The sequence below is a fragment of the Gossypium hirsutum genome, chromosome A08 (genome assembly GCF_007990345.1).
Source record: "Gossypium hirsutum isolate 1008001.06 chromosome A08, Gossypium_hirsutum_v2.1, whole genome shotgun sequence".
Lineage (NCBI taxonomy): Eukaryota > Viridiplantae > Streptophyta > Magnoliopsida > Malvales > Malvaceae > Gossypium > Gossypium hirsutum.
In genome coordinates this window covers 1736679-1807812 of record NC_053431.1, presented here as the reverse complement: position 1 = coordinate 1807812, position 71134 = coordinate 1736679, and the positions used below count along the sequence as shown (strand labels likewise).

At 30.9% G+C, this 71134-nt stretch overlaps 7 protein-coding genes, 1 long non-coding RNA gene and 1 other non-coding gene across 13 annotated transcripts; 5 read left to right on the top strand and 4 right to left on the bottom strand.

The window, feature by feature from the left end:
* Positions 1 to 2050: 2050 nt before the first annotated feature.
* On the bottom strand, positions 2051 to 2641 carry LOC121204586 (F-box protein CPR1). The gene is made up of 2 exons (XM_041074665.1): positions 2161 to 2641; positions 2051 to 2079 (listed from the first exon to the last, which is right to left on the bottom strand). The coding sequence occupies exons 1-2, from the start codon at positions 2639 to 2641 to the stop codon at positions 2051 to 2053; spliced, it is 510 nt and encodes a 169-aa protein (XP_040930599.1).
* A 1112-nt stretch (positions 2642 to 3753) lies between these two features.
* Positions 3754 to 6255, top strand: LOC107926117 (pentatricopeptide repeat-containing protein At5g56310). Of its 2 annotated transcripts, XM_041075562.1 has the most exons (2): positions 3757 to 5420; positions 5971 to 6255. In XM_041075562.1, the coding sequence occupies exons 1-2, from the start codon at positions 3951 to 3953 to the stop codon at positions 5983 to 5985; spliced, it is 1485 nt and encodes a 494-aa protein (XP_040931496.1). In that variant the 5' UTR covers positions 3757 to 3950; the 3' UTR covers positions 5986 to 6255. The 2 variants fall into 2 exon arrangements, with proteins under 2 accessions (XP_016712409.1, XP_040931496.1); XM_016856920.2 differs by lacking the exon at positions 5971 to 6255 and having other exon boundaries at positions 3754 to 5811.
* Positions 6256 to 20345: 14090 nt separating this feature from the next.
* Positions 20346 to 25189, bottom strand: LOC121204862 (beta-amyrin 28-monooxygenase). Its single transcript, XM_041075561.1, has 3 exons — positions 24198 to 25189; positions 21060 to 21247; positions 20346 to 20831 (listed from the first exon to the last, which is right to left on the bottom strand). The coding sequence occupies exons 1-3, from the start codon at positions 25150 to 25152 to the stop codon at positions 20532 to 20534; spliced, it is 1443 nt and encodes a 480-aa protein (XP_040931495.1). The 5' UTR covers positions 25153 to 25189; the 3' UTR covers positions 20346 to 20531.
* Positions 25190 to 38475: 13286 nt separating this feature from the next.
* On the top strand, positions 38476 to 45562 carry LOC107926317 (lysine--tRNA ligase, chloroplastic/mitochondrial). The gene is made up of 13 exons (XM_016857150.2): positions 38476 to 39083; positions 39190 to 39301; positions 39404 to 39512; positions 39879 to 39936; positions 40895 to 40963; positions 41915 to 42022; positions 42585 to 42677; positions 42801 to 42905; positions 43034 to 43240; positions 43511 to 43605; positions 43709 to 43799; positions 44372 to 44548; positions 45336 to 45562. The coding sequence occupies exons 1-13, from the start codon at positions 38616 to 38618 to the stop codon at positions 45426 to 45428; spliced, it is 1785 nt and encodes a 594-aa protein (XP_016712639.1). The 5' UTR covers positions 38476 to 38615; the 3' UTR covers positions 45429 to 45562.
* A 976-nt stretch (positions 45563 to 46538) lies between these two features.
* LOC107926241 (YTH domain-containing protein ECT4) lies at positions 46539 to 51308 on the top strand. The gene is made up of 9 exons (XM_016857033.2): positions 46539 to 47966; positions 48347 to 48423; positions 48569 to 48725; positions 48819 to 48892; positions 48988 to 49572; positions 49698 to 50282; positions 50364 to 50576; positions 50662 to 50805; positions 50905 to 51308. The coding sequence occupies exons 1-9, from the start codon at positions 47936 to 47938 to the stop codon at positions 51037 to 51039; spliced, it is 2001 nt and encodes a 666-aa protein (XP_016712522.1). The 5' UTR covers positions 46539 to 47935; the 3' UTR covers positions 51040 to 51308.
* A 398-nt stretch (positions 51309 to 51706) lies between these two features.
* On the bottom strand, positions 51707 to 52702 carry LOC107926242 (uncharacterized). The gene is made up of 2 exons (XR_001692178.2): positions 52485 to 52702; positions 51707 to 51955 (listed from the first exon to the last, which is right to left on the bottom strand). It is a non-coding gene; the product is annotated as an uncharacterized lncRNA (long non-coding RNA).
* On the bottom strand, positions 52355 to 52433 carry LOC121205461 (small nucleolar RNA R12). Its single transcript, XR_005900538.1, has one exon. It is a non-coding gene; the product is annotated as a small nucleolar RNA R12 (small nucleolar RNA).
* A 1980-nt stretch (positions 52703 to 54682) lies between the features above and the next one.
* Positions 54683 to 56769, top strand: LOC121204861 (ribosome biogenesis regulatory protein homolog). Of its 4 annotated transcripts, none has more exons than XM_041075558.1 (7): positions 54683 to 54808; positions 55252 to 55314; positions 55440 to 55491; positions 55580 to 55700; positions 55839 to 55956; positions 56322 to 56500; positions 56586 to 56769. In XM_041075558.1, the coding sequence occupies exons 2-7, from the start codon at positions 55259 to 55261 to the stop codon at positions 56600 to 56602; spliced, it is 543 nt and encodes a 180-aa protein (XP_040931492.1). In that variant the 5' UTR covers positions 54683 to 54808; positions 55252 to 55258; the 3' UTR covers positions 56603 to 56769. The 4 variants fall into 4 exon arrangements, with proteins under 4 accessions (XP_040931492.1, XP_040931491.1, XP_040931494.1 ...); XM_041075557.1 differs by having other exon boundaries at positions 54696 to 55162; XM_041075560.1 differs by having other exon boundaries at positions 54712 to 54867.
* A 952-nt stretch (positions 56770 to 57721) lies between these two features.
* On the top strand, positions 57722 to 62339 carry LOC121204859 (CRM-domain containing factor CFM3A, chloroplastic/mitochondrial). Its single transcript, XM_041075556.1, has 9 exons — positions 57722 to 58809; positions 59169 to 59658; positions 59738 to 59868; positions 60500 to 60850; positions 60986 to 61142; positions 61233 to 61525; positions 61631 to 61690; positions 61788 to 61880; positions 61997 to 62339. Exons 1-9 carry the CDS (start codon positions 57943 to 57945, stop codon positions 62114 to 62116), a joined length of 2562 nt encoding a protein of 853 aa, XP_040931490.1. The 5' UTR covers positions 57722 to 57942; the 3' UTR covers positions 62117 to 62339.
* Positions 62340 to 71134: the final 8795 nt, after the last annotated feature.

The window sequence follows — 71134 nt, the reverse complement described above, 5'->3', positions numbered from 1 at the left end:
ACTTAAGCTTAAATAATTTTATTCAAAATCTAATTCAAGCATTCTAATCGATTTCAAAGCTCATAAACCCGATCAAATTTTTTATTTAAATATATTCTTATATCATGAAATTACATTTTCAATTATTATTAAGCTACCATGTTTGAATTTAAGTTATATCTTTTTAAGTATAAACTCCTATCTCAAATTCAGAAATTGGTATTCCATTTAGCTGAAGCCAGGTATCGAGGCTACACTCAATTAAACCGTTAAGCCAAAGCTTTGCACAATGATCTGGCTCAGGTCCTCCATTGCAGCATGAATAAGAAAGAACAGTGGCGCAGCTTTTCAGCTTAGTGGCATTAGCGAATGAGAGAGAGATTGCTTTACTTACTAAAGCATTGCTCTAACCTTAATCATGTTGAGACGGCTCATGGATCCATAGTTCGAACAGCCCTCCATCACCACAAGCTTCTTCTCAACCAATTCATCGAAACACGTATGCCCACTCCGTATTCGCTGTTCATTCCCAAACCCACCCTCACATTTATGTTTTCAACACCATGATCAAGGCGATGACACTCTGCAACTCCGCCTTAATCTATTGCATGATTATACCACCCTCTCTATCCTCCTCTCTTGCAAAATTTGCAGTCCCATGTCCTGCTCCAATCTTAGTACTTAACATTGTTTTTTTTTTAAGGTAAATCACGTGCGCTAAATTAAATTATAAAATTATTTAAAAGTTTTCATTCAAGTCACTAACCTGTTAAAATTATTGTTGTATATAATCTTCTCTATTTGCATTCACTAACCTGTTAAAATTATTGTTGTATATGATCTTTTCTATTTGCATTGCTTGCATTAATCAAAAGCTTTCATTTCTTTTCTCTTCTACTCTTTAATTTTTTTTCCATGAAACCGCTTTAAGCATCACAAATCTATAAATTAAAATTCAAACAGCTTTCTTTTTTTATCTTCGACATTAAACGTCAGATCGACTTAAATTTAAGGTATATTCTTATTTTCAACGTTGGATATTAAACCATTGTATTGACCATCGAATCGTCGCTTAAATATTACTATTCGATTTTTTTTCACTTTAATATTTTTTTCTGTTTTGCCTTGACCAATATTTAGAAAAAGAATATTGTTTTGGTGACCAAAATGAAAGTGCTAACTTAATGTGGCGTGTACAATTAACCGTCGTTAGAGATTTAATGCTTGGTTGGCTGACAAAATTATAAGTATTTCATTTTCAGTGACCAAAATAAAAATAAAATTATTAATTAGATTCAATATCTTATCTTATTGATTATACTTATTGTAAAAATAAAAAGGGTCTCAATTATTAGCGTGTTTTTGTTTTAGCTATCAAATTACAAAAATTTTCAATTTCATCACTAACATTTTTAGTTAGTTCTGTTTTGGTCACTTTTCATTAAAAAAAATGATGATGTAGCCTTTTTTTAATTGATATATTAACATATTTAGTCATCAACACTTGCACATTTTATCATTTTAGCCCTATTTCTTAACAATTTAATAAAATTAACTCTCCATTTATAAATTATATTTTTTCCACATGCACATTCAACTCACCATTACCATATATATATATTATTGCATCCATAGATAGATCAACAAATAATGACACCTACTATTAGTCACTAATTATTAATGTATTTCAGCATGGTATTACGATATAATCATAAATATTTTTTATTTACAAATTATAATAGAAATAAGAATGATTTCAAACACTTAATCAATTGAGTAATATAAGAAATATGTATATATGAAAGAAAATATTTTCTGTTCAATGTTAATTTAATTTATTTAATAATGAATATAAAAATGATATCAAATATAAATATAATGATACCATCGTCCAATACGTCCAATACATAAAAATAATAATACCATACTCATAAAGTAATCGAGAAACCCTCATATCTTTTCCCTAATTATAACATAAGTGTGAAGTTTTCTAGATGAATCTACTTTTTTGATGTATAAGTACATTTTTCTCGAACTGTCATTCAAACAAAAAAATTAATCATTGTTATAGTTAGATTTTAAAGACATTTATTTTAATTTCTGCAAAAAGAAACATAAATAGAAATTCATATTCCAACACATATTTCCATAAAAGAAAGCAATTACGTAAAGAAAAATTACCTCTATGGGGCTTCTTATTAACAGGGAAAAGGCTCTCAACATACAAGTACACATCATAGACAACTGGAACACCTTTAATCCCAACCTTCTCAACCCTTTTGCTTCCCAAATCATACCACACAAGACTGTCCCTGTTGCCCCGACTGTATTTATTGTGGAATAATACTTTGTTACCATTCTTTGAAAAAGCCAAAGGTACTTCAAATGGAGAACCTGGAAGAAGGTCAGGTTGGGTAGACGACATCAATTTAACCCAAGATTCTTTAACCCCATATTCCTTCATTATCCATACATCAACCACAACATCATTCAATTCCCTATGAGTTGCAGTCAAACAAAGGTAACCTCCCATGGCTTTTACGTCGAAATAGATATTCTCATCTAAACAAAAATCCGGCAATTCAACTAAACGGAATTCCTCGCTCCGAAGATCAAAACCAACAAGGTTTCTATTACTCGATTCGCGAGTTTTAAAAACCATCCAATGTAAAACATTGTTAGCCAAAAACCCTAATTCTCGATAGAAAATAAGATAAAAGCAGAAATCCTTAATCCTTCTCCAACAGTTGCTCCTCAAGCTGTAAACCTTAGCTTCAGAATGAAAATATTCATCATTTTCTCCAAGTTATTGGACCATTCGAACCAATTTGTAGTCATCAGAAACGCGGTCGTACCCAAATCCGTAATAAATTGAACGGCCATAGCAAATCGATGGAGATGAAAAGTCTATTTTAGTGGAAGGTAATACCTGGTATTTTCTCGTTGAAAGGTTCCATACAAATATTCTATTGTAGTAATATTCTACAGCCAGCAAACCATTGCAAGAACCCAATATTTGAATGGGTTTTTTTTGTTCACCGAATGGCTGCTTGAGTCTTCGAGTTGTTTTGGGTGAGTCGTAGTTAACGGACAAGAACTGGAACTTCCTGTAACGGAGGATAAGGGAGTGATTGGTATTGGTTTTGAGGGAATACGAGAGATGAAGTTTGATGAAATATGGATCCTCCATCCAAGAACACCAGAGCTGATCTTTTACACTTAAACAACATAGTATTTCAATGATCGTATCATGCGACGAGGTCGCCATTCTGTTTTGGATGGGTGAGTTAAACAAAGAAGAAAAGGTTTTTAAAGTCTAGGTGATAATTATCAAGTTAAGCTTCATCTTTACCAGCTCCATTCAAGTCGAATTCAAGCATATTAATCAATTTAAACTTTTTAAGCTTAATCAAACTTTTCATTTTAATATATTTTTATATTATAAAAAAATATTTATTTTAATATTACTGAATACGTGTTCAGTTTTTAAAATTTTAATTAAAAATTATGAAAAATTTTATTATTATAATATTAATTATAAGTTAAAAGAAGATATTTCTTTAATTTCATAATTAAAAGATGATTCGATTAAGAGTTACACCAACTCAATAAAAAACTTAAACAAATTAATTTATATATTAATTCTAAATAATTACTATCAAGCTGTGTAACTCTAATTATTAGTATCGAGTTTAAGCTTAAATAGTTCAGTTCGGGGTATCCTAATTAAATTTTTTATTTAAATAATTTTTTATATGATGAAATTATATCTTCACTTATTATTAAGCTACCAATGTTTGAGTTTAAGTTAAATCTTTGAAGTATAAACTCCCATCTCAAAATTGAAATCGAGCCTACACTCAATTACTCCGTTAAGCCAAAGCTTGCACAAATAATCTGGCTCAGGTCCGCCATTGCAGCATGAATAAGAAAGAACAGTGGCGTGCTTTTTAGCATAGTGGCATTAGCGAATGAGAGAGAGATTGGGTTTCTTACTAAAGCATTGCTCTAACCTTAAACATGTTGAGACGGCTCATGGATTCATGGTTCGAACCGCCCTCCATCACGACAAGCTTCTTCTCAGCCAATTCATCGAAACATGTTCTTCTCTGGGCTTCTCCGCCTATGCCCACTCCGTATTCTCTGTTAATTCCCAAAGCCACCCACACATTTATGTTTTCAACACCATGATCAAGGGGATGACACTCTGCAACTCCGCCTTTGAGGCTCTCCTTGTTTATAAAAGCATTGGGCGGGTCGGGTTGCGGCCCGACTGTTACTCTTTCCCGTTCGCGTTGAAGGCGGTTGTTGATCTTCGGGCAATGAGTTTGGGTACCCAGATTCACTCACAAGCCATATGTGCGGGGCTCGAATCCAATGTTCACGTGGTTTCGGCTCTCATTCAAATGTATTCCTCGTGCGCGCGCACTTCGGACGCTCGCAAGGTGTTTGATGAAATGCCTCTCGCCTCTGTTTGTTCAGATAATGTTGTGGTCTGGATGGCAATGATTGCTGGGTATGTCAAGCTTGGGGATCCAGACACTGCCATGGATTTGTTGAGCCGTATGCCTGGAACTCAAACCGATGGTGCGGTACTTATTACTTGGACATCAGTGATTGCAGGGTATGCTCAAATGGATCGTCCCGACGAAGCCATCGCTGTATTTCTCAAAATGCAGTTGGAGAACGTAGTGCCTGATGAAATAGCAATGTTGGCTGTGCTTTCCGCTTGTGCGCAGTTGGGTGCTTTTCATATTCGATTGGGAGAATGCATTCATGGCTACGTTAAAAAACGTGGGTTTGATCAAATGGTTACCCTTAAAAATGCACTAATCGAAATGTATTCGAATTCAGGCAATATAAGCAATGCTTTGCATGTGTTCGAGAATATGACCCGTAGAACCGTTATATCTTGGACTACCATCATATCAGCACTTGCATTCCATGGACTTGGCACACAAGCTCTCGACGTGTTCTCTCGGATGGAAATGGCTCAAGTTAAACCGAATGATATCACTTTCATCGCAGTCCTCTCTGCTTGTGCTCATGTAGGATTGGTGGACTTGGGTCGATATTATTTCCATGCTATGAAATACAGGTACGGGATTCAACACGAGATTCAGCACTATGGTTGTATGATCGATTTACTTGGTCGAGCCGGTTATCTAGCAGAAGCACTCAAACTAGTTAGTGAGATGCCGTTTCAGCCAAATGCAGCTATATGGGGGTCACTTCTTGCTGCCTCTAATATTCATGGTGATGCTGAGCTGGGAGAGTTAGCTTTGCTCCATTTGGTACAATTGGAGCCTTGGAATAGTGGGAACTATGCACTTTTATCCAATATATATGCTTCAGCTGGAAGGTGGGATAAATCTGTAATGGCAAGGAAAATGATGAGAGACAAAGGTGTTCGAAAGATGCCGGGTTGGAGTTTCATTCAGGTGAGTACTAGAACTCATGAATTCATTGCAGGGGTTACATCACACCCTCAGTTTGATAGAATACATGGAACCCTATTCACCTTGAACGAGCAGATAAAAACTGCTCATTATGATCCGATAAACGAATTTGATAATCATGATTCTGATATTGGACCAGCATCGATAAGTTATTGCAGTTCATTTTGATGTCATCCTTGTTCTCAATTCAGAACAGTGAGCAGGTCCACTAAAGGATTATCCATCTAAAGCAATGTAGTCAGTACCGTATCAGCTGATGTATCGTTTTTGTTCCGATACTGATATGTAACAGTTAGAAAAGAAACAACCCTTGTAAACTTTTGATTACTTCAACACATCAAATAATTCCGAGACCATGATATTTTAAGACGAATATAAGAGACAATTGTTGCCAGAAAAGACTGAACATCATATTATTATTCCTTCCTAGGACTACAAGATAATTCACAAACCAATAAATAAAATTGGAATGGAATCCTTAACATAGATGAATAAACAAATATATGAAACAGAGTTCTTAATCATATTGCAGAGGAAAACTACTTAGCTCTAGATGCCAAGCTTGTGGTGCTTGTTTCAGGCCATAGATGGAGTCGTGCAGTTTCAAAGAACCAATTCGCAGGTGCCATAAGGACAGAAGCCTTATTACAACATAAAGATGCTAGATTGTACCAACAGACGATCAATTTTCTTGGGGTGCCTCACTATAAATTTAGCATTTGATGTTTATATATTTTATATAATTGTCGATAAAATGTCTAAATGTTATAGACTAAATTTATTATTATATGAATAAAAATATGAACAATTGATTAGGGTAAAAGTATTGTGGAAGTCCCATGTACTAGGAGTTAGATTTTGCCATTTTTACTAAAAAAATGGGCAAATTAATCCTTGTACATTAGATTCAAAAAGCAAATCGGTGCTTTTGTTAAAAATCCCATCCAATTCTACCATTAAAATCAGTCCATGTACGTCAAAATGAGGTACACATGGCATATAATGTGTAACTGCCTGATTATTCTATTCGCCATGCTGGTTTTTAACGATAGAAATAGACGAAATTTTTAACAGGAAATACCAAATTGCTTTTTTATCTAACATACAGGGACTAATTTGTCCATTTCTTAGTAAAAAAGGCAAAATGTAATTTGACTCCTGGTACACAAGCTTCCAGCTCCATGGTAATTTTATCGATTAATTGTACTTTCACTTGGTAATAGCTGACTTGTCTATAGATGTTATATTTCACTTAAAAGCTTGTAGTGAGTTTCTTGTACGGGGCGAAGTCAGAAAATTTGTTTAGAGTGTCGAAATTAAATTAAAATTTTTAATAGATTATATCTTTAAATTTTTTAAAGGATTAAATCGAACTTTTATTATTTTTAGGAGGATTAAAGTGTAATTTTACTTTTACTAATTTTAATTTTTAAAATTTCTAAAGGACCTAAATGTATAATTTTCCATTTTAGGGGTGTTGTTTTTAATTTTACATTTTTCATGTCCTTTGTGATAGGTGAATATTAATTAGGAATCAATCTTATTGAAATCAGGTTTAGATGGAATTTCGATTTTGTGTGTGCTTTCTTTCAATTGAATAATAATGCTCCCTCCCACTGATATATATATATATATAAATAGTTAACCTAAAAATTTGCGTAGTAAGTAAACACTATAATTTCTTACTTATAAAAAGAAAACTTTTCTTTCATATTAATCATATTACCTATAACTGCAAAGCATTCATCATCAATACCCATAAATGCTTACTTATAATAAGAAAATATTTTCTTTCATACACCAAATGTTAGATTGTTCATCCACCAGTAGGAAACGTGAGTTGGGGTTAGACCGTCGTGAGACAGATTAGTTTTACCATATTGATGGTTGTGTTGCAGTAGTAATTCAACATCCTAGTATGAGAGGAACCATTGATTCGCACAATTTGGTCATCACGCTTGATTGCAAAGCCAGTGGCTTAAAGCTACCGTGCACTGGATTATGACTGAACGCCTCTAAGTCAGAATTTGGATTAGAAACGATACACGCGTCCGTCGCCCGATTGCCGACCCTAATGATACATGTCGTAGGTTTAGCCATCTTTATGAAAGAAAAGGTTTTCTTTTTATAAGTAAGCAATTATAAGGTTTACTTGCAGATGCAAAATTTTAGGTTAACTATTTTAGGAGGGGGCATTATGATTCAATTGAAAGAAAGCTGGCACACACAAAATAAGGTTTTTATGGCCCGTTTAGAAAATGGATCAGACCTCCAGTAAGGATTTTTTGGTCTGAGCCCAACTCGAATTTACAAAAAAAAAATTGTTGTTGCTGTTTTTCTACTGTTTTATTGTTCATTTCACTATAATATTGCTATTTTTTTGTTGTTATTGTCACACGGTCGTGTGTCACACATGGGCATGTGCCCTAAGTGTGTTGAAAAATAGTATAGGTGTAGTTTCCATACAGGCCAACACATGGTCGTGTGTCTCAAGTCAATGAGTTACACAAATAGAGACACGGGCAGGGATACAGTCGTGTGTCCCAACTTCGAAAGTCACACGGTCTGGGGCATTCCACACGACCATGTGTCCCCTATTTCCAGGCATTTTGAGACTTCACCCTAAACTTCTAGAGTTGTTTCAAATTAGCCCCTATTTGTTCTTAAATCATTTTAGGATCTTGTAAACTCGTATTTAGGACTAAATGTGTAATTTTTACTTTAATTATGATTGATTAATTGATTGATTTGATAGTAATGCCCGTGACCCTAATCCGTTAGCGAAGAGGGGTTAGGGGTTAGGGGTTTTATTATTATTTTTTAGATATTGTATAACTCTTGTTTTATTTTTAATTTTGTTACTATTTCAAAGGCATTTGTTTGTAGTGTTATTTCGAGTAGGTTTTATGGGTGAACAACCCTTGACCGCCAAATCAATCACAAGAGTTCAACATTTTATTTATTTTGAAATGTATTAAAAATCGTTAATCTATATATTCGCCCATTATTGGATTAAATATTCACAAGGGTTTAGACCGTCATGAGACAGATTAGTTTTATCTTACTGATGGTCACATCACAATAGTAATTCAACTTAATACGAGAGGAACCATTGATTCACGCAATTGGTCATCGCACTTAGTTGAAAAGCTAGGGGTGCGAAGCTACCGTACGCTGGATTATGATTGAACACCTCTAAGTCAGAATCCGAATTAGAAACAATGCACGTGTCCGTTGCCTGATTGCCAACCCCAATAACACGTGTTGTAGGTTTAACCATGTTTATGAAAGATAAGGTTTTTTTTTTTATAAGCAAGCAACTATAGGGGTTTACTTCCGTGCGCAAATTTTTAGGTTACCTATTTTGGGAGGGGGGATTATGATTCAAGTGAAAGAAAGTTGGCACACACACAATCAGTACATCTGTTTTGACAGAGACACAGCCTAAAAACAGCAGCAAACAAGCCTAAAGGAATCACCCAAAAACAACAACCAAAAGTACAGAGGAAAACAAAAGAATCCCTGTTACCACCAAGCTGAAAAAAAGAAAATAAAACTCAACTTTTGGCAATAAAAACCCTCCTACCCTCAACCCCTAACCACGCAACAATCAGCAATACTCCAAGCAACCATTTTCCTTACAAGTTTGTTTTTCTTGTGATTAATCCATATGGCTAGCTCCATGTCCCTTAAGCTTGCATGTCTGCTAGTGTTGTGCATGGTGGTGGGTGCACCCCTGGCTCAAGGGGACGTAACCCGTGCTGATGGCGTAGTCACCCTTCCACGCTGCCTTCCTTTATTGATAGGGAATGGTAATGGTGCTGATGCTGATGTTGATGCCCCAGCTTGCTGCGACATCGTCAGGGGTCTCTTGAGCTCGCTGCTCTGTGGTGGTGTTTAGGAACCGATCTAGCTTGAAATCGGGTTCGGATACGGGTGGAGTTTCAAATTGGTGTGTTATGGAATCCCAACTTAATCGTGTTTAGGGGTGGGATCCAATTGTGTGATACATTACAGAGCATGGTTGTGGATTGTTTTCTCATATGTTTTGATTGACTTGCTTGATACATTGGATGATTCGATAAGGTGACCGGTTTACCTGGGTATCCAACCATCATCCGATTACTTTTTAATAATTATTTGTTTCTTCTTTATGTTGTCTGTCTTTTTGTTTCTTGATCTATAACATTATATTTGCCCAAATTTTCGCATTTTCCATATGTAGCTTATATATGTATATATATATTCAATAAAGTATATTGATTTAGCAGATGATTTGTGTATATATTTAAATCAAATCAAACATTAATGATCATTCACTAGCGTCTTAATCTTGAAAAATTCATCAACGGTTATCCTTTGCAGCATATATAAAAAAAATTGCCAACCCTATGCTTTTACACCTAATTCTAGGGGATAACATAAGTCGATTAAAACCGAGTTAATTAACTTAACCGATCAATTAAGTTTAGTCGATGTTGATAGTTAATTTGGTCATAGGGTCGATTTATCTGGTTATGTCAGTCGATTATCAGCTATTGAATTTCATAATCCAACTGACCAACTTAATAATTTTTTTTTTAAATTAGTTTAAACATCTTTATATTTTTATAATATATAAATCAATTCAATACGTTATAATATATTTATTTTAAATTGACTAAACCAACCAATGTTAAATCGTTTCAACTAAATTAGGTTACACTATATAAGTCGATCAATTTGACTATTGTATACACCACTACCTAACTTTAGTCCTATGCTTTTTACTTTTAAAATACCTAAATATTAAACCTCTTAGATAAGGCATCCTTAAAATCTTTTGTAACATTCATTGGTTTGTACTTTAAAACAACATTTAAATCAAACTTATTATTGTATTGGAATGAGTGCCTAACCTTATTTTTGTAGTTTTAATTTATATCAATACTATTTAAAACAATATAAATTTTGACGATTGAGTCTTAACTCAATTGGCATGAGTATTGTTGTCAATGTAGGAAGATGTGAGTTCGAGTACACTAAAGCACATTATGATCTCTATTTATGGGTTGAAGAGGGGTTATGGGATTTGATACATTGGTAGCTAGGAGTGAGTATTCGATCGAGTCGTTTCAAAAAATTTCTAGTTAGTTGAGTTGATGAATCCTATTTTAGCAACTGAACTCAGTTTGAATTTTTTTCGAAGCAAATCGAATCGAGTCAAAAAATTTCAAGTCGAGTTAACGAGTCCCATTATTTATACTCAATGTTACATTTACATGGACAGTTATTTAACTAATAGACGAAGTACAAGATTATTTAACAACATAAACAATATAATGGTTTTACCTTTTAACTTAATCGGTAAATATTTATCAAAACGACATAGTAGTTTTGTCTTTTCTTATTCGGATTTTTAGATAACTCGAATTGTATAATTCCATATTTGAGTTAAACTGAAAATTTTGATTTTTTATTCGAGTTGATCCGAATAACTTGATTAACTTGAACTATTTAATTCAAATTTTAAACTTTTTATTGAGTTTTTTTAATCGAATCGTATTTTGCTCACCCCTACTGATAGCATTTTTTTTTCCACAAAGGGTACCAAATATTTTCCCTATAGGGACACTTAACAATCTTCTACCCCTACTTGTAAATTCTAACAAAGGGTACCAAAGATTTTCCCCCAAAATTTTTATATTACACATTTTATTTGTTTAATGATTTAATTTGTAATTTTTAAAAATAGTAAGTAGTGAGGTGGTAATTTTACATCAGAAAAGGAGTTACCCCTAATTTCATCATTTTTCAACAAGTAAAAATGTTCCCAAAAATATACTCTAAATGATTTTATTTGATTGACTTGCTTGCTAAATTGCATGATCCGATGAGCTTACCAGATTAATTAACTTAACCGATCAATCAGGTTTAGTCGATTTTGACAGTTAAAGTAATTGTAAGGTCGATTTATCTGATTATGTCAGTCGATTATCAGCTATTCAATATCATAACCGAACTAACCAATTTAATAATATTTTTTAAATTATTTTAGACATGTTTATATTTTTACATTATAACATATTTATTTTAAACCAACTTAACCAACTACTAGTAAATCGATTCAGCTAAATTAAGTTACACTATATAAATCAATCAATTCGATTATTGTATATCGATCAAATTGATTAAATTAACTGTTTACACACCACTACCTTTTATTTTTAAAATACCTAATATCAAACCTCTTTTTTAACTATAACATTCATTGATTTCTAAAATTAATGTTTCTATATTCACATAAAATGTAAATGAATAACATTTTACACAAATTGCCTTAACCTTTAAAACAACATTTAAAACATTGTAATAGAATATTTTCAATTCAATTTTATTTCACTATTTAAAATTAATATAAACTTTTTTTAATTAAATTTTGGGTGAGTATTTGGTATACGGCTGGTGTGCTTTTTTTTATTATTATTAACAGGGGTGTAGCTAGGGGGCTGGCATGGGCCCCGGCTCCCCCTAAAATGGAAATTTTTATTTTAGGCCCTTGAAATTTTTTAAAAATTTTAAATTAGTAAAGGTAAAATTACACTTTGGCCCCCCTAAAATTATAAAAATTCAATTTAATCCTTTACAAATTATAAAAAATTAAAATTTCATTCGGCCCCCCTAAAAAAATTTTCTGACTTCGCCCTTATTATTAATCTCATTATAAGTTCTAATCATATCTGATCTTTTTGACACAATGTCTAGAACTATCCATAATCTCTCCCAACCCATAAATAGAAGGATATTACGCTTTAGCGTCCTCAAACCTACGTCATCCTAAATTTGCCAACAATACTCATGTCAATCGAGTTAAGACTTAATCGACTAGTAATATACTTTTTTTTTATTCCACAATGAATCCTAAAAAATTGATATATGTCTCTTTTTTTAAATATCGATTTTTTTTAATATTTTACTATATCCTTATAGGATACTTGTCAATCTCCTTACCCTACTTGTAGAGTCTAGCAACTACCTTGAAAATTTTCCCTTAATTTTTTTATATTATATATTTTATTTAAAATATTTTAATGAAATAATTGAAATGTATTTAAATATATTAATTTAGATATATTTAAAAAATTAAACAAAAAAAGGAGATTATAATAATTAAAGAGTTTTAGTGATAATAGTTTTTTTTTCCATTAAATGAGTATATTTAAGAACGTCGGGGTAAATAAATGACTTTGAAAACAATTAGGCCATTTGTTTAATGATTTAATTTGTAATTTAAAAAAAATAGTAAGTAGTGAGGTCGTAATTTTGCATCAGAAAAGGACTTACCCCAAATTTTACCATTTTTCAACAGTAAAAATGTTCCCCAAAATACTCTCAATCCGCATGAAAAACTCTCTAAATCCCAACGTCTAAAATTAGGGTTCTTCAATCGATGGTTCATTTTCTAATCATCAATGAATCACTGTTAATCTTCTTTTGTAAACCTAAAATAAGGTTACTCAGTTTGTTTTAAATGTTGTTTTAATTATTAAATATCGAAATAAGGTCACACTCATTCCAATTAGAGATGATCATGGGTTGGGTCGTAACAAAATTTTAGGCTCGTTTGATATCCTGACGTGAAAAATAGATCTAAAATTTTGTCTAAGTCCAACCCGAGTAAAAAAGTTAAAACTCAAGTCCGACCCAGTCTGCCCATATTATTTTTTGATATTAGTTTTATATATAAAAATAAATTTAAAAAATATAATACGTATATTAAATAACTAAGAATATTAAAATAAATGTTTCCCAACTGTACAAGCCTATTTTGACCCGGGCGAAACCCACTAAACCCAAAACAGTGCAGCCCAAATCCAAAATAAAACAAAATGAAACCCATTAGCCAACTAACCTACCCTAACTCAAACTAAATACCCAAATAACTAAAAACCCTAAGCCCACTAAGCCAGCCCAATACCTAAAACAAAAAACAAAACAAAATCAGAAAACCCTAGCCCCCTAGCCGCCGCTCCTAGCCTCTGCCACCACCAACTCCACTGGCCACGCCTGCAGCACGCCACCGTCTTTGTCATTGTCCAACTTGCACACGCAAATGAAGAAAAGACATAAACAATAAAAAATACTTTATAAATGGCTATATAAGCCTTGCCATATTTTGTATTTTGGCTCTTTGGACATTTTTTAATACAGTAAAATAGAACAAAAAGAGACTCAAACACCAATAGAAGCATTCGATCATAGCAAGAAATACTAAAACAGAGGAGTTAGATTCAGGATAAGGTGTTATTTTCGATCTATTTTCATCTTTATTTATTTACTTTTCGTAACTATATATACATATAAAGATCTATTTATTTTCTTTTACCATTTATATATACGAATATTAAAAAAAATATAAAAAAAATACAAAAAAAAACCTTTAGGTGGTGGCCGGCGACGGCGGTGGTCACGACGGTAGTTTCGCCGGAGCTCCGATCGGCCTGAGGCGTCTACAGAGAGAAAACTAGAAGGAAAATTTAAAAAAAAAAAAAACAAATGCTGAAATGAAATTTTTTTTTTAGGAAATTTGTTTAAATAGAGGACCAAAACGTCGTCGTTTTGGCCTGGGTCTTTAAACCCCAAAATGGCGTCGTTTGGCCTTCAACCCGCGCAGGCGACCCGACCCACTAAAAGGATCCACGTATTTTTGTTTTTGGGGTTAATTGCGCTGTAGGTCCTTCCACTCTTTTTTAGTTTTGTAATTAAGTCTTTCGTTATTTCTAAATTTACCCTATAATTTTATTTCTATTTCAATTTCGTCCCACGTGAAGTGATGCATTTTGGGAGGGCGGGGATATTTCCCCTTTAGTCCTTCTTTGTTATTCACTCTTTCAATATGGCCCATTTCGTGATTATTTGTTTCGAATTCGCCCCAAACTTTCTGTTTCAAATTCAATTTAATCTCTTTTTTTATTGTTTAGCTATTTTATTGTTAAATTATTTAATTTTATTATTTTTTCAATTATTTATATTATTATTTTTTTCATGTATATATTATTATTTTATACTATTGTTATTTCTTATTTTTCATATTATTACTGTTATTAGTATATATTGTTATTATTATTTCCTATTATCATTATTATTATTAATATTAGTGAATGTTTTTATTATATATGTATATATATATTTATATAGTATTATTTTTAATTATTTTATTTTAATATTATTATTATGTTATATTTACTTTTTTTTGTATTTTGATATTATTTCTAGTATTATTATTAATAATATTAGTGTAGGTTTTATTATATATGTATATATATATTTATATATAGTATTGTTTTTTAATTATTTTATTTTAATATTATTATCATGTTATATTTACTTTTTTGTATTTTAATATTATTACTATTACTATTATTATTATTAGTATATATTTTTATTATATATGCATATATATATATATGAATTTATATAGTAGTATTTTAATTACCTTATTTTAATATTATTATATTATACACTTTCCTTTTTATGTTTATTTATTTATTACTTTATTACTAATTAATTTAACTTATTAATTGTTATTACCATTATCACTATTGTTATTACTTTACTATCGTAATATAATGTATTATTAATATTACTTTTATTTTCATTATTATTACTATTATTCTTTATTGTCATGGTTTTTATGTTTATTTTTATATCTATTATTCTTTATCACTAATATTACTATTATTATATTTATTATTATTACTTTTATTATAATTACTATTATTATTATAGCTTTTCTTTTATATATTTACGTTTTTTTATATGATACATTAATTCTATTTTATTATTTCATTGTTTATTCGCTTACACTTTTATGTAATTTCAAACTTTGAAAATTTTCTATTATCCTGTATCATTGTTTTGTTTCATATAATACTTATCTATATTTATTCCATTATTATTTTATCATTTTTACTTAAATTATAAATTTGTTTATACATATTACATAATATTTGTTATTTTTATTATCATTATCATCATCATTAACATACATATATACGTGTGTATTTTTCATGTGCATATTAGTATTTTTACCATTACTATAAATACTATTTCTTTTATTATTTTATTAGAATATTATTTTTTATTATTTTTTTATTGTGAATATTATTGTTATTTTTATGCTAATATTATATTTTAATGTTTTTCATTAATTGTATCATCGCTTGCATTGTTTACAATTTCCTATCGCAAATGATATTTTTTATGTTTTTAATCAATTTTAAAAATAAGTAAGGCAACGCACAGATTTCAACACTAAGTCGCTGATTTCATTGCTATGTTGGGTGGATATCATTGGCTCGTGTTAAAAACGAGACGTCCTTCTAAAAAATCAAAAATTTTAAATTCTCGTATTTCAATCGGATCACGATTAAATATTAAATTAAACTCATATTTTTTAGAATTAAGACAACGCGTGTTTAACAAGATACCAATTTTGGGCGTCACGAGAGTGCTAATACCTTCCTCGTGCGTAACCGACTCCCGAACCCTATTTTTTTCTGGATTTTCGCGTAGACCCAAATTCGAAATTCATTTTTGTTCAAGAATAAAATTTTTTTTCTAAAAAAGATGATTTATTAGGTGTCCGATCACACCTAGAAAAAAGGTCGGTGGCGACTCCATTTCTCTATAAAACTGAAATTCCATTTTCAAATTTTCAAATAACCACCTTAGCGACCAAAGCGAAATTTTCACGTCGCTACACCAACAAATTAAAAATAATATTTATACTTAAATAATAGTAAGATAGATGCAACTTAACAAGCAAATGCATTTAAAATAGTAGCAAAATTATCAATAAAACAAGAGTCATACAATATCGAAACAATAACAAAATAGTAACAATATAATAGTGAAATGAGAGCAAAAAGGTGAAAAAAACCATTTTTTTTTTTTTGCAAATTTGGGTTGGGCCCGAACCAAAAGAAAGCTTACCCGAGAGACGGTTTGTTTTCTAAATGGGCCTTATATTTTTTTCCCAAACCTATTTTTTAGACCTATATTTTTACTCAAACCCTCCCATTTTTCAAATGAGTCTTCAAACCGAGCCGAATGACTCGTATCATGATCAGGTCTAATTCCAATGCAATAATAAATTTGTTTTAAATATTGTTTTAATTATTTTGATTTGTATTCCAAATGAATTTCTACACTATTAAAGTGGTACCATCTTCACTAACATATATAATACATAATATATAATAGAAATGGTGGATGAGAAAAATGAATGTCGTAACCATTTTTTTGAAAAACGGGAATCGACTTGGATTTTGAAAATGAAAACGAAAAACTGGAGTCGCCACCAATCTTTTTTTGATGAGGTGTGATCGGGTCACCTAATAAAAGTGGTTGTTTTTAATAAATGGTTTGATTTATTTAAACAACGATTTTGGTCCACGCAAATCAAGAAAACAGGTTCGGGAGTCGGTTACGCACGAGGAAGGATTAGCACCCTCGATACGCCCAAAATTGGTACCTAGTTGATTAATTAGTGTCTTAGTGTCGAAGATTTGAAAACTTGACAGAATTTAAAATACGATCCCTCTTTGAATTAATGCTAAAAATGATCGAATAAGTTAAAACGAAGGTTAAGGACTCTCTCATTTCGAAGTAATAAAGCGTCACGTCCAGTGAGTTAGGACACGACATGTTGAACTTTGAGAATGAGCTTGCCTATATTTGAAATTCACGTATTTTGACCCCTTTTTAAAAGGGTATTCGACTATTTAGTATAAACGAGGAAAATCAAAACCCAGTAAGTTAGGGCAAGATATCTCGAATTTCCAAATGCCGAATATTGCCTTTGTTAACAAAAATCTTATCCCGAGGTAACAAAATGTCATACCCAGTGAGTTAGGGCACAACACCTCGTATCTCCGAGAGTAAGTATTTATTTCAAACTCGTATTGTGATTTAAAAGAATATTCCGTTATTTAGGTTAGATGAGAAAAATCGAAACCCAATAAGTTAAGGCACGATTGTTTCGAATTACCAAATACGGAATATTACTTTTTATGAAAGAATTATTTTGGGTTGGGTAAAAGTTAGTATAACATAAGTTGTAATAAAATGGGATAATAAAGAATGCATAAGCAAATACAAATTTTGGTATTGATAGGTATAACAGAATAAACATAAACACGAATGTGAACAATAATAATGATAAGAGCAAAAATAAATGAATAAGACGAATAAAAAGAAAATAACGAATAAGCTAGGAAATATTCGAAATTAAAAAGAACTAGTAATAAATAAACAATAATTATGTAAAACTAAAGAATGATAGTATAGTAATGATAATAATAATATTAAATGTAATAATACAAGTAATAATTTTGGAATGATGTATGAAAGTGTATATATGTATGTGTATATATAAATAAGTAAATAACATATAATGTGAGTGAAGAATAAAAAATAAAATAAGTGTATTTAAAGAATAATGGGTAAAAATATAATAATAATATAATAGTAATAATAATGATAATAATAAAGTAATAAATCATAATGATAATAGTGATGATAATATAAGTAATAATATAAGTAAATACAGAGAGAATATGTATAATAACATAATAATACCTATATAAAATTAATTAACCTAATAACAAGATGATAATACTAGTAATAATAATAAGGTGGAAAATAATAATAAGAAGAATATATTAATAAGAATAAAAAACAATATATTTATAATAACGATAAATAATTATAATAATGATTATGATAATAATAATAATAATAATAGTAATGGTAATAGCATAATAGTATTAGAAATATACAACATATAGTATTAGAGGTAAATACATAATATATACGTATTAGAAATAATCATAATATTAAAAACAACTATTAATAATACTACATAAATAGATATATAGTAGTAGTATATACATGATATAGTTATTAAAAAAATATAAACGTAAGATAATATGAGAAATAAAAATATATAAATGATATAGTATTAAGGTATATGCATAACAATAAAAATACAATATTAAAAGATGTATACACGTAATATAAAAAATGTATCCGTATCAAAAAATATATATACATAATAAAAATGCTATATTTGAAATATTTACATAGTATATACATGCTAAAAAATAATAATAATGTTTTTTTTAAATAATAATAATAAATATTAATGATATTACATAGATATATACATATTTATTAAAATGAATACATGATAATACTAAAAGTATGTACACAAGATATATAATATATTAAATATATATAATATTTATAAAAATATATACATGGTGTAATGTTAATATGTATATGCATAATATGGAGTATGATGTAGTATTTAAATGTGTATATATAAAATATATATTAGGACTATTAATAAAAAAAACAACTATATGAATATATATAAAATATATGTAAGTATTAATTAAAACTAAAAATGTCTAAATAATAGTAAAATATGCTGATAATAATAATACGAAAGTAGTAGATAGAATAATAAATAATATTTAAAATAAAAAAATGGTAAAAAATAATATAGAAATCACATTAAATCTAAAAAGGGACTAAATTCGAAACAAGTATGAAGTTTTGGGGCCGATTTTAAAGAGAAATATAACAAAAGGGACCCATTTGAATGCGCGTGCGACTGTAGAGGGCCAAAAGGGCAATTTACCTGAGCCCTTTTTTTTCTAGATGTCTGATTCTTGGTATTTGTTTTCGAATTTAGTGTTTTTCTCTTGATTGGCTATTTTGTTGTTTTGACTCACTGATTTTTGTTTGCGTTTTAAAATCAAATGCTTTTTTTATTTCTCTCCAGTGCCGAAAATACAATGATTTTGGGAGTGGTCTTTTATAGGCAATTTCCCTTACAACTTGCTTCTTAATAAGTTGTTCTATATTTCTTGCAGGAAAATGGGCGGTGGATGTGACAAGGGTGGTGCTGCAGGCGTCGGTTGGGGTTAGGTAATTTAGGGTTTCAGATTTTAAAACCTTAAATTTACTAGTTGGGTCAGTTTGGGGTTATTTGTGCTGTAATAGGTTTAGTGGGTTTAGTGAGTTTAATGGGTTGGCTTTAATTTGTTTGGAGCTTGGGGTATTTTGGGATTAATTGGGCTCGCAAATTGGGCTTGTACAATGAAGAAATAAAGGCTCCACCTTTTTTCCCCAAAAATTTGAATCCGAGTAGGTTCTATGGGTGAACAGCCCCTTATCATCAAGTCAATCACAAGAATTTAACATTTTATTTATTTTAAAATGTATTGAAAATAGTTAATCTACGTATTCATTAGTTATTGAATTAGATATTCGCATCCAACTCATTCAATAAAATAAAATTTCTTTTAAAAAATTTAAATAATATTTTTAAAATAATTAGTCCACACTAGAGGTGCTATGTGTCGGGTTTGAGTCAGGCGTAAGCATGATATTAACATATTTTATACTTGTCCAAGCCCATCTCGACCCGAAATTTGGGCTTAAAATTTTACTCAAACCCACTTATATTTGCAAAAGACTAACCCAAGCCCATTTTAATATTTAATAATTTTATTCATTTTTTATGAAGTCATCTTAACATTATTTTAATATTTACATTAGAGTAATATTATATATTTAGTATAGTTTTAATTTTTTATGTGTTCTAAATTAGATAATATATAAAAATAACATAATATAAAGTATTATAAACCTAAAATGGGTCCGGCCTTGAATGTTCAAGCCCGACCCAACCCATATTTTAAACAGGCTTATTTTTTTTGCCCAAACTCATTTTTTGGGCCTAAACCAAATCTTTTCAAATTTCGAATAGACCTTCTAATCTGGACGAGTAGCCCAACTCATGAATAAGATTAGGCCACACACTTGATGCTTACTTGATGCTTTCTCAATATAATATCATTATCTAATTCTAAACAAGAGAAATAAATTTAATTTTTTATAATAAAAAAACATAAAATATATTGATTCATAAACATTACAACCACAAAAATTCGAAAATAAAAACTAAAAAAAAAAAAAAGAGCAAAGAAGATTGCTTCATTTGCATTGGTACATATATAATTATGGAAGTTGAAAAATAATTTAAGATTTGTACGGATAAAGGAGAACTGGAAGACCCTTTGCTGGCATAGGCATGGGATCAACAATTATCTTCTCATCAGCCACTAATTTCTTCCACTTAAACCTTTTCACAATATTATGCATGAAAACAAGTATTTCCAATCGAGCATATTCTTTGCCCGGGCACATTCGAGGACCACCCCCGAACGGAACGAACGTGTAGGGCGCTGGCCCTTTTCCTTCAAACCTTGTCGGATCGAATTTTAACGGTTCTGAAAAATATTCAGGGTTTCTATGGGTTGAGTTTGCGCTCCAATATAACTACACAATTAACCATGAAAAGTTAAAAAGGCAAATATATTTTATGTTTTGGGTAAATTATACCTAAAGTTATCAAATTATTAGTAAATTTATATTTTGGTCACTTATCTTCAAAAAGTAATAAAATGATCACTGAACTATTTGAAATTGAGTAACCAAAACGTAATTTTATTAATAATTTAGTGAGTGTTTTTAGAATTGGCCCAATGAATGAACTAAGTGACTTACTTTCCAACCCTTTGGAATATAGAAACCATTGAAAATGAAGTCATTAATGGCTTCCCTAAAAGCACCTTGTAGTGGTGGGGCAAGTCTTAGCACTTCACAAGCAACATTCCATGAATATTTCATCTTTTGAACGTCATCCCAACTCAATGATTCACCTGGGGATTTTGATTTTGCTATTTCCATTTGTTCTGTAAATCAACAAAAAAATAAAATTAGAAAAAAAAATCAATGAGATTATAGGTATTGGAATCTGAAAATTATCTCTTAAATAAGATTGCATAAATTAATCGGATTCAAATCATTGCCAATTTGATTAATCTACTCGTAATTAGTTTAAATTTTAAGGGTTTATTTAGGTTTCAAACTTTTTAACTAAACCTATCAATAAGGCAGATATTGGTTTCAGGTCGGATTAATCTTGATCAGGTCAGTTTAGGTTTCAAACTTTTTAGGGCATTTTGGGCTCAAATCCTTTAAAATTTTCAAGATCATCCGGAGTTTCAATCATTTTAGATTTAGATTTAAAGACTAGTTTAGCAATACTTCTTAGAGGCAAAAAGCGTTTTTGACAAAAGCTCAAATTTCCTGCTTCTGTATTTGGCCAATTTTTGGTGTTTAAAATGTATTTTTCTCTGAAAAACTTTTTTTGTCCCAAAAGTATTTCTTAAAAGCATTGCTAAAATTACCTTAAATATATTTGAATTAACCTTTTATGGAAATCTAAGGTTTTCATAACGGGACTAATGATCGAACTAGTTCAACCACCAATTCAACCGATCCGAATAATTATTAAATAAAGCATCTAGATTCAACTAATGTTTTAGCCCTGTTCAATCGATCCATACCGATTCGCTACTCAATTAATCTAAAACATTTTTTAGATCGATACTCTAACCAATTATTCATTCGATCCGACACCAAAATCATGCAGTTGACTTTAAAGAAATCCGGGTGTTGACAGTTCTATTTCTAACTATGTAAACTGTTCTTGCCGGCTCAATGAATATACCACACATGCATACACAAATAAATGTGTAAAACAATCACCGGCAGGTAAAAAAGAAGGGAATAACATGCGAAGGAATCATTATATTATATTATATTATTGAAAATGACATTTATATTTACTTGGAAATTATAAATAAAAAGTTGTCCTAATTTTGCACTTAATCAACAACTATAATTAGATTTGTGATATAAGTGAAAAGAATTATAAAAAAATTAATATAAAAATAAATGAAGTTTTTATTGAAATGAAAAAAAATTAAAATTTTCAAGATTTTTCAGGTTTGAGTTTCATCGTACTTGTGTAATATTTTAGATTTATTATAAGTTTAAATTATTTTTTCATAATTTTTATATAAAAATATAAAAGGTAAAACATTCTTGTAATTTTATTTATTATTCTATAAATAAATATGTTTTTAATTATTTTTAACATATTCGATTGACTTATGATTATGGCTGAATAAGAATATTTGAAAATTCGAAAACCAACTAAAATCGAGTTGTTTGGATGATTTATGATATGCATGTTTCAAAACTGAACCAAAATCTATTTTTTATTTAATATATAATTAATTTTAATTTTTTATGTTATAAAAATAATTTAAAAGTTCTCGAAATTCTATTTTTTCAAAAAATATTTATAATTTTCTTTTTGAAATTTTATCAAATAATGTTAAAAAAACATAATTCAAAACTTATTTTGTTAAAATAAATTTATTAAGTTTAACTCGATTGGCATTGAAATTGTTGTCAGTACAGGAGGATGTAGGTTCGAGTATGCTAAGATGCATTATCCTCCTATTTAAAGGTTTGGGAGAGGTTATGGGTAGTTCTAAATATTGTATAAAAAACAAATATAATCAAAATCTATAATAAAATTGTTCATATCAACTCGATTATAAATATTATATATATAGTTGAGTAAGTGAGTGGGTATTATTCAATTCAAAGGGGTTGGTGAAATGATGAGTTAAGTTCTTGAAATAAAACATTTCGTGATAATTAAGATTTAGATTATTTAATATAAGTAATAATAAAAATTATTCACTTTAATTAAAAAAAAAACAAAAAAGTATCTCTTGAAAAGAGATTGATGGGTTTACGTAAAAATAGTTAAAAACATCTAATTTATTTTCAAAACTTGCATGGTTTTTATTTATTTATTTATTTCACTCTAATTTCTTCACGTTACCAACCAATTAGGCACCTTGACTTATATATAGACTCTTTTTCTATATTATTCATATTAAAAATCAATGTAAATTTCAATTATTTTTATTTTTATAATTCTTGATAGACGGTATCAACGAAAGTAGAGGAGGGAGATGATGAAAAAATAGAGAAGAAGAAGATAATCTAGTGGTGTGTCTAGAGTTTTCTCTCCTACTTAAAAGTCTTTAGAAATATATATATATAAAAGGGACGTTTCGGATCGAACTTCGAGTCTAATTATAATATATTTTATTATAATTGTATAATAATAAAATAAATATATTTTGTTTTTGAGATACTTGATTAAATTTTAAGACTTTTAAGATAAACCTTTTTTTAATTATTTTTAATTTTATTAATAATAAATATTTAAAAGTGGCTTATTTCCTTTATTATTATTGTATTTTCTATTTTAACTCCGCTCATATTTTTTAAAATATATTTATATTATTTTATTTTAATATTTAATAATTTAATTTTTTTTATTTATGAAAATTTTTTATATAGTCATTGATCTTAAAATTATTTTAATGTTTACATTAGAGTAGTATTATATATTTAATATAGGTTTATTTTTCTAATGTGTTCTAAATTAGATAATATATAAAAATAACGTAATATAAAGTATTATAAACTTAAAACGAATCAAACTTGGGCCTTGAATATTCAAGCCCGCACTCAACCTATTTTCTAAATGGACTCAATTTTTTTTATCCGAACCTATTTTAACATTCATATTAAACGAGTAGCCTGACCCATTAACGTGTATAGATTGAATTGAAAATTGATTAGTATTTTAGTTTGGACGAAGAAAATCGAGTTTTTAGCAAATATAATAAATTATTTAATTAAAACTGTACTCACCAGTGAAGGAATTGGTGGAGCATGTATCACGTTTTAAAGGAAAAAGAATATTACCTTTGTAAACGAGCTCGTAGATGTGAGGAAGCTCAGCAAGATATTTGACGATGAAAGTGCAGGCGGCACTGGCAGTATCATGGCCACCTATCAACAACCCAAGAATCTTATCGGCGATATCCACTTCCGTCATGAACTGTCCATTTTCATCACTCGTCAACAACATATGCGACAATATATCTTGAGTCGGCGACGCTTTCCCTTCCGATAAATCAACTTTTCGTTGCTTGATAACCTTTAAAAGCTCTTTCCGAATGAAGTTCGAAGCTTTAATGGCTCGATTAAATGGCGTTCGGGGAAGATCAATGGGGAGTGAAATAATACCCGAAGCCAATAAATGAAACGGTTCTTCAAACTTTGAAACATGGTGAGGATCTTCAATACTTAAAAACAACCGACAAGCTAACCAGAAAGTATATCTTTTAGCCAATGGAAAAACAAGGACTTGTTCTTTATTTTCCCATTGAGAAGCAAAGTGTTCATTGGCAATGGCGTCCATTATTCCGATATACCTTTGTAAAGCCTCTGGTTTTAAGAACTGAGGCAATAGCTTCCTCATTTTCTTTGATTCTTCTTTTGATGATGTTTGTAATGAAGAAGGGAAGATTTTGTCAACGGAACTCGGCCACCATGCGGTAACAAGCTTGTTCTCGTTCGAAAACAAGAACTTGTTGCAGGCGACACCGCAGAAGACGGCTGCTGGTTCACCGAGGATGTTGGTTTTGAAGACTTGGGAAGAGTATTTGGCCATGCGATCGAATATGAACTTTTCCGGGTGGCCTTTCCATCCAGTGGAGAGAAACTCGAGGGTCTCGCCAACGAAGGGTAAACCTGGCCGGCCGGGAGGGAGGTTATCGGCGGAGTAATTGGAGCGGTGTTTATAAAAAAGGACGAAGAGGGAGAGAGTTACGAAGGAGACAAAGAGTAACAAAAGGGTGATATAGAAATGCTCCATAGTTTTTACCTTTGGAATCTTAGGAGTTTATGTTTGTGAGTTCATTTGCATACATTAAGGGGTTTTTATAATGCCTATACCCTTCACAACTTTTCTACATTCAGTCCTTAAACTTAACAATTTTTTAATTTAATCCCAAAACTCTTTTTTAAGTTTATATTAATCTTTAAACTTGATAATTTTTTCAATTTTGATCCCTATAATGATGTGGCACTCTAAAATTATGCCATATCATCACCTAAATTCTTTTAAAAGATGACATGACATAAGTGTCACTTGATTATAAAAATTACGAAAAGTTGCAAAGTTCAAAAATCGATGTGGGGGATTAAAGTGAAAAAATTACCAAGTTCAAAAACCTTTTTAAATAATTTTATTACACTCAAATAAACTTATTCCATAGTATTGCCATGGGTTTTTATAATGCTTAGCCTTCACCACTTTTCTAATTTCTAATTTTACCCCTAAACTTTTTATATTTTCATATTAGTCACTGAACTTGACAATATGTTTTAATTCTGGCATCTACAACGATGTGACACTTTAATATTATAATTTTGTAGATAATGATGTGGCACAACCTCAGAGTGACATGCCATCACACGAATTAAAAATTAAAAAAATTGTCAAGTTCTAAGACTAACATACGTGGGATAAAAATTAAGTATTAAATATTATTTTTTATTTTTTTTTAAATCTAATTTCACCTAAAAACTAAAATATTTTTTATAAGTAAAATTATTTATTATACTCAATCTTATCTAAATAAAAAAAGCAAATAAAGTATATTGACCCAACAAATCGAAAATTAGCTTTTGTAATCCACGCTAAACACGCCAATGCTTTCCTTCATTTTATTTAGACCGTGCTTGGACCCGGTTCACTTTCCACTAAACCTGTTCATATCCCAATAATCCGTCTGGCTCGGTTAGCTCGGTTTTATCTCGGATTAACTCAATCCAATTATCTCGATTTTAATATTCCTGATCTCATTTCTATTAAACTCGTTATCTGTCAAATGGTTCGTCCAATTAACTCAATTAACTAACCTAATCCAATTAATCCGCTAACTTTGAGTAATGCTTGAAAAAATATTTTTTTGACCTCAATTTAATTCTTTTCAACTCAAATTTCAATTAAATAACCTTAAAATATATTTATTATTTAAACGAATCAAATTTAGTTAAGCTTAAATTCGTACTTAAAATTTTAAAAAATACATATATTAAATTAAAATTCTAATCCAACTCAACTCATTAACACTATTACTCCACTCATCTTATTTTAAATAAAATGTTAGTTAAAAAGAGACAACATTTTGTATTGCACACTCACGGGAAGGATAATAAATTATATATTTATATATATAATAGTTCCAAACTAAACCTAAATTTTATTAAAAAAATATTTTTTAGGACCATCTCAAGTCAGTTATTTGTGCATTTAAACCTATTTTTTTAATATTAAGAAAAAAAGGTCTTTCAGTGAGATAGCATTACGGAAAGGTAACATTAATTTTATGGTCAAAATATTGGTAGCTTATCATTTATTTTTCCAACTTTAATTTGTGAGGTGTGCACTTTATTAAGGAAATAGGTTAAATTTTGTTCAAACTCCTTGTAATTTTTGTATATTTAAAATTTAGTCCCTTCACTTTTATCTTTTAACTTTTTGGATTTAAAAACCAATTGTAAAATTCAGATTCATTACAATACTATTATTTTACATGGTTACCAAATGTGTTTTTTTTTTTTGATTTGATATCATCCATCAATTGGGTTTTGACTCAGTTGTGAAATTACCAAAAAAAACTCATTATTTTTACAAAAAAATAAATATCGTTTTAAGAGTTTTTTTTATATATTTTATATGGAATTTATAAAATTACATACACATAATGAGATTTGAACCTAAAAATCATAATTTTTGCTATTTTAACTTTACCAATTAAACTAAAATCCAATTTGATTTGATTTTTATTTTTTTATAATTTTTTACTATTTATTCTCAATCAGTTTTTAATAGTGACAAAATACTTATAGGATCCGTTTGGCATTGTTTTTTCCAGTTTCCTTTGTTATTTTTTTGTCATTTATAAGTAACTATATATATAAAAAGAAGATACTTAGCATATATATATATATACTCTATGGTATTGAACTGGCACTTGGCCTATTAATTAACTCTAGACTTTAACATATTTAATATATAAATATATTCCATGTTGGAAAAACTTACAACTAAGATGACTAAAAAAAAAACAATCATGCAATATTAAAAGAATAGTTTAATATTCAGGGTCGAAGTGAGAAAATATTTTTAGGGATCAAAATTAAATTATAATTTTTACAATAATAAAAATATAATTTCATCATTTTAATAGTCTATATATTTATAATTTTTAAAAGACTAAATTAAATTTTTATCATTTTTAAGGGGTCATACTGTAATTTTATATTTATTAATTTAAAATTTTAAAAATTTTAAAGGGCCTAAATGAAAATTATTCTATTTTAGGAGGCGAGACCCCGGCTAGCCCCCTTAGCCACACCCCTCTTAATATTAATATTGTAAAAATTAAATCAGTAATTGAATCAATTAAATTACTAGTTTTTTGGTTTAATCATTATAATTTTTTTAGAAAATTCTAAAAATAAATAAATAATAATAATGTAAATATTTGTTGTATAATTTATAATAACAAAATCAAATAAATAAATAAAATTCAAAATAAATAAATAATAATAATGTAAACATTTGTTGTATAAATTATAATAACAAAATCAAATAAATAAATATAAATTACCTTTTTATCTGGTTCAAACGATTTTTTAACTAATTTTTATCAGTCCAATTGATTTTACATTAGTTCAATCCTCCTTTAATTTTAGGGTACTATTTGAATCGATTAGACCACTAATTTTCCGTTCAACCCTTGGTCCATAATGATCTGACAACTATGTTTAATATAATATATATGGTTAAAATATTTTGTTAGTCTATGTACTTGTATAGAAATTGGAATTTGGTCCTTATATTTTAAAAGTTAAAAATTCAATCCTTTAACTTTTTTAATTTAAAAATTATAATCCATTCATTATCATCATTTGGTAGTTTTTAATTTAATATAATATATATGGTTAATACAGGCGAGCCGAGTTGGACTCAGATTTTAATATTTTTATTCGGGCTAGGCTTGAGTAAAAGAACAGGCCTAAAATTCTAGTGCAACTCAACCTATGATCGCCTCTAATTGATAGAATACTTAGAACAATCAATAACCCATCACAACAGTTTAAATATGAGGATAAATACACTTTAGCACACTCAAACCCACGTCCTTCTACACTGACAACAATGTCAATACCAATACCAACTGAACTAAAACTCAACCGACTTTTAATACATTTATTAAAAACTCATTATATATACACTTATAAATACAGATTTAACTAATAATATTTTTTTGAAACAGAAAATAGTATAAGTGGAGTAATAATTGCATCTTACTAATTAAAAGACAACACAAAAATGTTTCACTGCTACTAATGGTTTCATGATTAACGTCTTGAGGATGGAACCCACTAAGAAATGTGTACCTTATTAATGTCATCAAAATGATTGGCTAAGCTTATGCCAAACAATGCATAGTATTTATGCTTTTGGTTGAATGGGGAAATTTTTTTTTTAGGGGGGCATAATGGTATAATGGAAAAGTTTATGATTTATAAATTTTGAAATTTTAAAATCGAGTCTCATATTATATAAATATATTGTTTTTTTCTAGAGATTTATTTTTATTAATTAGTTAGTCAATTAGAGTTAAGTTAATTATTCTATTCAGTGCTTCTAATGAGATTTAGGTAATTAGAGTTAAATCACGTTGAGTTAGTTATTCAATTCAATATTTGTAATGAAATTTAGGTAACTAGAGTTAAGTAAACTTGTCTATATGGCCCGACCTGAAGGCTCGTTTGAAAAGTGGGAGGGTTTGGACGAAAATATAAACTCGAAAAATGGGCTTAAACAAGAAATAAGACTCGGTTTTGAATGGGCTAGACCTGGGGTAAGCATTTTTGCCAAACTTGACCCAAAGTTGCAAAAAGAAATATTGCTTTCTTTTTTTTTTTACTATTTTTCATTGTTTTGTTATATTTCGCTATTATATTGTTGTTATTGTTTGGATATTGTATAACTCTTATTTTATTATTAATTTTGCTATTATTTTAGAAGTATTTGTTTGCTAAGTTGCACTTATCTCAGTGTTATTTAAGTATTTTATTTTTATTTTTTTCCATTTGTTGGGGAACATTTATTTTAATATTTTTGATATTTTATATTTTTAAAATTTATTTTTATATAAAAATAATACAAAAAATTTAATACGGACGGGCCGGGTCAGGCTCAAGTTTTAGCATTTTTATCTAGGCTGAGCTTCGGAAAAATTTTAGACCCATTTTTCAAGCTCGGGCCTAAAAAACGTGCCTAAAGTTTTTACTTGACCTAGTCCTACCCATAACCAACTCTAGAGTTAAGTGATCAATTCAGTACTTGTAATGAGATTTTGCCGGTTAGAGTTAAAATTAGTTATTTAATTTGGTACTGGTAATGAGATTTAGTTAATTAGAACTAAGCTAATCGTTGAGTTAGTAGTGAGATTTATTCTGGTTAGTTAGTCTATTAGAGTTAAATTAGTTATTCAATTCTTAGCTCGTAATTAGATTTATTCTAGTTAGTTAGTTAGTTAATTAAAGTTAAAGTATTAGTCATTCAGTTTGTAATGATCGATTATATTAGAACAATTAATTAAACTTTTTTTTAGTAGTGAACTAGTTGTTAGTTGAAGTGGTTACAATCTCGTTCTTGCACCGGTGGAATATAAAAAAAATTTAAAATATTAAAAAGTGCATTTATTGGAAGTAACTTATTTAGGGTGTCTTTGGATGGGCAGTAACTGTGATGCGGTGCAATCTTTGACTTCATAGTTACAGTAATTAATTTCACTATCATCTCTGTTTTTAATTTTATCAGAGGTAAACAAACCGCTCATCTAAATGCATCTTTAGTCGCGAATAATGATATTAAAATTTGAAAGGCTAATAAAACTTTTCAAAAAATTCTGAAAGCTTTAATTAAAATTTTGAAAAGGTTTAATGAATTAAAAAAATATATAATTAAAAAATTTACAGATGTTAAGAGGCTTAATAAGATTTAAAAAAAAAGGGAAGGACCTAACGAAAATTTCCCAAAAAAAGGTCAATTTTCAAAAGAAAAAAAGGAAACATTTTCGATAGTTTGTTTTTCCTTTTTTAAGTCTTTGGTTATTTTGTTTAAATCGTCATTTTCATATAAAGTGATGATCCAAAAGCACCCACCCATCATCATTCTTCCAAGTGCTTTCCACGAAATTCACTTTGTTATTTCTTTGATTGTTCATTTGAAAAAAAAATTGTTCTTGTTTCAATAAAAAAAATTGATTATATTTTAGGTATAATAATAAATTTAGTCCTCAATATTTATAATTTTTTTGTTAAATTGACTTTTATATTTTTAGACAAATTTGGATACTGACCTTTTAAAAAGTAATCAATTCTTTTTTTTTTAACGGAAAATGCTTGTTAAAATATTAATTTTTAATGGTGTTTGTGTGGCAACCTACGTGGCTGTCGACAGATGCTTCATGTTGACATGACAATATTTGTCTTGGTACGAGCTATCATGTTTAAAATTTAACATTTTAGTCAATATTTTCATAAAAAAATAGCAATTCAACTCTTTTTAAAAGGTTAAGGGTCAAATTCAACTAAAAAAAGAATAAGGGTCAATTTGACAAAAGATGTAAACATTAAGAGCCAAATTTAACATTATGCCTATAATTTATTGACATAAAATTTTCCTATAATTTACATAAAAAATTGAATAGTAGTAATAATTAGACTTGAATTTTTTAATTTGAAATTTAGAGGCATTAAAGTTTTTAATATAAATGTAAAGGACTAAATTTCGAACATTCAAAATGTATACGAACCTAGAACATATTTTAACCTTCAAATTTTTACTTTATAGTTTAACACAAACAAATAATCAACCTAATGTGAAGCATGTACCAATTAGAGTTATCCATGGGTCGGGTCGGGTCGGTCAGGCCGTAACAAAATTCAAGACCCGATTGATAGGCCCAAGCTCGACTTGGATGAAAATTCTAAAACCCAAGCTCGGTGCGCCCGTAATAAAATTTTTTATTTTACTTTTTTATATTCTTGGAATCGAATCCTCAGGGATCGAAAGAATAGAACAATAGTTCTATCTCAAGCTTCATACATCGATAATGTACTGAAACGTTTTGCAATTACCTATGTGAAGGCAAACGTTTAGTTGATTGCATCAAGTTTTCATTTTTCTTTAAATGACTGTCCTAAGACAGCAGAAGAAAGAGAGCATATGAGTAAGGTTTCATATGCTTCGACAGTCGGAAGCCTTATGTATGCGATGCTTTGCACACATCCAAATATCTGTTTTGCAGTAGGAATGGTTAGTCGATATCAAGTGAATCCAAGTATCAGACATTGGCAAGTTGTAAAGCATATATTAAGGTATTTTAAAAGAACCAGTGATTATATGTTTGTGTATTCTAGGGAGAACCTACTCCTATTGGATACACAAACTCAGACTTCCAAGCCTGTAAAAGTTCGAGGAAATCGACGTCGAGAAATATATTTGTTCTAGACCATGGAGCCATAATATGGAGGCCGAGTATGTGGCTGCTTCTAAGGTAATGAAAGAAGCAATATGGCTTCGAAAGTTCTTAACCGATCTTGAAGTCATTCCTGGTATGGAAAAAGATATAACATTATATTGTGATAACAGTGCTACAATAGCTAATACCAAGAAAATGAGAAGTCACAAGAGGACGAAACACAGTGATTGGAAACATCACTTGATATGAGAGGCAGTAACCAAAGGAATTGTAGATGTGATGAAAATAGCTTTTGAAGATAACCTTGCGGATCCGTTTACTAAGACTCTTTTACTAGTAGTTTTAACAAATACGTACAGGATATGGAAATGCGAAACATGACGCATTTACTTCACTAGGGCAAGTGAGAGATTGTCGGGAAATGTGCCCATATTGTAGTAAACAGATAACCGTTTTCTATTTATTTGAATGATGAATAAATAAATAAAGTTAATTTCACATTTCACATTTCACTATATAAAGAGAGCCTTGGGTTTTTATTTTACAAGCACTTGAATTCAAGAGAAAGTTGTAAAGAGAAAATTCTTTGAAGAGTCTATTTTAAAAAATTTATAGATATCTTTTTTTGATTTACAACTTGACCCAAAAGTTTAGAGAAATTGCAAAATTACCCCACTGGTAATTTTTGTAAAAAAAATTCTGATTCGAAACGAGCCCACACTCGGTAGACGTGAGCTTGAGGATAGCAGAGAAGACTACTCGGTTGAAGTGCTCATCCTAGACGAATCGAAAATGTACAATTTTGATTAAGTGTTTATCACTTTAGATATCACAACCAAAATCTTGTTTTGAAAAAAAAAATTAAAACTCTAGTTTTTCCCTAAATTTATTTTCCGTTGTGTTTTCCTAACCCGTTTTTTCCAACACCATCCCCTTTGACCGAATGTATAATGCATGGGCATGCATTTCTATTAATGACACCATAATGAGCTTATTGTTTCATGAATTTGATGCATGAATCTTTGAAGTTCATTCTCCACTTTGATGCATGTATATTCTTATTCAATGGCCAAATTTATGAGGCACATTGCTCTTGATTTGTTCATGAATTCTTCTTCATTAAGAAATGTACGAAGACATTTACTTGAGCAACATTTAAATGGTCACAATGCATCTTCGTTGAAGGTTGGTTCTAGATGCTTCCATGGTGCATAAATTTGGCTAGATGAAGAGTCCTTCATTGGTCCACATGAATAGTCACCTACATCATGTAAATATGCATCAAAACCTTGTACAAATCATTCCACAATTCAGCCAAGGCAAACACATCCTAAACTCTAGACTCATACGCATAAATAAATAGATTTAACACACCATGACCACACTCATACGCATATAAACAAATGACACCCTCATGTATCAAATTAACACGCGCATAAAATATGAACACAAATTCATGCTTATAACACAACTGACATATGAAACACCTAAATATGATGCAAATAGAAACTGTGGAATTAAAATGTAAACTTATTAAATGGAAATAAGACTTAGTTAAAAGTCCTTAAGATCGACCCATCTTGAAAGACAATTTTTATTTTGCACTTGAACCCCTCGTGTTTGAGTCAATTTCAACATCTTCGAACTGCATCGTAACATAACGTGACCATGCTCACATCACAGACTCTTTCACTTTTCAGGCTAACCTCGACCCTGCCATACCATTCTAGTAATTATAATAATAAAGATTCACCAAGCTGGTCTGTCTTGTCGTCTACTATGAAGTATGAAAGTAAGGAATTTAACTAAAACAAGCAAGAAACTATTTTCTATTAAGAAAAAGATTTTGGGTTGAAAAAAGAAAGAAGGGAATGATTAATTTAATTTAAATGTATTGATGATATTGAATGAAAGAATTTACATTAAAAAATATATATATTTTAGTTAATTTTCTAAAACAAAAGTTGTTTGAGAATATGATTAGACACAATAATAAATAGGATTTTTTATAAATTTTCAATTTCGTTATTCAATAAATTGGTTTCTTTCTAAAAGAAATAAAGCAGTTTAATACCTGTTAATTTTCAAAGTGAGTAGTTGATTCAGTCTTAACTCAATTGGTATTGGTATTGTTGTTAACGCGAGTTGAAGTGCGCTGAAGTGCATTATTCTTCTATTTAAAAGTGATTGGATCAAGATCGAAGGATATTTTATATTGTTACAACTCTGTAATTAATTTAAATTCTAGTTTAAATTTGATTTTTAAATTTAGAATTATTTAGTAATAATATTTAAGAAAAATCTAACTAAATTTTAACACTAAAAATATATATATAAATACCTAGTGGTTACAGTCAATTACACACACTTTGGCTTTAGGCTTTAATAAATTCCATTTTTTTTTCCTTTTCATTACCTACGTCATTTTTCATTCTGCCATTTTCAATTCTTTTTACTTTCAACTTTTAGTTTAATTACCTTCCAATGTTCTTTTTACTTTCCACCATTTATTTTCAAGCATGATTCTTTCCATGATTAATTAAGCTCTTTTTAACTTTAGCCCAAAAATTACTTCAACAAAACAATCGTGAGATTCGAACCCACTCAAAAAATCTCTCAATATAAGATAGTACAAATTCGTTCTTTAAAGTTAATTCATCTTCAATTCAAAAAGTGCACGTTGAGTTAGAGTTGTTTGACGTACAGTTGGGAAGACAAATCAGCTGTGCTGTGTTCGAATTCCTACAAACAAATTGGCGTGTATAGGTAGGTTTAAATTAATTTAATCCTTTAAAAATTATAAAGATATAGACTATTAAAATAATAAAATTACATTTTTACTATCGTAAAAATATACAATTTAATTTCGGTCCCCCCTCAAAACTTTTTTAGCTTCACCCCTGACTCTTGTCATACACCCACTTGACATGAGTTCAAACCATATTACCCCATATTCTACCTCTAATATTACACAAAAAAATCATTATCTCATTTATTTAAAGTAAAATATTTTTATGTTAATCAAAATGGTTTTGAATCTGAAAAACCTAACCTAATTTCTTATTATTATATTTTTGGGTGCAATTGGAATATAAAAATCTTTTGAAGTCAATTGAGTTAGGTGAATGTGAATTTTTTTTTAATTAAAGGTATAATAGAAGACCTTATTGTATCTTGCCCTTTGCTTGACTTAATTTAGTGATATATTAAGAATGGCAAAAAAAAGATTAAAAAGTGGAACTTTTGACCTAAAAAGTTTGTCTCATATTTTCTTAGCAATTTCGGTATCAAAACAATGAAGTGTAGAATATTTCAATTAAACCCTTTCATAGTCTAAAGTGATAATTAGGTGACTTTCAAAAGTAATTGCAAAAAAGGTATAATTGTTAATCTAGTACTTGTATTATTAGTATTTCAAAAGTAATTGGAAAATTTGCATTTTTACCCATTTGGAAGTTAAATTTCTAGTTGTTTTAAATACAAATTTTTAAATTTTATCTCGACACCAACTTAAGTAAAAAAAATTAGTCAAATCGAACTGACTTTGATTCGATTAATTTTTTTGATTAACCAACTTTGGGTTATTGGATTAAATTTATTCGGGTATTTATCTATTATCTATTATAAAATATGCTTATAATTTATTGTTCTAATAACAAAACTTAATGCAGGTAAGGGCCCTTCCCCTCTTGCTCCTAGAGGCAGCCGAAGGAGGCAGGTAAAGGCCATGGCTCTCTTGGCTCAATAGAAAAATTACTTTATAGCCCTTCTTCAAAATTAAAATATTTAATTTAGTCATTTTTAACATTTGATTAAATAGAAAATTTATAATTTAGTCCTTTTGAAATTTTAATAATTTAATTTAAGCATTTTTAATGCAAAATGTTTAACTTTGACCCCCCAAATTTTATAATATTATCTCGACTCCCCTAAACAAAATTTCTAGCTTCACCCCTATTTCCTTCAATAGTTGTAAAATTGTAATGTTTGCTTCGATAAAATATTTAATTTATAATATAATACAAACTATATAATATGCATATAAAATATAAACAAATAGCAAAAGTTTGAAAATGGTCTAGTTAAGTTTAGAATATTGGAGCTCGAGTTGTTTTACTTAAAGGTGTTCATGGGGCGGGCCAACTTAAATTTTAGGCCTGGTTGTTGGGTTCGGCCCAACTTGAAAAATGGGCTTAAAATTTTACCCAAGTCTGATCCGGATAAAAAATGCTAAAACTCGAGTTCGACCTGCCCATATTAATTTTTTTATATTATTATTTTTATATAATTTTTAAACATATATATAATTAAAAATACTAAAAATATTAAAATAAATGTTTCCCAACAAATTGAAAATAAATTAAAAATATGTATATGTAAATAACACTAAGATAGGTGCAACTTAACAAGTAAATGCTTCTAAAATACTAACAAAATTAAGAATAAAACAAGGTTATACAATATCCAAACAATAACAACAATATAATACCGAAATTATAGCAAAACAATGGGAAAAAACAAGAAAATAGCAATAAAAAAGTTAAAAAAAAGCAAGAAAACAGTAAAAAAATCCAACTTTTTTTTTGGCATATTCAAGTCAGGCCGAGTTGAGTTTAAGACCAAAAAAGTCTTACCCGATGCTTGACCCATTTTTCAAATGGGCTTTATTTTTTGCCCCAAGCTCACTTTTCATGCCTATACTTTATTCAAACCCTCTCATTTTTCGGGCTAACTTTTGGGTCGGGTGACCCACCCCATGAACAGGTCTAATTTTACCCAACCCCAATTCCCGAGCCTAATTTTTGTACAAATCTTTTAAAATATCATGTTAACCTTTGGGCGTACAAATCTTTTAAAATATCATGTTAACCTTTGGGCTTAGGTAAATATCCTAGCCGAGGCCTTAGCTTTGTCCAAAATGGTAAAATTGTTGCATGACCTCTCTAAAAAATATAAAATTATAAATTAATCTAATGATTAAATTATATTTTGACCGCCAAAATTTTATAATTTAATTCTGACTCATTAATAAAAGTTTCTAGCTTTGCCCCATTTATAATTTACCGCGACTCAATTTCAAAAAATTTTAATACTCAAAACTCAAATAGATTATAGGTCCAATTTTTTGGACAGATTTCTTAGTTTGATCCTCACTCAGCCTGGCCTGATTAGGAAAATGGTCAAAATGGCCTAACATAGCTCTCAAGCTTGGCTTGATAAGAAGCATATATTTTGTGTACATTTTTAAAGATTGAATAAATTTAAAAAGTTTGGAGAAATTAATTAAAATGTAAGTGAAATATGTAAACTGATAAATTGAAATTAATTATATTAAATTAAAATAAATAATATTAAAATTCTAAATTTGAACTAATTATATAAAAAATGAATTAAACAATTTATAATTTTATGAAGTATATTCAATTTTTTCTGCAATTTTAATTTGGCATTTAATTTTTATATTTTTATATTTTAATAATTTAGTCTTTTATTTTAAAAATTTTAAAATTCAAGTCCAATTGTTATCACTGTTAAAGTTTTTGGTATCACGTTTTGAAAAAAAAAACACTTGGTAGCAATGAACCTAAATTTAACAAATAATGCTAACAGTTGGACCTAAATTTAAAAATTTAAAAATTAGAGAGACTGAATTCTTAAAAATAAAAGTACAAAGACTAGAGAGGGGTTATAGGTAATTTTAAGTTTTGTATAAAAAAGTACAAGGACTAAATTTTAAAATTTTAAAGAGTATACGAACTTATGGCATATTTTAACCCAACAATTAAACTATAGCCAACCCTCTCTTTAACAGTAGCCTCTATAATAATATTTCACTACAATAACCAAGTTTATAGTAAAATAATTTTTTATGTTTTATTTTAATACTATATAATACTTTTTCACTTATAACAATAATAGCTATAGTTAGGAAATTCTTTTTTTTCATTAAATTAGTTATTTATAATAACATATTGTCATAAATTTTAAGTAAAATTATAAACATTGCATATAAGAAAGTATATTAATTATATTTTTTAAATAAAAATAATCTTAATTATAATATTATTTCAACAAAATATTCAAATTTCACAGGAAAAAAATCTATTAATAATTTTTTATTAAATGAAAATAATCTTTAATGAGTGGAATTAAAAATATAAATTTAATATATGGTTAAATTTTCTAATTAAATATTTTATTACGAATTAAGAACATCATAAACTTATAAACTTTATAATTAATCGTGTGGAAGAATTTAAAATAAAATATTGCATAAAAGCAATAATTCACGCACCTTTTATACGATTTTTATACACTTTATAATTAATTATGTAGAAGAATATAAAATAAAAATTTGCATAAAAACAATAATTTATGTACCTCTTATATGTTTTTTAACCACTTTTCTACCACAGATAAAATCTTGATAGATAAATGGAGCTGTTATAAATATAAGTAATTACAATGTATTATCAGATTAGTACAAAATACAATGCACGAAGAATATGAAAGAATCAGACAAAATTCATCATGGCACGGGTTGCAATTGTAAATGGTGAGACTTGAACACGAATGATTAAATTGAATTCTTTTAAGTGTAGGGATTAAATTTAAAACTTCATTCAAATTCAGGGACCTGATGGGAAATTTGACCAACAAGAAAAATGGAAAAAGTTCGAAGATGGACTAGCAGATAAAATGAGGAAGAAGAGTGGTAGTAGTGGTAAACTGGTAATAACAGCAAAAAGCATAAAGCAATTTGAAGATGGAGGGCTTGAAGGTTTGGAGGTTATCTTCATCCATTGCAAGGCCTTCGAATTTGAGGCAACTATTTGGATTAGGTACTTCCTCTGGCCTAGTCCGCTGCTTAGACAATGGCGCCGCCGCCGCCAACGCCACCAACACAAGGTTGCCCTCTCGCAACCGCCGCGCTTCCACCTCCACCTCCACCTCCACATCCACTTCCACTAACACTTCGGACCGTGAAGCCGTCCGTGCGATCCGCCTGAAAAAAGTAGAGCAATTGCGGAGCAAAGGGACGGAGCCGTACGGTTATAAGTGGGATAGGAGTCACAGTGCTAAGGAGCTTCAAGAAATATACAAGGATCTAAACAATGGCGAAGAGTTGGATAGTGAGAGCCACCATGTTTCTATTGCAGGCCGAATTGTGGCTCGTAGAGCCTTTGGGAAGCTTGCTTTTCTCACTTTAAGAGATGATTCCGGCACTATTCAGGTTTTTTTTTCTCTTTTTTTCCCCCTTTTTCAGTTATAATCTGTAGTGTTTCTGCTATAATTCATTAACATTGTTAGATTATTGTATTTCTATCAAATGATTGTAGCTATACTGTGAGAAAGAAAGGCTTTTGAATGATCAATTTGAGCAGTTAAAGACACTTGTTGATATTGGTGATATATTGGGTGCTTCTGGCTCTATCAAGCGGACTGAGAAAGGTGAGCTTACTTCATTTACAGTGAATTTACTCTCATTGTTGCTTCTATTTTAATCTCTATCAGTGTATTTTATTGTATGGTTTTTTCTGCTTCACTGTTCAGGGGAGCTTTCTGTTAAGGTAGTTTCTTTTTCAATCCTTACTAAATCACTACTTCCACTGCCGGACAAGTTTCATGGTTTAACCGACATTGATAAGCGATACCGTCAAAGGTGACTTGTTGTTAACTTCATCTTCTGTTTTATGTTTATTGATATTCATGTTGAATCATCTTATAACGCACTCAGTCAAACTACTGAGATCCTCTATTTATTTTGCTGGATATTTGCCCCCCCTTCACTTGTCTTTATTAAGCATAATTATCAGTAGTTTTTTTATACCATTGCGTTACTAATATCCTTAATTTAGCTATTAGTAATTGCATCAAGGAGGCTTTTTTAAATCATAACTCTTACTTAAGTGAATATAACCCATTGGGATTTGTTTGTTCTTTATATGTTTTATTCTTGGTGTTTGTTTTGATATTGATGGAATGTTTCACCCCTTTGACCATTATTTCCTCCTCCTCCCATGTTTAGGTATGTTGACATGATTGCAAATCCTGAAGTAGCTGACATATTCCGGAAACGAGCAAAGGTGATGTATTTCCACATTTGGAATGATATTGAAATTACCTTTTGTTTTTCTTGCTATCAGGTTGTTTTTGTGACATTTTAATCATTTTGTTATTGTGCCTCTACTGTATAGAGTCACTTTTACACTCTAATCACCATCTGGTTGCTCATTGAACCAAGGAAGAATTGCTTGTTCTTTTAGGGTATAGTGTATTCCATCTTCAATAAAACTACATATAAGTTGGTTTACATGGTTGGTCTCTCTCATTATATCAGTTTATATTCTTATGTAGAAGGAATTATTATGCTGTGCATTTTTCATTTTCCTTCAAATATTCTACCTTTCTTGCTTTAGGTAAACCATGCAGAATTTTGTCTTAGTCATGGTGAAAATCACATAGTCATTGGTTTTAGCAGAAATTTGTCAAAAAATTTAGTGGGTGGTAATATTTTGTTAATAGCCTGATTTGTTGAGCAATAAATGGTGGACCAGGTATTTATACCGAGACCCTTGCTTTTTGAATGTGCACTAACATTTCTCGAATTTTTGTAACAAATGAATATTAAGTGTCATAGATGGATGTTGATCCAAACCTAAACCTTTTCTCCAATTTTCTACTGTAGCCTAGCTTTCTGATTTTACCATTTGTATAATTATTGTTATTGTCTGATTTTTTCTATTCTTGAGCAAGCTTGTTTCTTTAGTAAAATACTAATTCTTGTTTGGAGGAAAGCATTTACTTCCTGACTTTTTTTGTGACGATTCTTTTTCCTCATTAATAATGGTTATTGACTTGAAAAATATTTGAGCCATCTGGTTGTCTATTTAGAGCTGTATGAACTTGATTAAATGGTTTAAGTTATGGATTGCTTGACATGTATGTATGTTCATGTGTGTGTAGGTCTTGTTTTTCTGGTGCCTATGTGATTTGAGCTTTGACACATTGAAATTGTATTCTTAATAACCTTTCTTATAGTAGATCATGAGGGAGATACGAAAGACAGTAGAATCTCGAGGTTTTGTTGAAGTTGAAACTCCAGTTCTGCAGGTTTGTGAATAAAACTCATAGTTTTCCTAGGTGTTGGTGGTACATATTTTGCTGATTCTTGACTGAATCATCTTTCATCTGACTTCTTCAAGCTTTTTCTTGTTGAACACTACTAGGCAAAAGAAATGTGAGTTCTTCTAGGTGGAGATGTGAATTCACATAGCTCTTTATCTTTTAAAATTTCTATCTTTGATGTCAAAAGCCTACTTAGGAAAAGGTTAAATTCTTCTCTGTTCTTTAGAGCAATATGTAAAACTAATTTGCAGAAGTCTCCAAAGGAAAAAATTGACTGGTTTGTTTGGTTTTTGAAAAACGAAATAATTTACGTCTTCGTTTTCATAAAAAATAGTATTGGCAGTCTAAATTTGTGCGGTTGTTAACATATTAAATGTTTTGCTGGAATAAATTTGTATTTACTGCTTTGAGGAATGCATAGAGAAAACAAGAAAAACAGTAAACAGTCAAAGATTCTCTTCCATCTATGATCTACAAAAATTGGCAAATGCAAATCAAGAAGCACAAGGGCACTAAAATTAGCAGCCAGCATTAGATCAATGCCTTTCTTGTTATGGAACCATATTGCTGCAAGTATGATAGGTGGGACAATGAGAGGAAGTCAACTGATTGAGCTAAAGAGTTATGTTGAAGTTTAGGGTTATGGAGGAGCTGAGTTCTCCTTAGAGGCTTTGAAGATATTCTTTTTTCTATGTGATTAGTTTCCATGGAATCATTTTGCTTCATTTTCATACAGGAAACATTTCAGAAGACACTCAAAAAAGTTGTCACTTAAGTTTTTGCATTTTTCTGAAAATTATATATTACTAATTTTTTTCGATACATAAAATCTATGATTATAGTACTTAATGCATTATATATTTACCTCTACTTTGTTTAGTGGTGCCAAAGCAATACTGTTTTCGGGGAATTTAACTAATTAATTTGATCAACTAGGGAGCAGCTGGTGGGGCTGAAGCACAGCCATTTGTGACATACCATAACTCCCTTGGAAGGGATCTTTATCTAAGAATTGCAACTGAACTTCACTTGAAGAGAATGCTGGTGAGATCCTAAACATTTTAGTTACCATTTTCCATGCAAAATTTGGTGACTCCCCCCCCCCCCGGGGGCCTGATTCCTCAATAATAATAAAAAGGCTTTGCAGCTTCAGGTATTTAAACCTTAGGATGAAACTGAGGAGTTTGTGCTAATTTTTAGGAAAGGGAATAACTTCAAACTCTCTACATTCCAATACTTGATTGTTCAACACTAGGCATAGGATCATACAGAAGTGGAAAAAAATGTAAATTTTTATCTTTTTGTGGAATAAACCAGACCACTCTTTCAATTAAAACATTAACTTATAATAGATACACAAACAGATGTAGAAAAACGAACATGTAGACATATTGTGCCTTCACTGAGTTAAATAATTTTTTTGGGCCTTGTGCCTTGTGGAATACAAGGGTTCTAATGCCTAGAGAGTGGCTTGCACCCTTGATAATACTGATTTATTCTTTTGTTTTTCCCCCTTTCTTTTATCTTTCATCTTTAACGTCTGATTCTGATATTTGTTTGGCTTTTAAGTTTATACTGCCAACAATATTTTATCTTCTAATAACAGGTTGGGGGATTTGAAAAAGTATATGAGATTGGTCGGATATTCAGAAACGAAGGCATTTCTACTCGTCATAATCCCGAATTTACTACCATTGAGGTATTTATAAAAATATCAAACACTGATGTGTGCTTGGCAGTGCAAATTTGCTTCAGATGATTTTAAGCATTAAAATTTGTATTTTTGAACCCTGATAATCATCATCTTTTTAAATGGTTTTAGATGTATGAAGCATATTCAGACTATCAGAGTATGATGGACATGGCCGAGGAAATTGTGACCCAATGTGCTCTTGAAGTTAATGGAAAGCTCACCATTGATTACCAGGTAGTGCATCTCATGGCTAATAAAAATAGTTAATTTCATTTCTGGAAGTTCTAAATATCATTTTTTTTTCAAAAAAAATTTATCTGTCTGGAACAGATTGAAACTACTAATGTATGCCTTCTATACAGGGGACTGAGATACAGTTGCAGCGGCCATGGCGGAGGGAAACCATGCACAATCTTGTTAAAGAAGTCACTGGGGTTGATTTCACTGAATTGGAAGATGATCTTAAAGTTGCTAAAGATGTTGTTCTGAAGGCAGTTGGGCTTGGTCTCGATAGTAAGGACAAGTCTTCCATTGAAGCTTGCCCTTCACTTGGCCACCTCCTTAATGAGGTCAGTCTTCATTAATGTTCCATGAATTTTAGTTCCTTATAGAGTTAATTGCAAAATGCTGCAACAGAAAATTATTTGCACATTGGGAATGAAAGTATTCTTAGCGATTGAAAAACTGAATACATTTCACACAAGGTAATGCAATTCCTGTTTCACCCTAAGCTTGAAAAAAACAATAAAGTAATGCCCAAAGTTTCTTCAGCTTGCAACCTAAGTTTCACTGCTAGTTTCAACTTGCAATAAGCCTTTGGTTTATTTATTCGCCTTCAGGTTTTTGAAATTTTTGTTGAACCGAAGCTCCTGCAACCTACATTTGTTTTGGACTATCCCATTGAAATATCTCCTCTTGCCAAACCTCACCGGAGGTATGGAAGTTTTACAAGGAACTGGTGCAATTTTATGTAGGGATTTGTGCATATTGTTGTCTTCACTTTCAGAATTACTTACTCTAAGTTCTCTGGAAAATAGGCATGCAGGTTTGACTGAGAGATTTGAACTCTTCATATGTGGTCGTGAACTGGCCAATGCATTCTCGGAGTTGACTGATCCTTTGGACCAGGTATGAATTACATTTTCTTTAATATGCTAGAGATGCTTATTCTTTGTATTCGGATATTTAAACCATCAGCATAAGTCATGGTAGTGGTTTTTAGTTGGTCTGGGGCAAGTAGTAATGATTTATTCTTTTCTACTTATAGTGTAAATTATGCAAGTGTGTCAATAACTTGAAATCAAATCTATAAAGATGGCCCCTTAAAATCGATGCAACTTTAAAATACTTTTATTGATTATAGAAAAGTCTATTTGCGCTTATGAATCTTATTTACTAGATTGTTATTTCTATGTGAATAGCTTCCAACAAGTAACATAAATAGGCAATGAATGGATTGGAACAGGTGATTTGATTGGTGCATCGCAGGTTCATATATAGCACAGCCTGTACACTTCCCTTTCTTGAGACGCTTATTCGTTTAGTGGCTTTGAAGATAAAAAGCATGGTTGAAGAGTCTTACAAAGTCTCTTTTAGCATAATTTATGAGATATCATTGCTAATGTTCTTGTGAACAGTGACTTTCAATTTGGTTTTAACTTGAAATCTAAAATATCGTCATTTGTTTCCCACTGCGGCAGAGAGCTCGCCTGGAAGAGCAAGTAAGACAACATAACAAGAAGAGAGCAGAAGCTGTTTCAGTCACGGATGGCACAGGAGAGCAAAAGAATATAGATGAGGACTCCATGTATGAAGTGACTCTTGATGATGATTTTCTTACTGCTTTGGAATATGGAATGCCTCCAGCTTCAGGAATGGTAAACTCGTCTTCTTGTTTGCAGATATTGGCATTTATTTTTCGTTGTTGAGTTTGTCAAAAATAATCAGTTCCACCTATTCAATTCACATGCTGGGTTGAGTTATGACTTCTACTTTTGGATTGGATTCATTTTGTTGCACACGCTCTTAAGTTTTCCATGTTGCTGGCATGCATTTATATATATTACAAAAGATGGTTGCACTGTGGTCCATCCGGTTGGTCAGGGTTCCCTCTGTAAATGGAGGGAAGGCTACAGAAATTGAGATTTTCTGCGGACCTTGCTTACAGGGGGTCTTATGCCTGGGTAGGGGTGAGCGAAAATCTGTTCAAATTGACTTAATCACTGGCTTTGCCTGAGTCGGTTATGATGGTTAAAGTGGTCTTGTAGTGCATAGTTATCGGTTATGAATTTTTTTTACCAAACCAACTTACATAGCCCGCTTCTAATATTAAAATATGCATATATAAATTTTTTTATCCAAAACCCCAAAGCCAGCCCAATTTGGTTTAACCTTTTTAACTGATCGGTGTTGAAATTAGTTTGGTTAGGTCAGTTAAGACCTAAGTTGATCAATTAAGTCAGTTTTTGTATCTTTTTTAACCGAACCAACTGGACTGCTCCTCCCTATGCAGGCCGCACGAGCTTTTTGGTTGCAATGTGGTCCATCCATTTGTATTATTTATATGCTATTGCACTGTTGTTCTGAGTTTCAGAAGTGGGGGGATTCATATATAATTATCATGTGTTGCTGACAAAACCTAACTTCGAACATGGTTGTTTGTAGGGACTTGGAATTGACAGGTTGGTGATGCTCTTGACGGATTCCGCCAGCATCCGAGATGTCATTGCTTTTCCTGTTTTAAAGATTTCACAGTAACCGGTAGGATGCCGCTACTTGAACTATAACTAGAGTAATAACATCCCTTCTCTTATATTATTTTTATTTATAGCCCCTTATTTGTGTATTCAGTGTAGTGTTTATGGAATGATAATTTGATTTTGATTCGATTATACATAGGAACACTAAAAGCTAAAGACCATAAACATTTAAAATGAAAATCTTAATTAAGAACACAACAAAAGGTGTTATTATGCAATTTTTAGCCTATAAAAGCATCAACACATTAAAGAAATAACTCTTGAAATTTAAATATAATTGTTTATGTATATAATAAGTAGGTGTCCGTATTGTGTTAAAGATATGCTTTTTCTTGATGTGTTAATCGTGTTATTTTTTTGTCCAATTTAGTACATGTATTTGACAATAGTTACATATTTTGGTACTTAAATATTTGACAATAGGTTGTAAGATTAATTTGATGAAAAGTTAATTACTAATATTATTAGGTTTGAATTTTTCATGATTTTGTTAATAAAATAAATTTAGTGTTAATTGTGAATTTGTTTAATTTTATATTTAAATTACTAATATTATTAGCTAATTATGAATTTTCGTCAAATTAACTCTAAAATTTAAATTGAACACTAAAAGGTTAACATTTTACCTACCAAAATGTATAAGTTTTGTAAAATAAAGATATCATATTGCATTAAAAAATAAAATAGGCACCATATTAGAAAAAAAAATATCGAGTTTAGGTACCTAATTATGTATTAAACCTATTATATATTAAATTAAAATTTATATGTAATTTTAGTGTTTATTTTTTTTCCTTCGCCATTGTGCCTGCCTCATGTGTACTTGGATTTTGGCCCGTATTAGTATTTAATTTTTGGTCCTATGGAAAACATTAATTTAATGATGAAAAAAACAGATTTTTTTTTGGGGTTGATTTTTTAGCTTTTTAACACGTGACGTTATTAAATTCTTAGGACTGGATTTTTTTTGTCATTATGTTATAACTGAAATATTAAAAATATGTAAAAAAAAATTCTGTACTTAATTGAATAATCAATAAAATTTCTTTTAAATAAATAGGTAATGGCAAGAAATTTGATGGTTTCTTTTTTTTTTTTAGTTTAAATTTTGTAAATGGAAAAAATAATGTTCATAGAGCATGTCTTTCGAAATAAGTTATGACTAAGATATTGTTCTATTTGTAAAAATTTAGAATTTAGTTTATGTATTTCTTTTTAAGAGTTTAGTACTATTTTTCTGATTTTTAAATTTAGGTTTAATTGTTAATGTTGATTAAATTATTTTGTTATATTCAGGTTTATTATAATACTATTTTTTTTAGTTTAACAGTGTTAGCAACTGTTTATTATAATAACTATTAAGTAAGTTTTTTTTTAAAATATCACATCAACAAATTTAATATAAAAAGGGTTAACAGTTTTAGTATTTAAACTAAATTTAAATTTTGAAATCTAAGACATAAAGGACTAAGATAAAAAAAAATATAAGTCAGCAATCAGAGAAAAACGTAATCAATATATATAATATAATAATTAATTAAATAACTGTCATATTAAGTGAAAATATATTAGGGTTTTTTTAAAAATATTATTTGGGGTGTAACCAAATAAAAAGCTAGTAACATATAAGCCTAACATGTTCAAAATTTTCATAATTTATAATTGAAAAACATTGAACTCATAATTGTATAACAATAGAAGAATTATTATTTAGATAAATTTATCTTATGAAATACTTTTGATGATTTTAAAGTTCATTTCAAATAATAATAAAAAACTGAAAAAAAGTAATTTTTTTAAATTTAAAAGGATAAAAATTTAATTAATTAAAATAGTGGAGGTGAAATTAATTTGGTTATCAAAATATATCAATTTGAGATTGAGGATCAAGAAAATAGATGGGAATTAATTAATTAAAAAATAAAATAATATGATTTTCAATTTATGTAAAAGAATATAAATGTATTAATTTATAATAAAAGTAATTGATTCTTTGTATACTTTTTAGCTTTTTGGATAAGATTTTCTTTCCAATTAGGATTTTCAATGCAATTACTAATTTAGGGTTTCACAAGGATTTTGTCCCCCAGTGACACACGGTTTGCTTAACAAAAAAATCATCGCCGACTGTCACCGTAATAATATCACCAACCAATAGAATGCGAATCGATATGCAAATAAACGAGTAATATAACGCCACGTGGAACAACAGTGAACTAAAAGGTGAGAAGAAGCGAAAATCGAGAAAGCCCTCGTGGTGCTATTTGAATCACCGGATTTGGATTTTCAAAAACTCTCTCCTCTTTTGCTCTCTTTTCCCTAATTCCCCAAATCTCTGTTTTCTCTCTCTCTTGGCGGCTGACGCGGCGGCGGCTGTGGCTGAGGTTTGAGGCTGAGAGTGTAACTGGTGTTGTTCCCCTTTTGCTCTCTCTTTTGTCTTCTAAAACCCCCATACATCTGAGATTTTGGGATTTATTAGGGTTTAGAGATTTTTAAGTGTTGTTAATGGCGCCTACAGTTGCTCCTCCTGCAGATCGTATCCTTAATTATTCGTTTATGCTTCTTTTTGCGGCTATGAATTTTTTTTTTGTTTCGGTTTCTTTTAGATCTGTACTTTGTTTGCACTTTTTGATTTGAATTTGTTGCTTTCACGATTCATATTCTTTTGAATTTATGAGATAGATTCTGTTTTGCTTCATTTATATGGTTCTTGATCTTCTTTCGCTTGGTTGTCTCTGGTAACTTATCTTTTATATTGTTATTCGATTTGATTTGATTGAATTTGTTGTTTAACTTGTTCTTTGTTGCTCTTTCCAATCTTTAAGAATATTTGTGGCGATGTCTGAGTTGTGAACGTTATAGATTCGGAATATTTTTTTAAGTTGCCCAAGGTTTGTATTCTTTTACTCCTTTTAGAAACAGCAGAGCTGTTGCAGAAATTGACTATAGATTCGCAGGCAAAGCCCTTCGATATTCCTGAGCCTACTAAGAAGGTGATGTCCTTTTACTACTATTTTAATTATGGATAAAACTATTGTATTTGATGCGGACGATTCAATCTAAGTATGCCGATCTATGTTCGGTCTGTTGCAAGAATTTCAATGGATATCTAAATGCCTGATTTATTTTTCTGTGCAGTCTTCTGTTTATCAGTATGGTTCTGTTGATTCAGGCAACACTGGGAATACCCAAATTCCGACGTTTGACAGATCCACAACACCTTTGTTACAGGATTTTATGGATCCGACTATGTGCTATATTCCTAGTGGTTATCCATCTGCGTATTACTATGGAGGTAGTAAATGAGCAGTTTCTTTGTTTCTGCATCTTTTATGCCGAATTAATCAGGGCTAGAATTGGATTCATATATGTATAATGTATATTGCAGGCTTTGATGGCACCGGTAACGAGTGGGATGAATATTCACAATATTTAAATCCAGATGGAGTTGACATGACTTCAGTAAGTCCTTTTCACGTTCTCCTTGTACTCAAAGTTACTATTAACTGCTAAATCTTTCATGAATTTTATTGAACCTCCATGTACTACGTTTTCAGGGGGTTTACGGGGACAATGGATCTCTTATGTATCATCATGGTTACAGCTATGCACCATATGGACCGTATTCACCTGCAGCTTCCCCAGTTCCGACTCTGGGGAATGATGGTCAATTGTATGGTCCACAACACTACCAGTATCCTCCCTTCTTCCAGCCGATGACTCTAAACAGTGGTCCATTCACGCCAAACCCTGCGGCTCCATCCCATGGTGAGCTTCTGACCTCTGCTGCTGCTGATCAGAAGCCCTTACCTGTTGAAACACCTAACTCAAATTCCAATGGAGTTGCCAATGGTGGCAGTGTGAAGGGGAATAATGGTCCAGGCGCAATAAAACCATCATACCCCAGCACATTTAATACCAATAATTCGTATGGAAGGGGACCCCCACCAGGAAGTGGATATCAGGATCCAAGATACGGTTTTGATGGGTTTCGATCCCCTATCCCATGGCTTGATGGCTCTATGTTTTCAGATGGGCAGCACAGGCCTGTCTCAAGCCCTGCAATGAACTCTTTGGTTTCAAAAGCAAATGGTTTTCCATCTTCAAGGAATCAAAACTTCAGATCGAATTCTAATTACATGGTATGCATGATTTTGCTTTTCTAATAATTTCCTTTGTATTTTTATGTTATGCGATTTTCTTAGTTCTCTTGGCGTTATATTCTTTTGAATTTTTACTTCTAATCATCATACTTTTGAATTTAAAGGGACTGCACCACCCTGGGCCAATGTCCGGCATGGGCACAACTCATGGTTATGTCAATAGAATGTACCCAAACAAACCATATGGTCAGTATGGGACCACATTCAGATCTGGGATGGGCTTTGGATCTAATGGTTATGATTTGCGAACAAATGAAAGGGGTTGGTTGGCAGACAACAAGTATAGACCAAGGGGACGGGGCAATGGTTATTTTGGTTCAGGCAATGATATCATGGACGGTTTTAATGAATTGAACAGGGGACCTAGGGCTAAGGGGCCTAAGAGCCAAAAGGGTGCAACACCTATCACAGCATCTACTAAGGGGCAAAATATTCCCTCAGATGGAACCAAGGATGAGGAAAAGGCATGTGTTGTTCCAGACCGTGAACAGTATAACCTAGTAGAATTCCCTGTGGATTATGACGATGCCAAGTTCTTTGTTATTAAATCATACAGCGAGGATGATGTTCATAAAAGCATTAAGTACAATGTTTGGGCGAGCACACCAAATGGTAACAAAAAGCTTGATGCAGCTTACCAGGAAGCTCAGCAGAAATCTGGTCACTGCCCTATATTTCTCTTCTTCTCGGTTGGTCTCTTATTGCATCTTGTCTATTGGGTAAATTAATTCTTAGTTTTTGCTCTGCTTAATTTGTTCTACTTCTTATAGGTCAATACAAGTGGGCAATTTGTCGGCATTGCCGAGATGGTAGGGGCAGTTGATTTTCAAAAGAATGTGGAGTTCTGGCAACAAGACAAATGGACTGGCTGTTTCCCAGTAAGATGGCTCATTATTAAGGATGTACCTAATAATTCCTTGAAGCACATTACCTTAGAGAACAATGAGAATAAGCCCGTCACAAATAGCAGGGATACGCAAGAGGTATTCTTCGTTTCTTAAGTAGAGTTTTCCCCTCTCTTTCTACTTACTGCGTATTCCGAGGGTAATCTCTGGTTGGTTTGCGCAGATCAAGCTTGATCAAGGCCTTAAGTTGCTCAAAATCTTCAAGGACCATTCCAGCAAAACTTGCATTTTAGACGATTTCGAATTTTACGAGATTCGCCAGAAAGCAATTCAGGAGAAAAAGGCTAAACATCAGTTGCAAAAGCAGGCAAGATATGAATATTCTTACAAATTATAACTGATAAATTAATGTTTGTTCATCCATAAAACTAATCCGTTTTGCGCGCATCGATTCTCAAAATTGCAGGTATGGGAAGAAAAGCCTGGAGATGAAAAGAAAGATATAGCAACAACAAATGGTGATTTGATCAAAGAAGCCAATCCAATTCCTCACTCGAACGGCCTTCTTTCAGAAGATGGTTCAGGATACCCTAAACAGTGAAGAACTTTTTATCAAACGGTTGCTAACATTTTCTATGGATCCCCTTAGGGATGTGTTTGTGGTCTTGTAAAATATAATGAATGCTTGGTGGTTTTTTACTGGCTTTAGAATTTTATTATAGATTTTACAGTACCATGGGACCATCTTCAAGGGGATATAAATGAATAATCCAAGGCGGGGTTGGGTTGGGGGGGTGGGTTGTAGGCAAGCGGTGTAGGGTTTTCTAAGAATTCGTAAGTCATTTTATGATGTCTATGTTTTTCTTTTTACCGTTTTTCTTCTCAGGGAGGATGGGTTTTAGGTTTATTATTATTATTATTATTATATGCATGTTGATTTCTCAAAAAAGAAAAATAAAAAAATTTGGATTACAGACTTGCTACAAATACCGATCTTCTTTCTACGTAACTAGCTTTTCACATGGTATTTTTTTTGACGTAATTTTCAATAATACATTACTAGCTTCATGCGTGGAATGCTAAATGTAAATTAATGAATTTACATTAGTGTATAAAATTTTAAAAGCTAGATCCAATACGAAATATTGTATTAAAGGATACAAGTGGTGTTACCGATTTAATCTGAATTATTAAATTCGCAATAATTCAATGTTAAAAACTGATAATTTTGTGTTAAAAATTAAAACTTACTATCAGCAATTCAAAAATCCACCAGCAAAATAATCAGATCTTTATATCAAAAAAGAAAAAAGGAAATTGGTAAATTAACATACGAAATAAAAAACCACTGAACGAAAGCTTAATGAATGATCTTTCACAGAAGAAACGGCAACGTTTTGACTCCAGTTTAAAGGCACCGCCAAAACTCTCGTCATTGAAAACTGATGCACTTCATAACAGAGATTCCTTCTACGTAACTCAATGGATCTTCTATTCTAGCCAGGCGAAGCCAAATCCTTCCAAAATAGAAAATTTTCCATTGTTGTTTTGGAATTTATAAAATTTTAAATTAATAATAATTTACTCTCGTAATATAGTAAAATTTTAATTAATTTTTTAAAAATTAAAAAAAATAGACTACTAAAATGATAAAACACAAAAAATAAGCTTAAAATTTTTATTAAAAAATTAGTAAACCAACGAATTCATTAAAAACCCAAGTACTTAATTTTAAAAATCTAGAAAACGATTATAAACAATACAGATTTGATAAAATTAACTGAAAAAAAAAACCTCTGAAATCTTGGTGGAAACAATCAGATAGTGGTTTAAACTTTAAACCACCATAAGAGTAGAAAATATTTTTTTCTCAATAAAAGATATAAAAATAAAATAAAACGACGAAAAAAAAATCTAAGAGCCAGAAGTAGCTGATAATGTTCTCATAGAAAAAAAATCAATGGGAATCCGTCTGATTGTTTTCATCATCCTCTTTTCTTTTTCCTCCATTTTTAAAAAACAAAAAATAAAAGAAAATGCATCTACCTTGTCACCGATAAACCCTAAGAGGAAAGCTGCGATCAATCTCCAGAAATTTGTTTTTCTTTTCTTTAATTGAGTTTAAATAAAAAAATTATCAAAAAAAGAAAAAGAAAAAGGAGTAACTTGTTCTAGCCACCGAGCCAGCCACAAGAAGAGATATAAACCTTAGAAACAAGCACTAATTTATAGAAGAAAAAGGAAACCCTAATATTCATGTTTTATTTGGGCTTGGATAACTGCTCAAAAATTTATCTTTATCTTTATTTTATTTATTTCAGTTTTGAAAATTTTCTTTTGTTTTTAAATTAGGTAACTACTGTATTACTATTGAATTATGGGTATGTGTTTTTTTAATCACCTAATTAAAAAAATTACAATTCAACCATTCGAGATTATTTTTTAGCCCCCGACTAATCAATTAATTATGACGTTTTTTTAGTCGGTATAATAATAATTTTAATACTCATTTTATATTTTATATTTTAGAATTCATTTAACTTACATTAGCTTAAAAATTTCAAGTCCTCAACGATAGATTTCTAAAATATTTATTTGATTTATTTAAGAGACTTTAAATTATTTAAATTATAATAGCTTTAAAAATATAATTAATTATTGAAAATTCATTTAATTTACTTTAAATTTATTTTTAAAAATAAAATTGTTTAAAAATATTTACTTTTATTTATTTGATAAACTTTAAATCATTTAATTTAAAAAATAAATTATTTTAAAAAAATTCTTTCATAATTTTAATTTTAATTTTTGTATCAACTTATGTAACTATTTATATCATAAAAAAAATTATATAACTGTTTTATTTTTAAATTAGGTATTAAAAAGATTAATCATGTAAAAATTGGTATAACACATTTACTTATTGTTGGTTTTATATATGTATATATATATCCAAGCTCGGGTCTTGAATGTTTAAGCCCGACCAATATTTTAAACAAACCTAATTTTTTTACTCAATCCTCCTAAATTTTGAGTGGACTTCAAGTCTATGCAAGTAACCCGACCCATAAACATATCTAGTTTGAATTCGTGCGGAAGAGGTGTATGATAAGAATTTTAACCAACGCACCATACAAATAAAATAATTTAACACAATTTCTATATATAGTTTGATTAGGAAAATTATTTTTAAAAATAATAATAAATAATAAATAAACTTAATACAATCTCCATCAACACAACAAAAGCTTCACTCTCACCAACAATAGAATATTATGGCACGTTGACAATTGACTCTGTTATAACTCAAGTACTATATTCTAAAGTGATCGCAAGAACTTAATGCCAATAAAAAAATCAGTCTCGAATGGTCCAAAATGACGAGCAAAAATCGACAAAAATAAAAAAAGAACCAAACATTCACCAAATTGGAGATGATGGTGACAAAAACTCTCTAAAATCACTTGCAAAAATAATATTAAAAAAAGTGCTATGAGAGCAGATAAAATTTTTTAAAAGTGAAAACTTATTAAACAATAGAAAACAAATAAAAAAATATATAAAACCAACAAGGGTTCAAACTGACTCATGAGATCATTATTATTCTGAAATACTCTCAAAACAAAAATAAATAAAAAAGTTGACGAAGAGTCACCCACTTTTCAAGATAAACTTTTGGTGGCTAGTAGATTTTCAAAAACAACAGGCATTATCATCTATCTATCATAAGGTTATTAAAAAATGTGTCCATAGTATAGTAAATATGTAATTGTTTTCTACTTATTTGTACGATAAATAAATAAATAAATTAATTTCACATTTTACTATTATGTTTTTTATATTTCGCATGCATAACGAAATTGTGAGAAAAAAATATTAGCTTATTGATTGTCTAAGTTCAAACTGAAGATAAGTAGATAATCTAAAGGAGTTCGGAATACCGTAAAAGAATCAAAGTGAGTATTTGATTTAAATATTGAGAAGGATTATTATGTCATCTATAATTTTAATTGAAAAGATGACTAGTCTTGGCTATCGGAGCAGTTGACTCCACAAGTAGATACATAATTATATTCATTAGTAGAATGACATATTGGACTGAAACCAAGATGAATTAATTTTAAATCTATTTGTGAATTAATTAATTTACTTGAGATATTTATGATGTGATTTACTTAAATATTAAGTTAGTCACTAATGATGCATAAGTGGAAGTTTATACTTTAAAGATGATTAGGCCTATAGCCGGTTTATACTCTAAATTTATTTTCGGCTGCGTTTTACTAATCCGATTTCTCCAACACAACACCACATACCAACGCCAGCTGAAGATGGAGACGGAGGAGAACTAGAACCCTTTTCAACTAGAAGTGGGAAATCTCCTCGCTTTTAACCCTTTTCACAACTTTCCTTCCCTCCCCACTTCCAAGTTTGCCCCTTTTGTTCCTTCATAATAATAATTATTATTTTTGTAGTAGTTTGATTTTTGAGTTGTTTTGTTATATGGGTACTTTTCGTCTTTCTCTTTGGGGTATTTTTTTTTTATTGGGATGATAAGAAATTTTTGGGGGGCAAAGGTGATTTGGAGCTCTAAAATAAATTGAATAGCTATGCATTATGATACTTATTTCCTTCAAACTTGGTAAAGCAAGAACTGCAGATTTTATTTTGCTTATTTGATCTGTAAAAGATGTGGAATATTGATTGCCGCTATAAATGTTTAGGTATGAACTAGTTAAGGAATGTTTACAAGAGGGTACCAAGTTAGTTCAAGTGGTTGCTGATAGTCTCTTTTAATTTACCTTCAACCCAGGATGTAGATGGGCCCCTTGTTAAGCTGCCTCCTCCAACTACAAAGCTTCCAAGGGAGAAGCATGTAAGCCTGGCCTTTTACTTAATTCTCTTGAAAATTGAATTTTATATTAGTGTATATGAGCAATGTTTTATTTGGTTGATAAGCTGCCATCAGAACTGAAATGCTTTATTTGCTTGTGTTTTCAGCTTCCAAAGCCTAAACCTCCTACAAATTGGGAGGAGTTTGCTAAAAGGAAAGGTAATTCGTTTCACCTATCCTACTTACATGGTTCTTTTAGAGTGCAAACTCATTTTCCATTGTTTTGGAATATCTTGTGGGTATAAAGAAACGTAAAAAGGACAAAGTTGCATGGGATGAACAGACTGGTACATGGAAACGTCGCTTTGGTTATGATAGTGTCAATGATGATAAAGACATAGCCATCATTGAGGCCAAGATGACTGATGGTGAGTATCGAATGGACTTTTTAATTACTACAAACACATCATGTAATAGATAGACCTTTACTTCATAAGTTTACAAGCATCTAATAGAACATATTGGACATGTTTGATTGTGTTGACCATGATTGTTGTTTTTTCTAGAGCCAGGAGAGGATCCTTTTGCTAAAAGACAAGATGATAAAAAGAAACGGGTTGAGAAGCAAGAGAAGAATCGCCTCCAGAACTTGAAACAAGCTGCAAAATTTGGTGCTTTGCCAAGGTCTTACCCATTCTTTGAATACATGTAGAACTATTCCAACCTGCGATTCCCATTCTTTGATGGCATTCCCTTGTACCCTAATATTTATGTCATTTAAGCAGTTTAAAGGTTAGCCTATGATTTTACAGATCATGCTTATGGGTGCCCATGGTTGCTGGGTCTCTTTTCTATAAGCACCATTTTCGTCCAAACTTCCTAGTTCTTCGTGCGGATGTTTGGACACTTTAATAAGCTTGCATTAAATAAAATAGATCTTTGGTTTAGTCTTCCGATTGTTGCCAGACTCCTTGTTATCATTTTATATCAGTTTAAGAATTTGGCTGTGTTATGTTTTTGTTGATTTTACTTTAAATAGTTTGCTGCAGCCATGTTCAGCTTGCTGCTACGGCTCTGTCCATAACAGGAACCTGGGCTCCACCTAAGAAAGTAACTAAAGATGAATTGGGGAATGTTGCTGGGATCGCTGCTACATCTACAGCCAGTGGTGGGAAATTCGATAGGAAATTGCCAGGAGAAAAGCCTGCTAAAAAGCAAGCATCCCAAGGTTTGAACTCTTGGGCCTCTTGACCTGTGTTTCAATGTAAATATTTCTCATTAACTACATTATCATGCTCTCTTCTTTTGTTCAGTTCTTACCAGTTGTTGAAGGGTCAGGGATAGGCTCGAGGGAGAAGGTGCAAACTGAGAATGACAAGCTAATCTCTAAGCATTCGCATGAGATACTCAACCTTGACAACGTAGGTTTGAGCCATGTATTTTGGTGGATTTGGTTGTAAATTCAATTTGTTGATAATCTGAATCTTATTCTCATGATGTTACAATGTATAATGCGAAAAAAGATAAAAGAAAGCTAGAAATAGAAAGAATCAAGAAGGGAAATCATCGTCAACCTCAAACAAGTTTGAAACCCAAAAAGCAACTTCATAAGAAGGGTGCAAAGAAAGGACCCGGATCATTCTCGACAAAACCCCATTTCATTTAAAACATTTCGCTGGATTCTTTTCGATCTCTTTATTAATCACATGAAATGAATGACAAGAAAAAAAATCAATGAGAGAAAAGAAAAGAGAAAAAGCAAAGAACATATGTCGTGATCAGGGATTTAAATTGCGGTTGTTGTCGTGTTTTCACTCGCGTTACGTTTATCGCAGTTGTGGACATAACAAATGCTATTGCGGACACTGCGGTTATCGCGGTTGTGAATTTTTTTAAAATTCACACAACTAATAACTAATAACAAAGTAAAAAAATAGATATCAATGGGAATAGCAGAAAAATAACGGGAATAGCAGCTCGTTATTGCCGCAATTAGCCGTTACCTGCTAAATTGCAACTGCAATCCACCACTATTGGTGTGACTCTACTTCACACCGCTATTTTCAACAATAGCGATTTCAATATTATTCTTAATATATATAATATATATTTATAAAATTTTAAAATATATATTAAGTTTATTTGGAAAACTTTTATATTAGTTTAATTTATTTATACTAGGCTTAAAAATTAAATTATTTTTATTTTTATTTTAAATTAATATATATTTAATAGTATGATTAAAATATCAATTTATATAATTATTTATTAAGAGATTGATATAAGACATTTAGATATATTTTATTTATCATTTTAAATTTTAGAAAATATATTATATTAATTTTATATAACTAATTTATTTCTTTTATTTTATTTTTAAGTAATATATTTAACCACTTAAACAATATTAAGCACTAATATATATAAATGAAAAAGAACACTTAATTTTAAATAAGAAACCCAAACTACGAAACAGACCTCAGATATTTCTTCCCCGCCAGCCATGGATAATATATAACATAACATGTTTCAGCAGTTAAGCCTTCCAGTCAGAGACTCCATGAAACTACTTTGAAATCCTTAGCCTTCTCCAAAATTGTAATCTAAATACCCTTTTTTAAATTACCCAATCCTTTGTTTTTTTTTTCCTTTTGTTTCTTAATCTAATCAATGACTCTATTTCATCCAACAACAACAACGAAAACAACCTTCTTGGATTCATTTCAAACCTCTCTCTCCAGGTTCCATGGCCTCCCTCGCCCTTTTTTCAGGTACAGTTCTTTTCATTTCCCTCTCAAAACCCTAAATTTTTGTGCTAATAACCATACCATAACTTCAAACTCACAAATTCACCCAAACCCAGAAAGCAAAACCAAAGCTTTTCCCACCTTTTCAAGTAATTGGTTAGATAATTGGAACAAAACCCACAAAAGAAATGGGCCTAAACCGCCGAAAACAGTGTTCAATTATAGGAAAGATGGGAATTTATGGAGCTTGTCTTATTCAAAGAGTGATAACAATGGGAGCGGCAGCAGCAGTACAATGGAGAAAATAGTGGAGAAATTGAAGAAATTTGGGTACATTGGAGAGGAAAATGAGCAGAAAGAAGAACAACCAAGGAAAGTGATTGAAAGAGGGTCTATAGAGGATATGTTTTATGTGGAAGAAGGAATGTTACCAAATACTAGAGGTGGGTTTTCAAAGGAGTCACCTTTGGGGATGGAAACTGAATTTGGAAGTGATGGGGAAATAATGTTTCCATGGGAAAAGAGGAAGGAAGAACAGGAAGAAGGGAAGTGGACAGCAAGAGGAGATAACAAGGCTTCATTGGCTGAATTAACTCTGCCTGAGTCTGAACTTAGGAGGTTAAGGAACTTGACATTTCGGACAAAGAGTAAAATGAGAATTAAGGGTGCTGGTGTTACTCAAGAAGTGGTTGATACAATTCATGAGAAGTGGAAGACTATGGAGATTGTGAGGTTAAAGGTTGAGGGGGCACCTGCTCTTAATATGAAAAGGATGCATGAAATATTGGAGGTTTGCTTCTAATCCACTTTCTTTATTTCTGTTGTACTTTTTTTTTCTTTTTTGTAAAAGTTGTAGGAAATATGAGATTAAGTATATATTTTGAGTCCTCACCAACAATTGAATCTTAATGGACCTCTTTTGAGAATATGTATGTACATCTTTGAATGCTATGTTTATTCCATGCTTATTCTGGTTGGGGAATTATATGATCTCATGTTGATTGTTGTGCAAAAATAAAGTATAAATAATAGTGTAATTTTAGGTGACAATAGCATGTAAGAATGTTATCATTCATCTTCTGAACCAGTATAAAAAGTTAGTTTTCTATTGTTTTCTAATTTGGCTTTTTTGTCTTCTCATTTGTACAGAGAAAAACTGGAGGATTGGTAATTTGGAGGTCCGGGACGTCCATTTCTTTATATAGAGGTGTGAGTTATGAGGTTGCTTCAGTGCACCTGAACAAACAAATATATAAGAGAAATGAGATGTCTACATTTTCATCACCCCTGGTGTCTGATAAAACTGAGGATCCATCCGACTTGGTGCCTCATAAAGATGTGGCTCCACCTCAAACTAACTCTGAAACTGCTACTGAGGAGCATAAAAATACAGAGCCATTGCCAGAAATAAAGTATGAGGATGAAGTAGACAAGCTGTTAGAGGGCCTAGGTCCCAGGTATGCAGATTGGCCAGGATGTGACCCGTTACCAGTTGATGCTGATTTGCTTCCTGGAATAGTTCCTGGATATCAGCCTCCATTTAGAGTACTTCCTTATGGAGTAAGATCTTCTCTTGGGGTAAAGGAAGCAACGTCTTTGAGGAGACTTGCCAGAGTTCTTCCTCCACATTTTGCTCTAGGTATGCTACATTTATTGGGTCACTGCATGTGATCTAAACATAGGTCTTTTGAATGTCTAATGAAGTATACATCTCACAGGTAGAAGTAGGCAACTCCAAGGTCTGGCGGTGGCCATGACTAAATTGTGGGAAAAAAGTTCTATTGCAAAGATTGCACTTAAACGAGGAGTACAACTGACTACCAGTGAGAGAATGGCTGAAGATCTCAAGGTAATTAAACTACATTTGCTCAAGCATTTCCTTATCCTATTTCTTTTTGCTTTGTTTATGTCCCCTGAGCTTTGAACTTTTTAAGGAAAGCATCTTTGCTTTTTGTATATTTATTGGATTATGTACTTAATCATGCCCAAAATAATGATACATGAGTTTATTTTGTTTTCTTTTCAAGCACGCAGCATGTGTTGAAGCCATTCTGCCTAATGGGAATATGTTAGTGGACATTGTCTAGCTATCCTGTGAACTTGCCTTCTGTTGTTAGGAGTCTGGTTTTTGAAGTCCTTCCATTGGAGCCATGAGGAATAAAATCAGTTTTAAATATGAAATAAGCATGACAATTCAATTTGTACTTTACAACTTTATCGAACTTCCTAATTTCTTCTGTTTTGGCTATCATTATTTGACTTAAGAATATATAAGTGATACACTTGCCTGAGGCTGAATAAGTAATACAGTATTTGTTGAAATATTTTGAGATGAAAACAATTCCTGGTATTAATCCATGGTGATATGGACATTTACTGGCATTTATATCAGTTTTCATAAATATGTTTTGTTCAACTATTTGGATTCTGATAATACCAGATTGAACAGTTGATAATGCCCTTCTTTTGATTGGCTTCAGAAATTGACAGGGGGCATTCTTCTCTCTAGAAACAAAGACTTCTTGGTCTTCTACAGGGGAAAGAACTTTTTGTCTGCAGATGTTGCTGAAGCATTATTGGAAAGGGAAAGATTGGCCAAGTCCCTGCAAGATGTGGAGGAGCAGGCACGGTTAAGAGCGTCAGCTTTGTTTGCACAAAGCACGGAAGTAGCTGAGCAATCAGGAGCTGCAGGTACCCTCGGAGAAACTTTGGATGCAGATGCTAGATGGGGAAAGAGGTTGGATGATCATCATAAGGAAAAAGTGTTGAAGGAAGCAGAAATCTTGAGGCATGCGAACCTAGTCAGGAAACTTGAAAAGAACCTGGCTTTTGTGAGTTCCTTGAATCTTCAGTCACTATGTTTTGGTGCATTTTTTCTTAGATTTATACTCTTGAGTACTACCATTACTTGTAATTTGTATATTTAAATGGTAAATAGGTTTGAATGAAGAATATTTGCCTTTCAGGCTGAGCGAAAGCTATTGAAAGCTGAACGAACTTTATCTAAGGTTGAGGATTATTTAAAACCAGCTGACCGGCAGGCAGATCCAGAAAGTATAACTGATGAGGAAAGGTTTATGTTTCGCAAGCTCGGTTTAAGGATGAAAGCTTTCTTACTTCTTGGTATCTCTCATTCAGCTACAGTTATCACTGATTTATAGTCTTCCTGTATAGAATTTAAGATTCTTATGGGAATTGAATTTCTTGCTTCAGGTAGACGTGGAGTTTTCGATGGTACTATAGAAAACATGCACTTGCACTGGAAATACAGGGAATTGGTAAAGATCATCATGAAGGCTAAAAATTTTGATCAGGTAAAAAAGGTTGCAATAGCACTCGAAGCTGAAAGTGGTGGAGTTTTGGTTTCAGTTGATAAAATCTCCAAAGGATATGCCATAATTGTTTACCGAGGAAATGATTATGAGCGACCTTCTACAATTAGGCCAAAGAATCTTTTAACGAAGAGGAGGGCTTTGGCACGTTCAATTGAGCTTCAAAGACGCGAGGTAGCATGTTCCTTACGCTTTTGATAGTCCACCTTTAACCTTAAAACTCCTTAGTTTACCCTCTAAATTTGCAGACACCTGTAAAATGACTCATTCTGTCAACAGGCTCTTGTAAAGCATATTTCAGCTCTGCAGGCTAAAGTGGAGAAAATAAGATCTGAAATAGTATGTTTTCTTATGTAGCATATTAGCTTTTTCTCTTCTTTGGTTCAGTAGTGTGACCATGAATACATATGCATTAACCTTGCATGCGCTTTAATAGGATCAAATGCACAGTATGGATGCCCGAGGAGACGAGGAATTCTACGACAGATTAGATTCTTCATATCCTAGTGATGATGATGATGACACCGAGGTCTTTAATTTTTTTTCTCTCTCTGCCTTTTTCTGCTGCTGTATATTGATGTAAGATAGTCGATCTAATGCTTTGTTTTTCTTACAAAAAATATATATATATTCTGCGGTCTACAGGAGGAAGGAGATGAGGCATATCTTGGGACATATGACGGTGAAAATGATGGAGAAGAAGAAAATGACGATCTTCATTTAGAAACAAATTTCCCTTTCCATAACCAACACCAGGAGTCATGAATGGAATCCGCTGTTCCCTAAGAGACAAACCGGTGAAGCAGTGAAAACAGGTGTCAAAGAGCAACAATGAAGAATGTAATATGGTTAAAAATGAAGTAAGTTTTGGGGTTATATTTTTATGTAATCTATTTAAGGGTAATGTTCTCGTGGTTATTACTATTTTTTTTTTGAAATAAATAATTGCTGATGATAATTATTAAAGAAAAGAGAGCCATTACACCTACCCACCAAAGCAACCGATTGGTCAAGCATATCGGTGTCATAATTGCAGCTATAGGAAACAACCCCCCCCCCCCCCAAAAAAAAAACCAAATAAACAAAACAACAAAAGCAAGAAAAACCACACTAACCAGATTGAAAAACAAAACAAAAAACGTAAAAGAAATTAGATGAAACGGCTCCCCACAAAATCTACAAACAATCACCACCAGTTCGAAAAAACGAGTAGCTTCTCTCCCCATCTTCACCCACGATGGCATCTCAACGATTATCATGCTCTTGCTAATCTAGCCGCCTCGGGAGTCCCAAAGATGAACCGTTTCTCTAGCGTCAAAAAACCCACCTCAGTCCCGAACTTGCATGGCCCTCCGATCCCTCCTACCGCTACTTCCACCTACCTCAGTGCTTCCTCTACCCAAACACTAGGCTCGTCGACCCTCCTTCCCTCCTTTGCTAGTGTGTGCGCCATAGGATTCCCTTGGTGAGGTACAAACCTAAACTCTATTGACTGAAAATTATTAGCCCTTATCCTAACTTCCTTTATCAAGATGCTAATGGTTGACTTAATCTTTCTTATTGGTACGTTTGGTTCATTGTAATGGAATAGAGTTGTAAGCTGTAATGGAATAGAGTTATAATCAATAATTCAATTTTTTGGTTGAATAGAATGAAATAAAATAGAACTGTAATAAAATTCTTGTCTTTGATTAAATGGAATAGATGTTGTAATAGTATAAGAAAAAAAGCTTAATGACCAAAATACTCTTCACAGAATTTAATTATATTTTAATATAATTATTGTTATTGTTATTAGATTTTAATAAGATTATTATTAAATTGTATAATAAATAATAAATAATAAATAATTTAATTATATTTTAATATGATTATTATTAAAATATGAATTAATAATAATATATAATATATAGCATTAGAAAAATAATATACAACCCACTTTATTATTTTTAAACTGCAATGCATATCTAATGTGCCTAGAATCTTATTAGCGAAACAAATAATTTAATTATTATCTAAATTAAAAAGCAAAAGATTAGAAGTAATAAATAACTTGAGAATTATATTTTATATCCAAACATAAATTCATACATTAACAAAAAGTTACATGATGTCATTAACTTATACGTCATAATCTATATGTTAAATTTTACAGCATCAAAAAATTACATAGGATGCCGGCTAGTGAAGATAAGTGATACTTCAAAAGTTGGATTGCCTCCCTTATGCCATGATCGTGCAACTCAAGCAACATTTCTTCTCCTATCTCAGTGTTCCTGGAAAACGATAATAGAGAGTGAGATCGAATGAAAGAACCAACAAGGTTCTTCTGCAAACATGGTCGAAGAACAAGAAGCTAATCGAGTTTCAAAACTCTTTTAATTGGATTCTTCATCTGGTTGGTGAGCCTTTTCTTGAAAAATTGTCCATGCCACACCAAAATCCTTCATTAGAGTCATTTAACTTGTATATTAACACCCAATTACCTAACGTCGAGTGCCTATCGGAACTCGTATTTTTAAGTTCAAATTAAAAAACAAAGCTCCTACAGCCTGATACGCATTGCTAACAAAGTTGAACACCTAACACCAAAGCTTAGCATTGGAAAAACTTCCTTTCACTTAGTTTACTACTCTTTATCTACTTTATCCGTAAGTTCCCAGGAAAAATAGGTTAAGTTAACTTGTATCTCGATCCTTTTGGAATCAAAGAGTATCTACGAAACACGCATATATGTTACCTGTTCGAGAATTTTGTTTGCTTGATCTTGATCCCCCGTAACAAAAGCATCAACAACCTGACAAAGAACATAAAGAAGTTAAGAATATAAAAGGGATTGATATCGTATAAACAACATCGAACATTTGAGAAAAGTGGCATTGTGCAAATACAAAGGACTGACATTTTGAAAACTCAAGACTTATAGCCTTATAATGTTCCTTCATTGTAGCCCTATATTCCTTCACAACTCTTCGAAGAAACTGAAAATTGGAAACTATCTTATTCTTCTTCTTCATCTTCATATGCAAGTGAACATCGAAACAAGGTAAACTAAAATTTACATATAAAGTAAACATCGACCGGTCAAGAAGCTTCTCCATTCTCTTATAAGTCAAGAAAGAGGAAAGGAATATCCATAAGTTCTAACAAGTTCAAACATGCTATAGTAAATAGAGAAATGTCATTCACAACTGTTAAAAAAACCTTCAGGATTATCATATTTCGCAATGTAAACCACCATTAAAAGGCTAATGAACAATAATAAAATAACAATAGAAACTTAATTTTCCCAAATAATGCACGATAAATTGCACTAACAAAGCTTAGTAATTGCATATCTGTTTAATATGAACTTAAGATCCTCTAAAACAAGGACATTGTTCATAGTTCCATACCTTTTGCATGTTGTATCCACATCTATCTGCATATTAAAAAATAAAACTCGATTAGCAGTTAAACAAATGTAATATTGACTCAAATTCAATTAACAATGATATATGATTTTGTTTGAAGGTTTACTCAGAACTTCTTGAATCGCATCCCTTTCCAATCGAAATTCCTCTCCTAGCATCTTGAAAAGAAAATCTTCCATATCCTTGTACATACAATCCTCGTTCCGACTACTAGATTCGAATTCTTCAACCCAAAACAAAGACATTAGCATCTCCTTTGAGTCCACTTTCATAGGTTTGGTCTCGAATACGAACCATTAGCCAAATGACAGATTTCATAAGCCCTTTTCCTAGCATGCTCGAAAGAGTGCCTCCTGAAATCGGTCTCGCCTTTTGCTTCGGAGATCTTAAATCCCCATTTGCTTGACAAGAACTCTGAAAACTATTACAACAAGATGATTCCATAGATTCATACTTTTTCCCATTGCCACTACACTCATCAGTAATGGTTGAAACTGGTTGATCCGCTGTAAAAACATCACATGTTTGTGAATACTTTTTTGAACTTTTAACATAACTTGATCATGAAGTTTCATCGTTTTTCACCTTATTGTTAAATTGATCAGTGGAAACTAAAGGAGGGATCCCATGCATTTCATATATAATTAAACCAGCCAAATATGGATTCCGGTCAACCTCGCAGTAAGCATAAGCGATGTCATTAAGAGAAAGAAAGGGATTCGAAAGAATCGAGAAAATTTTTTAATGCCTTCTTTTCATTATTTTGCAATCCATTCAAGTTAGAAATCTACATTTACTGGAAATAAGAAAGGATTCAATGACAAGATTTATATATTTAAACAAAGAATTTGTCCCCCCCATGATCAACATTAGACGTGTGCATGGGCCGGGCCTAGACAAAATTTTAGGCCCTTTTTTAGGCCTGGGCCCGACCCGGCCAGAAATATGGGCCTAAAATTTTTGTCCAAACCCGGCCCGAAATAAAATTGCTAAGCCTAAGCCCGGCTCGGCCCGGCCCATATTAAAGTTTTTTTAGCTTATTTCATTAAATAAAAAAATTTAAAATATAATAAATCAAATACATTTAAAAACATAAAAACAAATATTCAAAAAGAAACAAATAAAAAATGAGACTAAAATAATTCTTAAAACAATACACAAATTGAAATATAATAAAAGTGGTTATATTTGTAATATCCCGAAAATTTTTACAGTAAAATATTATTCGTGATATAGTAAAATAAGAAAATAAAGTGACAAAAAGGGAAATTTTGAGTTATGTCAATATTGGGAAGTATATTATGGTATATTAATTCAAAAAGGACTAAATTGTAAAAGTGAGAAAAGTTTTGTTACACAGGAGTAAATACTCAAAATTTGAGGGGTTAAAGTGTAAATATGAAAAGTTAAAGGACCAATAGCGTAAATATTTTAAGGGTGGAATAATCTAGAAACTAAAGAAAATGGATGAATTAGGACCAAATTGAATAGATGAAGAATTATGAGGGACTAAATTATAATTTTACCAAATTAAATAATGACTCAAGGATGAAATTTTAAAAGATAATGAAGGACAAAATGGTCAATTTGAAGAGAGAGAAATCTAGAAAGTAATAATAATGCTAGAGATATTTTGATATTTTATAATTATTTAATTAGATAAATATTATTTTATTAGTATTTTAATAAGATATATTATTATTTTTTTTTTATTATTTTATTAGTATATAAAGAAAGAAAGATGAGAAATTCTCATCCATATTTCCCATGCACTAACGTGAGAGAAAGAGAGAAAGAAAGAAAATTTTACTTTCTTTACAATTTGGTCCTTTTACCAAAAATTTACCATTTTCACCCAAAAATCAAAAGAATTTCCATAGCTACCAAGAGAGAAAAATGTTAAGGAGACTATGGGAAGTTAGAATATCAAGTTGGATTCAAGAAATGGAAGCTGAAGGAGAGAGAAATCAAGATGAAGATTGAAATCAATAGAACAAGGTAAGAACATCATGATTTCAATATATTTTTAAGTTTGATATTATTGAAAAAGCATGGGATTAATGTTAATGTAGAGTTTCCTTACATATGGTTCTATGTTCTTGATATGTTAGTGAAGAGAAAACAAGAGAAAGTGATGAGAAATATTGTAGAGAAAGAAAATAAGAGTGTTATAAATATAGTAAATAATATCTTGTACTAAAACAGTTTTGGACAGCAGCAGTAGTCTAATTTTGAAAAATCACCAAAATTGTATAAATCATATTATAGGATGAATAAATATGAAATTAAACTTATTGAGTCTAGTTTCTTATAAAAGAAATTATATAAGCAATAGAATTTTAAATTATGAGATATAATAAATTTTATGAGACAATGTCAGAATTATTTCGGGTTCCCCTGTTCTGACTTTGGAAAATCATCAAAAATTGTAGAAAAATAATTATGAGCTTAAATTTATATGTTTAGAATCCTGAATGAGTCTATTTTTAATAGAAACAAGCAAGAACATCATTTGAATTCTGTATGAGGAGATAATTAATTTTTAATTAAGAAGGGTCAGAACTGTCAGACAGCAGAACAGGGGTAACTTTAAAGAATAAACTGTACTTATTGGCTAAACAAAAAATTCTTAAATTTTAAGAAGATATATTAGTCTAGTTTCATATAAAATTAGCAGATCTTAATTTGGAGTTCTATAGCTCCAGATATGAATAATTTAGTGACTATGACACAGATGGATAACTTGAATATTCATAAAAGTAAATAATAAAAAATATAGATAATGTTACTTACAAGTGTGTTATATACATTAAGGATGTGGAATGGAGAGGAGGAGGAGGAAAACATATATGAATATTCATTTAGCATGGCTAATTTACATATTTTAGGCTCAGGGACTAAATTGAATAAAAGTAAAGCTTTATGGGCAATTTTGTAAAAATTTCAAAAATGACCAAATTGCATGAAATGGATTAATTTTATTATTTAAATTACAAAATTAAATGAAATTATTAATTTAGTTCAAGATAGGGGGAAAACATGTTTTAGGGATTAAATTGAAAAGTGTTGAAATTATGAAAATTATGATATTTTATAGAATTCATGGATTGTTATCATATGTATGAGAATAATAGCTGGAAATAAGGATTAAATTGCAAGAATTTTATTTTCCTGACCCTAAGGATGAAATCGTCATTAATTAAAAGTTTAGGGGCAAATGGTAATTTTTCCTAGAGCATTAATTAAATGCATTAGAATATGAAATGAATGAAATGATGATCAAATTTATTTATAAATATTTGGATGACTCAAATATGAGACTTGATCGTGGAAAAGAAAAGATATCGGATTAATGAAATTATAAACACAAACAAGCAATGAGGTAAGTTTGTGTAACTTGAATTGTATTTTAAATACTTGAAATATGTGGTTATGTGATGAAAATATGATTTGAATTTTCAATTCATGATAATTGATGAATATTACTAATACTTGATATAAATTGAAATAAATCCCGGTTGAATGAAAGGAAAATTCGATGGATTTCTGAAAGGAATTGATGGTAAAAAGGATCTAGCCCGGATGGATGATCCTATTCTGATATAGCCCTCCCGAAGAATACGTGTAAATGGATTTAGCCCGGACGGGTAATCCGAATTAGGGTCTGAATTTAGCCTGGACTGGTAATTCAGACTAAGCTCATTAGAGTAATTGTCATTGTAGGGGATTTAGCCTGGACTGGTAATCCCGACAGTACTCTATGAGTTTATATTACAGGGGATTTAGCCTGGACTGGTAATTCCACTGTAAGGATGACGTTCGCGGGAGTGTGCTCTCTGATATGAAATGTCTAAGATCATGGTTGAAGATACCATGGCAACCTGATATGAAATGTGTAAGACCATGGTTGAAAGATACCATGGCAACGTGATATGAAATGAATAAGGCCATGGTTGAAAGATACCATGGCAACCTGATATGAAATGTGTAAGACCATAGTTGAAAGATATCATGGCAACGTGATATGAAATGAATAAGACCATGGTTGAAAGATACCATTGCAACCTGATATGAATGTGTAAGACCATGGTTGAAAGATACTATGGCAACGTGATATGAATGAATAGACCATGGTTGAAAGATACCATGGCAACCTGATATGAAATGTGTAAGACCATGGTTGAAAGATACCATGGCAACGTGATATGAAATGAATAAGACCATGGTTGAAAGATACCATGGCAACGTGACAAGAAAAGAATAAGACCATGGTTGAAAGATACCATGGCAACATGACAGAAAATGAGTAAGACCATAGTTGAAAGACACTATGGCATCATGTCAAAGATAAACAAAACCGTGGATGGGAGACGCTATGACATCTATTGAACAATTGATATTCAGGTAATACGTATCAGATGACGAATGGTTATATGAAATTGTTGTGTGAAATATTTACAAGAACTGGTCATATGGAAATATATGTACAAATAGTTGTATGAAATAATTATGAAGATAGATAAACGAAATAAGTATAAGTACATGGAATATAATTTATGTTAAGTTTGATATAAACTATTATCGGAATAATATACATAAATATATGGAAATGATGGAGCATGAAATATTAATATAATGAAATGAATGATATATGCTTATGAAGAAACGGTAAGAGCATGATATGTTTCATGACATGTACATATATGATTATCTTTGATATGTTGATATAAGGAAATTATGTAAGTTGAGACTATTATTAAACTCAAGTGCGATATGTCGAGAAATAAGTATATCAATGTTGAATTTAGATGAAATATGTGCAAGTATACTACAATGATGTTGTTTGACGCTAAGACAAGTGTCAAACTATTGATTGAATGGTAACATGTTTAATTATAAGGAACATTGAAATTGTAAGTACTTAAGTGAAAATAAATTTAAGATTTTGCGAAATTTTTTTTCTATGATCTCGATTTAATTCCGGTTGGTTTCTAATGTATGTTTGGGGCTTCGAGGGCCCAATAGAGAGACATTATGATTATTTTCAAATATGAATAATAAATGACTCAGAATTATCTGAAAATGTTCAGTAAACTCCGGTAATGCCTCGTACCTTATTCCGGCAATTGACACAGGTAGGGGGTGTTACAATATTAAAATTGAAAATAAATGGAAATATGATTAAAAATAAAATATATATTTAGTATATAATTCCGGCCGATTCGGGCCGAGTTCAACTAAAAATCATGCCCATTTATTGACCAGCTCGGACCTAAAAAACGAGCCTAAATTTTTCCCAAGTCCGACTCGAATAAAAATACTAAACTCGGGCCCGGTCCGGCCCGCCCATATTAATTTTTATATTATTTTTAGATATATATAATACATCAAAATACTAAAATATCAAAATAAATATTTCCCAACAAATTGAAAATAAATTTTAAAAATATGTAGATTTAAATAACACTAAGATAGATGCAACTTAACAAGCAAATGCCTCTAAAATAATAATAATAATTAACAAATGCCTTTAAAATAATAACAAAATTAACAATAAATAAGTTTTATACAAAATCCAAACAATAACAACAAAATAGTAGCAACATAATAGTAAAATAGTAGCAAATAGGGAGAAAACAACAAAAAAAATAACATTCAAAAATTTTAAAAAAATGTAGATTTTTTTTGTCCTTTAGTGAATTCGGGCCAGATCAAGTCGGGCCCGAGCTAAAAATACCTTACTCGAGGCTTGAACTATTTTTAAATGGGCCTCATTTTTTTGCCCAATTCATATTTCGGGCCTATATTTTTACCTGGACCCTCCATTTTTGGGTAAGCCTTCGGGCTGGGCCGGGTGACCCAGCCCATGCACACCTCTAATCAGCATTAGAACATTATTGAAAGAACATGGATTTGCAACATACATGAATTACCGAAATCACCAGAAAAGTAAATCAAACATAGAAAATAAATAAATAAAAAAGAAACAAATTACCCTTTTGTTTAAGTTAATAGTAAAAGAAAGTTAAATTTCAATTGAGAAAGAAATTTTAGAAATCCGAACCAAACCCATTGAATTTTTTTTTTCAGAATCCAAACCAAACCCAAGCACCAAAGACTCATATTTTACAATTTTCAAGTTCTTGAATTTTACATATGGAAATTGATGTTTACCTGGAGACGAATTCAACGTTTTGAGCTTTCCTTTCCCTCAATTTGATAGAAAGATGAAAAGAGAAAGTTTGGAAGGAAATGGTGAAAGAAAGCCGTCCCAGGTTTTTGCCAATAAACTTGTAAATTTGTGGTTTATTGAATTGCTGAATAACCATTACAATGGTTTACTGCTGAATGGCTATTCAGCATTTTCAAC

Coding starts and splice junctions, on each gene's coding strand:
- LOC121204861 (XM_041075558.1), top strand. CDS start 55,259: ATGGGCCCCTTGTTAAGCTGCCTCCTCCAACTACAAAGCTTCCAAGGG. Junction 55,492..55,579: donor GGAGTTTGCTAAAAGGAAAG/GTAATTCGTTTC, acceptor GTGGGTATAAAG/AAACGTAAAAAGGACAAAGT. Junction 55,957..56,321: donor AAATTTGGTGCTTTGCCAAG/GTCTTACCCATT, acceptor AGTTTGCTGCAG/CCATGTTCAGCTTGCTGCTA.
- LOC121204859 (XM_041075556.1), top strand. CDS start 57,943: ATGACTCTATTTCATCCAACAACAACAACGAAAACAACCTTCTTGGAT. Junction 58,810..59,168: donor GGATGCATGAAATATTGGAG/GTTTGCTTCTAA, acceptor TCATTTGTACAG/AGAAAAACTGGAGGATTGGT. Junction 61,691..61,787: donor AGAAAATAAGATCTGAAATA/GTATGTTTTCTT, acceptor GCGCTTTAATAG/GATCAAATGCACAGTATGGA.
- LOC107926317 (XM_016857150.2), top strand. CDS start 38,616: ATGGAGGGCTTGAAGGTTTGGAGGTTATCTTCATCCATTGCAAGGCCT. Junction 42,023..42,584: donor TTCACTTGAAGAGAATGCTG/GTGAGATCCTAA, acceptor TTCTAATAACAG/GTTGGGGGATTTGAAAAAGT. Junction 42,906..43,033: donor AGCTCACCATTGATTACCAG/GTAGTGCATCTC, acceptor CCTTCTATACAG/GGGACTGAGATACAGTTGCA.
- LOC121204862 (XM_041075561.1), bottom strand. CDS start 25,152: ATGGAGCATTTCTATATCACCCTTTTGTTACTCTTTGTCTCCTTCGTA. Junction 21,248..24,197: donor CTACGAGCTCGTTTACAAAG/GTAATATTCTTT, acceptor GTTGATTTACAG/AACAAATGGAAATAGCAAAA. Junction 20,832..21,059: donor ATATTCCAAAGGGTTGGAAA/GTAAGTCACTTA, acceptor TTAATTGTGTAG/TTATATTGGAGCGCAAACTC.
- LOC121204586 (XM_041074665.1), bottom strand. CDS start 2,641: ATGGTTTTTAAAACTCGCGAATCGAGTAATAGAAACCTTGTTGGTTTT. Junction 2,080..2,160: donor TAATAAGAAGCCCCATAGAG/GTAATTTTTCTT, acceptor TTCTTTTTGCAG/AAATTAAAATAAATGTCTTT.
- LOC107926241 (XM_016857033.2), top strand. CDS start 47,936: ATGGCGCCTACAGTTGCTCCTCCTGCAGATC. Junction 49,573..49,697: donor GATCGAATTCTAATTACATG/GTATGCATGATT, acceptor TTGAATTTAAAG/GGACTGCACCACCCTGGGCC. Junction 50,283..50,363: donor CTATATTTCTCTTCTTCTCG/GTTGGTCTCTTA, acceptor TACTTCTTATAG/GTCAATACAAGTGGGCAATT.
- LOC107926117 (XM_016856920.2), top strand. CDS start 3,951: ATGAGAGAGAGATTGGGTTTCTTACTAAAGCATTGCTCTAACCTTAAA.